At 45.0% G+C, this 70,502-nt stretch overlaps 4 protein-coding genes and 1 long non-coding RNA gene across 7 annotated transcripts; 3 read left to right on the top strand and 2 right to left on the bottom strand.

Moving 5' to 3' along the window:
- Positions 1 to 26,100: 26,100 nt before the first annotated feature.
- On the top strand, positions 26,101 to 28,092 carry LOC116043809. Its single transcript, XM_036004445.1, has 4 exons — positions 26,101 to 26,166; positions 27,012 to 27,212; positions 27,292 to 27,481; positions 27,758 to 28,092. The coding sequence occupies exons 2-4, from the start codon at positions 27,108 to 27,110 to the stop codon at positions 28,090 to 28,092; spliced, it is 630 nt and encodes a 209-aa protein (XP_035860338.1). The 5' UTR covers positions 26,101 to 26,166; positions 27,012 to 27,107.
- A 1,836-nt stretch (positions 28,093 to 29,928) lies between these two features.
- On the bottom strand, positions 29,929 to 33,328 carry LOC116043901. 2 transcript variants are annotated; one of them, XM_031290921.2, is made up of 4 exons: positions 32,624 to 33,328; positions 31,918 to 31,989; positions 31,683 to 31,748; positions 29,929 to 31,430 (listed from the first exon to the last, which is right to left on the bottom strand). In XM_031290921.2, the coding sequence occupies exons 1-4, from the start codon at positions 32,738 to 32,740 to the stop codon at positions 30,636 to 30,638; spliced, it is 1,050 nt and encodes a 349-aa protein (XP_031146781.1). In that variant the 5' UTR covers positions 32,741 to 33,328; the 3' UTR covers positions 29,929 to 30,635. The 2 variants fall into 2 exon arrangements, with proteins under 2 accessions (XP_031146781.1, XP_031146782.1); XM_031290922.2 differs by having other exon boundaries at positions 31,687 to 31,748.
- A 975-nt stretch (positions 33,329 to 34,303) lies between these two features.
- tbrg1 (transforming growth factor beta regulator 1) lies at positions 34,304 to 42,340 on the top strand. Of its 2 annotated transcripts, XM_031290828.2 has the most exons (15): positions 34,304 to 34,589; positions 34,900 to 35,031; positions 35,629 to 35,686; positions 35,806 to 35,888; positions 36,042 to 36,078; positions 36,460 to 36,522; positions 37,420 to 37,656; positions 37,862 to 37,932; positions 38,565 to 38,806; positions 38,915 to 39,051; positions 40,340 to 40,486; positions 40,783 to 40,880; positions 41,049 to 41,159; positions 41,261 to 41,406; positions 41,589 to 42,340. In XM_031290828.2, the coding sequence occupies exons 2-15, from the start codon at positions 34,913 to 34,915 to the stop codon at positions 41,675 to 41,677; spliced, it is 1,638 nt and encodes a 545-aa protein (XP_031146688.1). In that variant the 5' UTR covers positions 34,304 to 34,589; positions 34,900 to 34,912; the 3' UTR covers positions 41,678 to 42,340. The 2 variants fall into 2 exon arrangements, with proteins under 2 accessions (XP_031146688.1, XP_035860215.1); XM_036004322.1 differs by lacking the exon at positions 36,460 to 36,522.
- Positions 42,138 to 51,662, bottom strand: siae (sialic acid acetylesterase). Its single transcript, XM_031290831.1, has 10 exons — positions 51,435 to 51,662; positions 50,955 to 51,116; positions 47,764 to 47,918; positions 47,299 to 47,437; positions 46,829 to 46,994; positions 46,528 to 46,610; positions 46,314 to 46,447; positions 45,954 to 46,108; positions 43,305 to 43,491; positions 42,138 to 43,097 (listed from the first exon to the last, which is right to left on the bottom strand). The coding sequence occupies exons 1-10, from the start codon at positions 51,490 to 51,492 to the stop codon at positions 42,801 to 42,803; spliced, it is 1,536 nt and encodes a 511-aa protein (XP_031146691.1). The 5' UTR covers positions 51,493 to 51,662; the 3' UTR covers positions 42,138 to 42,800.
- Positions 44,581 to 57,673, top strand: LOC118495598. Its single transcript, XR_004898070.1, has 3 exons — positions 44,581 to 45,303; positions 51,254 to 51,258; positions 57,663 to 57,673. It is a non-coding gene; the product is annotated as an uncharacterized LOC118495598 (long non-coding RNA).
- The last annotated feature ends 12,829 nt before the right edge of the window (positions 57,674 to 70,502 follow it).

Here is a 70,502-nt window from a genome sequence, read left to right as displayed (position 1 = left end):
ACCAGTTGGCAACCACAAATGAAAGTGTCTAATTGAAGAGACAACTAGTTTCACAGGGTTCCCACGGGGTCTTAAAAAGTCTAAAATTCTGAACTTTAAATTGAATGCCTTAAAACGTCTTAAAAACGGCCAGATTTTCATCTGAGGTCTTAAATTTCATTTAGTCAGGTCTAAAAATGTTTTACCCTCATTCATTTCCAGAAACGCTGGCCGCAGAAAGAAAAAGGATCGAGTCGTAGCCTACAAAGCGGAGCTCTAGAGTCTTTGCTGAGTAACAAAACCAGCAGAACGCTGCCCTCAGAACGTTGGTTCGGTCTGTTGTAGTTCTTTCTGGAGGATATTGGTATTGGTACGTACGCGGTGATACAACTACAAATCCTGTGATAAATGCAATACCTGCCCACGAAATCCCGCTGCGTCTCCTCAGAGTTTGTTAAAGTTCAGCTAAGCCTACGTGTGGAAAATGGGAAAGTGACGAGACTTTTAACGAGACATGGCTAGATCACAGCGGTTTCCGCTGTTGGTTACAAGTGGTACTCAGCTCCAGGTACGAGGCTCGCTGCAAACTTTGTAAAAAAAAAAATTCAATTAGGGGTGTGAAGGCGCTGGAGTCACACAAAACATTTTTTTTTCAGAATTTCTTTGATTTGAATATATTTTTATTTATTTAAGGTCTTGAATTTCAATCTTTTTGGTCTTAAAATGTCTTAAAAAGGTCTTAAATTTGACTTACTAAAACCTGCAAGAACCCTGGTTTCAGAAGCATCTGACAGTAAAGGCCGTTCCTTGAACTCGTCTGATGATTTTGACGTCGTCAAAATCATCAGACGAGTTCAAGGAACGGCAAGAGAGTTGTTTATGACCACATTAAAAAACAGCTCTATAACGCAGTGTAAACGCGTCATGTCCTGCCTCCTATACGCCCTACCTAGGCTTCACCCCTCGCCTAAACCAGAGTATTTTTAGTAGGTGAGAACGCGTCTGACATGGACAATCTCCTTTGAATCTCCTACTGATGAAAGTTCGCCAATCTCGTCATCTCTCCAGTTAACATTTTTTTGGCGCCTTTGCGTTAATCGCCCTTCTTCTTCACCCTGTTTATTTTCTTCTGGTTTCATGCCAGCCGCATCAACCCTCCCATTCGCTTGCTGTGAATTCTCTGGACAATGAGCAGCTTTATTCACACATGGGCTCAATCACACATTACGCAGGCTTTTTAAGCTTTATAATCAGTCTGTTTAATGTCTGGTCCAACTGATTCGGAAATTTGCATTCTCAACAGCTCCTCCGGGCAACGTTAGGGTTGCAATGCATGTGTTAAACACTGAAAAAAAAAGTCTGTTGAATTTACATTAAAAAAATATTGGTTTCACATATATTTATGTTTAGTCAAAATTATTAATTTCTATTTAATATACTAAATTTTTATTTGTAAAACCAACATGATTTTATCATGTAAATTCAAAGTTTTTCATTAATGTTAATTATATTCAATTATTCTGTGATGACCCAACATATTTTTTTGGGTGTTACGGTTTAGGGATATTTCTGTTACCAGTTTGTTCATTTCTGTTGCCTTTATTGTTTTATTGTGTATGATTCCTGTGTTCTGTGTTGTCAAGTTTCTGTGTTTAGTTGTGATTTCAGGTTTTTGTTAGTGTTCCTGTTTCCTGTTTTATTTTGATAGTCTGGTTTCTGTCCCATCATGTCTAGTTTTACCTTTTGTGTTCCAGCCTTTGTTGATTGTCCTGCCCCGCCCTGATGTGTTTCACCTGTCGTGTCACCTGTCCCTCATTTGTTCATTACCTCTTGTATTTAACCCCTGTGTTCCCTTTGTCTCTTGTTAGATCGTTTTGTATTCCCCCATGTGTCAGTGTGTGTGTCTCTTCGTCAGTCTCTCCTTTTTCTCCCCGGTTTTAGTTTTTGCCTGCAGCTCACAGAACTCCTTGTTTGGTTTTTGTTTTTGGCGTAGTATGGCGAGGGAGCTGTCTGGGGATAGGATGGCGAGGGAGCTGCCTGGGGATAGGATGGCGAGGGAGTTGGCTGTGGATAGGATTGCGAGGGAGCTGGCTGGGGATAGGATGGCGAGGGAGTTGGCTGGGATAGGATGGCGAGGCAGCTGGCTGGGGATAGGATGGCGAAGGAGCTGCCTGTGGATAGGATGGTGAGGGAGCTATAGGATGGCGATGGAGCTGGCTGGGGATAGGATGTCGAGGGAGCTGGCTGGGGATAGGATGGTGACGGAGCTGTCTGGGGATAGAATGGCGAGGGAGCTGGCTGGGGATAGGATGGCGAGGGAGCTGGCTGGGGATAGGATGGCGAGGGAGCTGGATGGCGAGTGAGCTGGCTGGGGATAGGATTGCGAGGGAGATGGCCTGGAAAGGATGGCGAGGGAGCAGGCTCGGGATAGGATGGTGAGGGAGCTATAGGATGGCGAGGGAGCTTGCTGGGTATAGGATGGCGAGGTAGTTGGCTGGGGATAGGATGGCGAGGGAGCTGGCTGGGGATAGGATGGCGAGGGAGCTGGCTGGGGATAGGATGGCGAGGGAGCTATAGGATGGCAAGGGAGCTTGCTGGGTATAGGATGGCGAGGGAGCTGGCTGGGGATAGGATGGCGAGGGAGCTGGCTGGGGATAGGATGGCGAGGGAGCTGGCTGGGGATAGGATGGTGAGGGAGCTGGCTGGGGATAGGATGGCGAGGGAGTTGGCTGTGGATAGGATTTCGAGGGAGCTGGCTGTGGATAGGATGGCGAGGGAGCTGGATGGTGAGGTAGGTAGCTGGGGATAGGATGGCGAGGGAGCTGGCTGGGGATACAATGGCTAGGGAGCTGTCTGGGGATAGGATGGCGAGGGAGATGGATGGCGAGGGAGCTGGCTGGGGATAGGATGGCGAGGGAGTTGGCTGTGGATAGGATGGCGAGGGAGTTGGCTGGGATAGGATGGCGAGGGAGCTGGCTGGGGATAGTATGGTGAGGGAGCTGGCTGGGGATAGGATGTCGAGGGAGCTGGCTGTGGATAGGATGGCGAGGGAGTTGGCTGGGATAGGATGGCGAGGGAGCTGGCTGGGGATAGTATGGTGAGGGAGCTGGCTGGGGATAGGATGGCGAGGGAGCTAGCTGGGGATAGGATGGCGAGGGAGCTGGATGGCGAGTGAGCTGGCTGGGGATAGGATGGCGAGGGATCTGGCTGTGGATAGGATGGCGAGGGAGCTGGCTGGGGATAGTATGGTGAGGGAGCTTGCTGGCGATAGGATGGCGAGGGAGCTATAGGATGGTGAGGGAGCTGGTTGGGGATAGGATGGCGAGGGAGCTGGCTGGGGATAGGATGGCGAGGGAGTTGGCTGGGGATAGGATTGCGAGGGAGCTGGCTGGGGATAGGATGGCGAGGGAGCTGGCTGGGATAGGATGGCGAGGGAGCTGGCTGGGGATAGTATGGTGAGGGAGCTGGCTGGGGATAGGATGGCGAGGGAGCTAGCTGGGGATAGGATGGCGAGGGAGCTGGATGGCGAGTGAGCTGGCTGGGGATAGGATGGCGAGGGATCTGGCTGTGGATAGGATGGCGAGGGAGCTGGCTGGGGATAGTATGGTGAGGGAGCTTGCTGGCGATAGGATGGCGAGGGAGCTATAGGATGGTGAGGGAGCTGGTTGGGGATAGGATGGCGAGGGAGCTGGCTGGGGATAGGATGGCGAGGGAGTTGGCTGGGGATAGGATTGCAAGGGAGCTGGCTGGGGATAGGATGGCGAGGGAGCTGGCTGGGGATAGGATGGCGAGGGAACTGGCTGGGGATAGGATGGCGAGGGAGCTGGCTCGGGATAGGATGGTGAGGGAGTTGGCTGGGATAGGATGGCGAGGGAGCTGGCTGTGGATAGGATGGCGAGGGAGTTGGCTGGGATAGGATGGCGAGGGAGCTGGCTGGGGATAGTATGGTGAGGGAGCTGGCTGGGGATAGGATGGCGAGGGAGCTAGCTGGGGATAGGATGGCGAGGGAGCTGGCTGGGGATAGGATGGCGAGGGATCTGGCTGTGGATAGGATGGCGAGGGAGCTGGCTGGGGATAGTATGGTGAGGGAGCTTGCTGGCGATAGGATGGCGAGGGAGCTATAGGATGGTGAGGGAGCTGGTTGGGGATAGGATGGCGAGGGAGCTGGCTGGGGATAGGATGGCGAGGGAGCTGGCTGGGGATAGGATGGCGAGGGAGCTGGCTGGGGATAGGATGGCGAGGGAGCTGGCTGGGGATAGGATGGCGAGGGAACTGGCTGGGGATAGGATGGCGAGGGAGCTGGCTCGGGATAGGATGGTGAGGGAGTTGGCTGGGTATAGGATTGTGAGGGAGCTAGCTGGGGATAGGATGGCGAGGAAGCTGGATGGCGAGTGAGCTGGCTGGGGATAGGATGATGAGGGATCTATAGGATGGCGAGGTAGCTAGTTGTGGAAAGTATGGCGAGGGAGTTGGCTGGGGATAGGATTGCGAGGGAGCTTGCTGGGGATAGGATGGCGAGGGATCTGGCTGGGGATAGGATGGCGAGGGAGCTGGCTTGGGATAGTATGGCGAGGGTTCTGGCTGGCGATAGGATGGCGAGGGAGCTGGCTGGGGATACGATTGAGAGGGAGCTGCCTGGAGATAGGATGGCGAGGGAGCTGGCTGGGGATAGTATGGTGAGGGAGCTGGCTGGGGATAGGATGGTGAGGGAGCTGGCTGGGGATAGGATGGCGAGGGAGCTGGATGGCCAGAAGGTTTCTGCCTCCGTCACAGGCCGCCAGAGGGATTCTGCCTTCGTCGCCGGCCGCCAGTGGGATTCTGCCTTCGTCGCCGGTGGCCAGAGGGATTCTGCCTTCGTCGCATGCTGCCTGAAGGTTTCTGCCTTCGTTGCTGCTCTCAGTCTCCTTTTGCCGAGGCCTCTCAGTCCCCGGTTGCCGAGGCCTCTCAGTCCCCGGTTGCCGAGGCCTCTCAGTCCCCTGTTGCCGAGGCCTCTCAGTCCCCTGTTGCCGAGGTCTCCCAGTGACTCTGCTCCCTGTGCCCCAGGGACTCTCTTTTTTCCCCCGAGTGGCCCCGCTCTGTGTTTCCCCCGAGTGGCCCCGCTCTGTGTTTCCCCCGAGTGGCCCCGCTCTGTGTTTCCCCCGAGTGGCCCCGCTCTGTGTTTCCCCCAAGACTCTCTGTTCCCTGTCCCGAGTGGCCCCTCTGTTTCCCCCAGGCCTCACCGGCCCTCTGTTTCCCCCAAGCCTCACCGGCCCTCTGTTTCCCCCAGGCCTCACCGGCCCTCTGTTTCCCCCAGGCCTCACCGGCCCTCTGTTTCCTGTGCCCCAGTGACTCTGTTCTCTGTGCCCCTGTGACTTTCTGTTCCCTGTGTGCCAGTAATTTCTGCTCCCTGGTCCCCAGCGACTTGCTGCCTCCCCCGAACTCTCTTTCGCCCTCCCTGGGTTGTTTTTAGTTATGTTTCTTTGGACGTCTGGTATCCGCCCTTGAGGGGGGGGCCCTGTTACGGTTTAGGGATATTTCTGTTACCAGTTTGTTCATTTCTGTTGCCTTTATTGTTTTATTGTGTATGATTCCTGTGTTCTGTGTTCTGTGTTGTCAAGTTTCTGTGTTTAGTTGTGATTTCAGGTTTTTGTTAGTGTTCCTGTTTTATTTTGATAGTCTGGTTTCTGTCCCGTCATGTCTAGTTTTACCTTTTGTGTTCCAGCCTTTGTTGATTGTCCTGCCCCGCCCTGATGTGTTTCACCTGTCGTGTCACCTGTCCCTCATTTGTTCATTACCTCTTGTACTTAACCCCTGTGTTCCCTTTGTCTCTTGTCAGATCGTTTTGTATTCCCCCATGTGTCAGTGTGTGTGTCTCTTCGTCAGTCTCTCCTTTTTCTCCCCGGTTTTAGTTTTTGCCTGCAGCTCACAGAACTCCTTGTTTGGTTTTTGTTTTTTGAGAAAATTAAATCTTTGAGTTTCAACGCTGCTCCTGCCTGCCTCTCTCTCTCTCTGCGTTTGGGTCCTCTATTCCTCACTCATCACAACATTGGGGTTAATTTAAAGTTTCCCTTTTATGTTTAGTGTATTCAATTCTCACCTATTGAAGCAACATGAGATTTTTATGTAAAGTATATGCAATGTTGTTCTGTTAAATCAACTTTTCCTGCTCAAGTTAATCTCAAAGATCCTCCATACTTTGTGTATATATTCTACATGCTAAAATTATTTCTGTACGCTGATTTCTACTGAATCTCTTACATACAGCATTAACTTCTGTAACATTATCAAAAGGCAAAACAAAAACATAGAACAGAAGTGTAATGTATACACAAACACATATGCACACATTCACAAACAAATCTCATATTAGAACAAAGCACCTTTTTCTTTCACAAGAAACACTTGGTACCCAAGTTATCAAGAGTGTGTAATAAACATTCAGGACCTGAGGCAACACTGTTGGTCCTTAAAACACCTTCAGAATTACATCAACCCAGCATCAAGAGAATACTACAACAGCCAGGTTAATGCAGGAATTTCTTGCAACATATGTGCAAAAAAACATTTACTACATTTACAATTTCTCAATAAAATAAAAGGACACATGTAAGAACCATTATTGTCCTGGCAAAAAGTAGATCCAGTGCATGAAAACTTAATTTTCTCATTAACTGCAAGGGTTTTGACAATAAAGTAATACAACTAAGAGTAATGGCTTGCTTTCCCACCACTACTATATTTCAGTTAAGAATGTGCAAAAAACAAAAATCACCTCCAAATTTGAAAATAGGGGAAGCTGTTGGAGCTCTATCCAACACACATCTGACAAATTCTGACACCTAAATGAAAAAGGCACATGATCTGCTGAAAACAATACACGACGCTTGCTATAAACAAGAACATACATTAACGCAGCGCAAGTGAAGTGTCAAAAGTCCAGTCCAATGAAAAAGCAGCAATGGTCCATATTCCAAAAGAAGATAGGGAAACTGTTGTATCCATCTTGCCATTAAATGGCAACAGTTCACCGATAAGAGTCTGTTTTTGAAAGCCTGGGCTTTCTTTGACAGTGTGTTGCCGTCCAGCTCCATCACAACCTTCTGGAGCACTTTGAATGAGTACTTAAGTTCAAGAGGGTAGTTGAGGTTCAAGGCATACATTAGGCCAAACAACATGGCAGCAGCTAAGGCAACGTTGTCCAGATCATGCAGTACCACCTGGCCCTCCAGGACAATCCCAATGTCCTCTGGTCTATCAGTGGCATCTGTGTGTTTCACAACACACATTCCCAGCATGGTCTCCTCAATGGCTCCTTGGTTCAGGCCTTCGTCTTCTGCCTGCAGAGTGCACATTCACTAAATTCTAAACCTTAAGTCTATTATGCCCTGAAAACATACTATTTAACAAGTATCTGCATTAATTGATAACTGTTTCCTCAAATAATGGCCTGGGCCTTTATTTACCTCAGCAGCAAAGGGTACCAGGTAAGGTTATCATCACATTTTCCTGATTGGAGTTTTTTTTATATTAACTGTCTGCAGTAACTCAAGTCCTATTTTTTTTATTATACTTAGTCTACATTAAAGCAGATCTGCATTAGCATTCATGAACTTTGACAGGTTAACAGCTCTTAAGTAAGAAATGTAGCCAGTACCAAAGCAATACTTGATAATATTTTGTATAAAAAGGTCATAGTATTTTATATAACTACAAGGAATCTGTCAGTGAATGTTTTTGAATTATACTACAATTTAATGGAATACCAAGGGCAGCGACTAACAATTCTGTCATTATTAGTTAATCTATTGTTTTCTCAATGATTATTATTATGAAAATTCCCACAACACAAAGCAACATCATAGTGAAAAATACATTTTGTGTTTCATTTCTAATGTCTCATATTTTAAGACATTTCACTCTACTGGTCTTATAAATGTAAAAATGGATATTCACAAAATATAGAACATGAATTATTTTAAAATTTCAGTCTTCAACATATTTTAGGCTACCACCAAACATGAAGTAATTTTAGACCACTTTCTTTAAAATTCGAAACCACTACCATACTGATATCTAAATAATTGGCTAGATGTTCTGTTTCTTCAATAACTAGATGTTTTAGAACTTCATAAAGTATTTAACATAAATCTCAAAACTACTGAACACTAATATACTCACTGTGTATTCTCTCACTAGATTTTCCGGGTCCTCGTTGAGGTACACACACAGACCCTTGAGTATGCATTCCCGCCCAACATCGTCATCATCCTAAGTCAAGGGAGATAAGCAGAACAAGTCATGGAGTTAGAGTCCTTACCTCTATCAGATGTGTACAAATCAGTAGCCCCCCCCTCCCCCTCCCCCTCCCACAAAAAAAATGCATTCTTACTTGACTCATGTCTGCCATAATGCTCTGTAGCCGCTTGCCTATCTGTCCTCCTCTCTTTTCAAATAGTTTCACAAGTCTGTCAGACAGCACATCTAGCTGTGAGAGAAATCTGGATTGCAGGGGCATGGTGGTAATGCGCTTAAATTCTGCATTTATTATGATCAGACATAAAAATACTGTAACAATACTTTGGAAAGGAAAACATTGTCCAAACATTGTTTCTATAAGCTTCCACTGCATGATCGACAGTCAGTCAAAAAATAAATTAAAAAAAATCATTATGAAAACATGCTCTAATCAAATTTCATAAATCCCATACCTCGCTTACATCAAATAGCGCTGGCCACCTTGCCTGGAAGTCTCGTATAATTGGTGCGTCACGAACCAATTCATATCTCCTCTATGAAAATGTTTTTTCCATTTTCATCCTCACCATCCGGTTGTTCCTTTTCTTAACATCTGAAAGAAGTTCCACTCTTACACTCTCAAGGCTCACATCAGTTTCTCCGGTAGGATGGGGGGGACAGTAGTTCACTTCGGATCGCCTTCGTTTTTTGATGCCAAAAGCAGCACTTGATTTGCCCACTGGTTTGTGCTTGTTTGTGCTAGTTCCAATCATGGTGGCATATTTTACACAACACCAGTGTTTTGATTTAATAAATTATTGACAAAAAAGGTTAATGGACCACCTGGTAATCGATCAATCGTATAGAGACCCCATGATGGGTTGATGATACTATCAGTTAGTTGGCTTGCATCTACATTTTGCATTCACAATGAACTGAAAACGTATTGTGAGGGAGCTGGCTGGGGATAGGATGTCGAGGGAGCTGGCTGGGGATAGGATGGCGAGGGAGATGGCTGGGGATAGGATGGCGAGGGAGCTATAGGATGGCGAGGGAGCTGGCTGGGGATAGGATGGCGAGGGAGATGGCTGGGGATAGGATGGCGAGGGAGTTGGCTGGGGATAGGATGGCGAGGGAGCTGGCTGGTGATAGGATGGCGAGGGAGCTGGATGGCGAGGGAGCTGGCTGGGTATAGGATGGCGAGGGAGCTTGCTGGGGATAGGATGGCGAGGGAGCTGGCTGGGGAAAGGATGGCGAGGGAGTTGCCTGGGGATAGGATTACGAGGGAGCTGGCTGGGGATAGGATGTCGAGGGAGCTGGCTGGGGATAGGATGGCGAGGGAGCTGGCTTGGGATAGAATGGCGAGGGAGTTGGCTGGGGATAGGATGGCGAGGCAGTTGGCTGTGGATAGGATGGCGAGGGAGCTGGCTGGGGAGCTGGCTAGGGATAGGAGGGAGCTGGCTGGGGATAGGATGGCGAAGGTGCGATAGGATGGCGATGGAGCTAGCTGGGGATAGGATGGCGAGGGAGCTGGCTGTGGATAGGATGGTGAGGGATTTGGCTGGGGATAGGATGGCGAGGGAGTTGGCTGGGGATAGGATGGCGAGGGAGCTGGCTGGGGATAAGATGGCGAGGGAGCTATAGGATGGCGAGGGAGCTGGCTTGGGATAGGATGGCGAGGGAGCTGGCTGGGATAGGATGGCGAGGGAGCAGGCTGGGGATAGGATGGCGAGGGAGCTGGCTGGTGATAGGATAGCGAGGGAGCTGGCTCGGGATAGGCTGGCGAGGGAGCTGGCTGGGGATAGTATGGCGAGGGACCTGGCTGGGGATAGGATGGCGAGGGAGCTATAGGATGGTGAGGGAGCTGGCTGGGGATAGGATGGCGAGGGAGCTGGCAGGGGATAGGATGGCGAGGGAGTTGGCTGGGGATAGGATTGCGAGGGAGCTGGCTGGGGATAGGATGGCGAGGGAGTTGGCTGGTATTGGATGGCGAGGGAGCTGGGTGGGGATAGGATGGCGAGGGAGCTGGCTGGGGATAGGATGGCGAGGGAACTGGCTGGGGATAGGATGGCGAGGGAGCTGGATGGCGAGTGAGCTGGCTGGGGATAGGATGATGAGGGAGCTATAGGGTGGCGAGGTAGCTTGCTGGGTACAGGATGGCGAGGTAGTTGGCTGGGGACAGGATGGCGAGGGAGCTGGCTGGGGATAGGATTTCGAGGGAGCTGGCTGTGGATAGGATGGCGAGGGAGCTGGATGGTGAGGTAGGTAGCTGGGGATAGGATGGCGAGGGAGCTGGCTGGGGATACTATGGCGAGGGAGCTGTCTGGGGATAGGATGGCGAGGGAGATGGATGGCGAGGGAGCTGGCTGGGGATAGGAAGGCGAGGGAGCTGGCTGGGGATAGGATGACGAGGGAGCTGTCTGGGGATAGAATGGCGAGGGAGCTGACTGGGGATAGGATGGCGAGGGAGCTGGATGGTGAGTGAGCTGGCTGGGGATAGGATGGCGAGGGAGCTGGCTGGGGATAGGATGGTGAGGGAGCTGGCTGGGGATAGGATGGCGAGGGAGCTAGCTTGGGATAGGATGGCAAGGGAGCTGGATGGCGAGTGAGCTGGCTGGGGATAGGATGATGATGGAGCTATAGGATGGCGAGGTAGCTAGCTGGGGAAAGTATGGCGAGGGAGTTCGCTGGGGATAGGATTGTGAGGGAGTTGGCAGTGGATAGGATGGCGAGGGAGTTGGCTGGGATAGGATGGTGAGGGAGCAGGCTGGGGATAGGATGGCAAGGGAGCTAGATTGTGAGGGAGCTGGCTGGGGATAGGATGGCGAGGGAGCTGGCTGGGGATAGGATGGCGAGGGAGATGGCTGGGGATAGGATGGCGAGGGAGCTATAGGATGGCGAGGGACCTGGCTGGGGATAGGATGGCGAGGGAGTTGGCTGGGGATAGGATGGCGAGGGAGCTGGCTGGTGATAGGATGGCGAGGGAGCTGGATGGCGAGGGAGCTGGCTGGGTATAGGATGGCGAGGGAGCTGGCTGGGGATAGGATGGCGAGGGAGCTGGCTGGGGAAAGGATGGCGAGGGAGCTGGTTGGGGAAAGGATGGCGAGGGAGCTGGCTGGGGATAGGATGTTGAGGGAGCTGGCTGGGGATAGGATGGCGAGGGAGCTGGCTTGGGATAGAATGGCGAGGGAGTTGGCTGGGGATAGGATGGCGAGGGTGCGATAGGATGGCGATGGAGCTAGCTGGGGATAGGATGGCGAGGGAGCTGGCTGTGGATAGGATGGTGAGGGATTTGGCTGGGGATAGGATGGCGAGGGAGTTGGCTGGGTATAGGATGGCGAGGGAGCTGGCTGGGGATAAGATGGCGAGGGAGCTATAGGATGGCGAGGGAGCAGGCTGGGGATAGGATGGCGAGGGAGCTGAATGGCGAGTGAGCTGGCTGGGGATAGGATGATGAGGGAGCTATAGGATGGCGAGGTAGCTAGCAGGGGAAAGTATGGTGAGGGAGCTGGCTGGGGATAGGATGGCGAGGGAGCTGGCTGGGGATAAGATGGCGAGGGAGCTATAGGATTGTGAGGGAGCTAGCTTTGGATAGGATGGCGAGGGAGCTGTATGGCGAGTGAGCTGGCTGGGGATAGGATAGCGAGGGAGATGGATGACGAGGGAGCTAAAGGATGGCGAAGGAGCTACCTGGGGATAGGATGGCGAGGGATTTGGCTGGGGATAGGATGGCGAGGGAGCTGGCTGGTGATAGGATAGCGAGGGCGCTGGCTGGGGATAGTATGGCGAGGGAGCTGGCTGTGGATAGGATGGCGAGGGAGCTGGCTGTGGATAGGATGGCGAGGGAGCTGTCTGGGGATAGGATAGCGAGGGAGATGGCTGTGGATAAGATTGCGAGGGAGCTGGCTGGGGATAGGATGGCGAGGGAGTTGGCTGGGATAGGATGGCGAGGGAGCTGGCTGGGGATAGGACGGTGAGGGAGCTGGCTGGGGATAGGATGGCGAGGGAGTTGGCTGGGGAAAGTATGGCGAGGGAGTTGCCTGGGGATAGGATTGCGAGTGAGCTGGCTGGGGATAGGATGGCGAGGGAGTTGGCTGGGGATAGGATGGCGTGGGAGCTATAGGATGGCGAGGGAGCTGGCTGGGGATAGGATGGCGAGGGAGCTATAGGATGGATAGGGAGCTGGCTGGCTATAGGATGGCGAGGGAGCTGGCTGGGGATAGGATGGCGAGGGAGCTGGCTGGCTATAGGATGGCGAGGGAGTTGGCTGGGGATAGGATGGCGAGGGAGCTATAGGATGGCGAGGGAGCTGGCTGGCTATAGGATGGCGAGGGAGCTGGCTGGGGATAGGATGGTGAGGGAGCTGGCTGGGGATAGGATGGCGAGGGAGTTGGCTGGGGATAGGATGGCGAGGGAGCTATGGGATGGCGAGGGAGCTGGCTGGGGATAGGATGGCGAGGGAGCTGGCTGGGGATAGGATGACGAGGGAGCTAAAGGATGGCGAGGGAGCTAGCTGGGGATAGGATGGCGAGGCAGTTGGCTGGGGATAGTATGGCAAGGGAGCTGGCTGGGGATAGGACTGTGAGGGAGCTGGCTGGGGATAGGATGGCGAGGGTGATGGCTGGGGATAGGATGGCGAGGGAGCTGGATGGCGAGTGAGCTGGCTGGGGATAGGATGGCGAGGGAGCTGTAAGATGTCGAGGGAGCTAGCTGGGGATAGGATGGCGAGGGAGCTGGCTGGGGATAGGATGGCTAGGGAGATTGCTGGGGATAGGATGGTGAGGGAGCTATAGGATGGCGAGGGATCTGGCTGGGGATAGGATGATGAGGGAGCTGGCTGGGGATAGGATGGCGAGGGAGCTAGCTGGGGATAGGATGGCAAGGGAGCTGGATGGCGAGTGATCTGGCTGGGGATAGGATGATGATGGAGCTATAGGATGGCGAGGTAGCTAGCTGGGGAAAGTATGGCAAGGGAGATCGCTGGGGATAGGATGGTGAGGGAGTTGGCAGTGGATAAGATGGCGAGGGAGTTGGCTGGGGATAGGATGGCAAGGGAGCTAGATTGTGAGGGAGCTGGCTGGGGATAGGATGGCGAGGGAGCTGGCTGGCTATAGGATGGCGAGGGAGCTGGCTGGGGATAGGATGGTGAGGGAGCTGGCTGGGGATAGGATGGCGAGGGAGTTGGCTGGGGATAGGATGGCGAGGGAGCTATGGGATGGCGAGGGAGCTGGCTGGGGATAGGATGGCGAGGGAACTGGCTGGGGATAGGATGACGAGGGAGCTAAAGGATGGCGAGGGAGCTAGCTAGGGGATAGGATGGCGAGGCAGTTGGCTGGGGATAGTATGGCAAGGGAGCTGGCTGGGGATAGGATGGTGAGGGAGCTGGCTGGGGATAGGATGGTGAGGGAGCTGGCTGGGGATAGGATGGCGAGGGAGCTGCTGGGGATAGGATGACGAGGGAGCTAAAGGATGGCGAGGGAGCTAGCTGGGGATAGGATGGCGAGGGAGCTATAGGATTGTGAGGGAGCTAGCTTTGGATAGGATGGCGAGGGAGCTGTATGGCGAGTGAGCTGGCTGGGGATAGGATAGCGAGGGAGATGGATGACGAGGGAGCTAAAGGATGGCGAAGGAGCTACCTGGGGATAGGATGGCGAGGGATTTGGCTGGGGATAGGATGGCGAGGGAGCTGGCTGGTGATAGGATAGCGAGGGCGCTGGCTGGGGATAGTATGGCGAGGGAGCTGGCTGTGGATAGGATGGCGAGGGAGCTGGCTGTGGATAGGATGGCGAGGGAGCTGTCTGGGGATAGGATAGCGAGGGAGATGGCTGTGGATAAGATTGCGAGGGAGCTGGCTGGGGATAGGATGGCGAGGGAGTTGGCTGGGATAGGATGGCGAGGGAGCTGGCTGGGGATAGGACGGTGAGGGAGCTGGCTGGGGATAGGATGGCGAGGGAGTTGGCTGGGGAAAGTATGGCGAGGGAGTTGCCTGGGGATAGGATTGCGAGTGAGCTGGCTGGGGATAGGATGGCGAGGGAGTTGGCTGGGGATAGGATGGCGTGGGAGCTATAGGATGGCGAGGGAGCTGGCTGGGGATAGGATGGCGAGGGAGCTATAGGATGGCGAGGGAGCTGGCTGGCTATAGGATGGCGAGGGAGCTGGCTGGGGATAGGATGGCGAGGGAGCTGGCTGGCTATAGGATGGCGAGGGAGTTGGCTGGGGATAGGATGGCGAGGGAGCTATAGGATGGCGAGGGAGCTGGCTGGCTATAGGATGGCGAGGGAGCTGGCTGGGGATAGGATGGTGAGGGAGCTGGCTGGGGATAGGATGACGAGGGAGCTAAAGGATGGCGAGGGAGCTAGCTGGGGATAGGATGGCGAGGCAGTTGGCTGGGGATAGTATGGCAAGGGAGCTGGCTGGGGATAGGACTGTGAGGGAGCTGGCTGGGGATAGGATGGCGAGGGTGATGGCTGGGGATAGGATGGCGAGGGTGATGGCTGGGGATAGGATGGCGAGGGTGATGGCTGGGGATAGGATGGCAAGGGAGCTGGATGGCGAGTGAGCTGGCTGGGGATAGGATGGCGAGGGAGCTGTAAGATGTCGAGGGAGCTAGCTGGGGATAGGATGGCGAGGGAGCTGGCTGGGGATAGGATGGCTAGGGAGATTGCTGGGGATAGGATGGTGAGGGAGCTATAGGATGGCGAGGGATCTGGCTGGGGATAGGATGATGAGGGAGCTGGCTGGGGATAGGATGGCGAGGGAGCTAGCTGGGGATAGGATGGCAAGGGAGCTGGATGGCGAGTGATCTGGCTGGGGATAGGATGATGATGGAGCTATAGGATGGCGAGGTAGCTAGCTGGGGAAAGTATGGCAAGGGAGATCGCTGGGGATAGGATGGTGAGGGAGTTGGCAGTGGATAAGATGGCGAGGGAGTTGGCTGGGATAGGATGGTGAGGGAGCAGGCTGGGGATAGGATGGCAAGGGAGCTAGATTGTGAGGGAGCTGGCTGGGGATAGGATGGCGAGGGAGCTGGCTGGCTATAGGATGGCGAGGGAGCTGGCTGGGGATAGGATGGTGAGGGAGCTGGCTGGGGATAGGATGGCGAGGGAGTTGGCTGGGGATAGGATGGCGAGGGAGCTATGGGATGGCGAGGGAGCTGGCTGGGGATAGGATGGCGAGGGAACTGGCTGGGGATAGGATGACGAGGGAGCTAAAGGATGGCGAGGGAGCTAGCTAGGGGATAGGATGGCGAGGCAGTTGGCTGGGGATAGTATGGCAAGGGAGCTGGCTGGGGATAGGATGGTGAGGGAGCTGGCTGGGGATAGGATGGTGAGGGAGCTGGCTGGGGATAGGATGGCGAGGGAGCTGCTGGGGATAGGATGACGAGGGAGCTAAAGGATGGCGAGGGAGCTAGCTGGGGATAGGATGGCGAGGGAGCTGGCTGGGGAAAGGATGGCGAGGGAGCTGGCTGGGGAAAGGATGGCGAGGGAGCTGGCTGGGGATAGGATGTCGAGGGAGCTGGCTTGGGATAGAATGGCGAGGGAGTTGGCTGGGGATAGGATGGCGAGGGTGCGATAGGATGGCGATGGAGCTAGCTGGGGATAGGATGGCGAGGGAGCTGGCTGTGGATAGGATGGTGAGGGACTTGGCTGGGGATAGGATGGCGAGGGAGTTGGCTGGGTATAGGATGGCGAGGGAGCTGGCTGGGGATAAGATGGCGAGGGAGCTATAGGATGGCGAGGGAGCAGGCTGGGGATAGGATGGCGAGGGAGCTGAATGGCGAGTGAGCTGGCTGGGGATAGGATGATGAGGGAGCTATAGGATGGCGAGGTAGCTAGCAGGGGAAAGTATGGTGAGGGAGCTGGCTGGGGATAGGATGGCGAGGGAGCTGGCTGGGGATAAGATGGCGAGGGAGCTATAGGATTGTGAGGGAGCTAGCTTTGGATAGGATGGCGAGGGAGCTGTATGGCGAGTGAGCTGGCTGGGGATAGGATGGCGAGGGAGTTGGCTGGGGATAGGATGGCGTGGGAGCTATAGGATGGCGAGGGAGCTGGCTGGGGATAGGATGGCGAGGGAGCTATAGGATGGCGAGGGAGCTGGCTGGCTATAGGATGGCGAGGGAGCTGGCTGGGGATAGGATGGCGAGGGAGCTGGCTGGCTATAGGATGGCGAGGGAGCTGGCTGGGGATAGGATGGCGAGGGAGCTATAGGATGGTGAGGGAGCTAGCTGGGGATAGGATGGCGAGGCAGCTGGCTGGGGATAGGATGGCGAGGGAGCTATAGGATGGCGAGGGAGCTAGCTGGGGATAGGATGGTGAGGGAGCTGGCTGGTGATAGGATGGCGAGGGAGCTGGCTGGGGATAGAATGGCGAGGGAGCTGGCTAGGGATAGGATGGCGAGGGAGCTGGATGGCGAGTGAGCTGGCTGGGGATAGGATGGCGAGGGAGCTATAGGATGGCAAGGGAGCTAGCTGGGGATAGGATGGCTAGGGAGCTGGCTGGGGATAGGATGGCGAGGGAGCTATAGGATGGCGAGGGAGCTAGCTGGGGATAGGATGGCGAGGGAGCTATAGGATGGCGAGGGAGCTAGCTGGGGATAGGATGGCGAGGGAGCTATAGGATGGCGAGGGAGCTAGGCTGGGGATAGGATGGCGAGGGAGCTGGCTGGGGATAGGATGGCGAGGGAGCTGGCTGGGGATAGGATGGCGAGGGAGCTATAGGATGGCGAGAGAGCTAGCTGGGGATAGGATGGCGAGGGAGCTATAGGATGGCGAGGGAGCTAGCTGGGGATAGGATGGCGAGGGAGCTAGCTGGGGATAGGATGGCGAGGGAGCTAGCTGGAGATAGGATGGCGAGGGAGCTGGCTGGTGATAGGATGGCGAGGGAGCTGGCTGGGGATAGAATGGCGAGGAAGCTGGCTGGGGATAGGATGGCTAGAGAGCTGTCTGGGGATAGGATGGTGAGGGAGCTATAGGATGGCGAGGGAGCTTGCTGGGGATAGGATGGCGAGGGAGCTATAGGATGGCGAGGGAGCTAGGCTGGGGATAGGATGGCGAGGGAGCTGGCTGGGGATAGGATGGCGAGGGAGCTGGCTGGGGAAAGGATGGCGAGGGATCTGGCTGGGGATAGGATGGCGAGGGATCTGGCTGGGGATAGGATGGCGAGGGATCTGGCTGGGGATAGGATGGCGAGGGAGCTAGCTGGGGAATGCACTGTAATGCAAAGGTGTCTTTGTGTTTTCATTGATTTCAGGTTCCCTTTCCATCAGTTCATCAAAGGCCTGCTACACACTCACGTTTTGTCAGAAAAAACAAAGCCTGCAAACACTATACAAGAGATGTTGTGTGCTTGCCTTTTTCGTCAGCATCAACATTCCGCATTCCAAGGGGAGACTTAAGAGCAAATTTGGCACGAGATGGCCTTATTGGGAAGATTTCCTTTACATCTGACTGATCTGAAGCACAACTTAAAGAAGAAATGACCGCCATTTTCAGAAGAACGTTTGCATTGTCTATGGGCCAGTCATTCCCATTCGAGTATTTGAGTACAGTCAAGGGATGCAAAAGACTAATGAAACCAAACGTCTCGAGCAGTTTTTTGTGGAGTGGAAAAGAAGTTTCCTCGATTAGTTCAGCCACTTGTCTCTATATAATGGCATTAATACGCAAACCAGTACATGTAAACAGTTTATATGACAGTACAGAGTTTCAGTTATGGGCAACATTCAATGTATTACAAGTAAAAATATGTATGTTGCTTATTCTGCTTCTTTACATAAATAACATATCCTTTTTTTTAGGTTAAATTAGTGTTAAATACTTCTGCATTGCCACTGGCTGGATGTATTATATATCCCACATAACATACTTCTTTCTCCCGGAGTAACCTGAGGAACTCTCCGATAGTGACTTTGAAAGTCCTGTGGGCTGGAGAAGGAGAGGTGGGTGTGAGAATTTGAAATGTTGTTTTGCAACAGGTTGTAGGCACAGTCAACAGTTATTTTCTCACAGCAATGGGTTTATCATTTATTTATAACATTTTTTATCTGTTCTAATTCTGCTCATCCCAAAATTCAGATATGGGTAATTAATTAAAAATGTTAAGTACTTTGTTTCCAATTACTGATATATATTTTTCCTTCTTTTGTCCATAACATGTAGCTGGGGATAGGATGGCAAGGGACTTGGCTGGGGATAGGATGGCGAGGGAGCTATAGGATGCAAGGGAGCTAGCTGGGGATAGGCTGGCGAGGGAGCTGGCTGGGGATAGGATGGCGAGGGAGCTGGCTGGGGATAGGATGACGAGGGAGTTGGCTGGGGATAGGATGGCGAGGGAGCTTGCTGGGGAGAGGATGGCGAGGGAGCTATAGGATGGCGAGGGAGCTACAGGATGGCGAGGGAGCTAGCTGGGGATAGGATGGCGAGGGACTTGGCTGGGGATAGGATGGCGAGGGAGCTGGCTGGGGATTGGATGGCGAGGGACCTGGCTGGGGATAGGATGCTGAGGGAGCTGGCTGTGGATAGGATGGCAAGGGAGTTGGCTGTGGATAGGATTGCGAGGGAGCTGGCTGGGGATAGGATGGCGTTGGAGCTGGTTGGTGATAGGATGGCAAGGGAGCTGGCTGGGGATAGAATGGTGAGAAAGCTGGCTGGGGATAGGATGGCGAGGGAGCTGGATGGCGAGTGAGATGGCTGGGGATAGGATGGCGAGGGAGCTGATTGGTGATAGGATGGCGAGGGAGCTGGATGGCGAGTGAGCTGGCTGGGGATAGGATGACGAGGGAGCTGGCTGGGGATGGGATGGCGATGGAGCTATAGGATGGCGATGTAGCTAGCTGGGGATAGGATGGCGAGGGAGCTCCATGGCGAGGGAGCTGGCTGGGGATAGAATGGCGAGGGAGCTGGCTGGTGATAGGATGGCGAGGGAGCTATAGGATGGGGAGGGAGCTAGCTGGGGATAGGTTGGCGAGGGAGCTGGCTGGGGATAGAATGGTGAGGGAGCTGGCTGGGGATAGGATGGTGAGGGAGCTATAGGATGGAGAGGGAGCTAGTTTGGGATAGGATGGCGTTGGAGCTGGTTGTTGATAGGATGGCGAGGGAGCTGACTGGGGATAGAATGGTGAGAAAGCTGGCTGGGGATAGGATGGCGAGGGAGCTGGATGGCGAGTGAGCTGGCTGGGGATTGGATGGCGAGGGAGCTGGTTGGTGATAGGATGGCGAGGGAGCTGGATGGCGAGTGAGCTGGCTGGGGATAGGATGACGAGGGAGCTGGCTGGGGATGGGATGGCGATGGAGCTATAGGATGGCGATGTAGCTAGCTGGGGATAGGATGGCGAGGGAGCTGGCTGGGGATAAAATGGCAAGGGAGTTGGATGGTGAGGGAGCTGGCTGGGGATAGGATGGCGAGGGAGCTTGCTGGGGATAGGATGGCGAGGGAGTTGGCTGGGGATAGGATGGTGAGGGTGCTATAGGATGGTGAGGGAGCTGGCTGTGTATAGGATGACGAGGGAGTTGGCTGGGGATAGGATGTCGAGTGAGCTGGCTCGGCATTGGATGGTGAGGGAGCTGGCTGGGGATAGGATGGCGAGGGAGTTGTCTAGAGATAGGATGGCGAGGCAGCTGGCTTTGGATAGGATGGCGAGGTAGCTGGATGGCGAGTGAGCTGGCTGGGGATAGGATGGCGAGGGAGCTATAGGATGGTGAGGGAGCTAGCTGGGGATAGGATGGCGAGGGAGTTGGCTGGGGATAGTATGGCGAGGGAGCTGGCTGGGGATAGGATGGCGAGGGAGCTATAGGATGGCGAGGGAGCTAGCTGGGGATAGGCTGGCGAGGGAGCTGGCCGGGGATAGGATTGCAAGGGAGCTGGCTGGGGATAGGATGGCGAGGGAGCTGGCTGGGGATAGGATGGCGAGGGAGTTGGTTGGGGATAGAATGGCGAGGGAGCTGGCTGGGGATAGGATGGCGATGGAGCTAGCTGGGTATAGGCTTGCGAGAGAGCTGGCTGGGGATAGGATGGCGAGGGACTTGGCTTGGGATAGGATGGTGAGGGAGCTGGTTGTTGATAGGATGGCGAGGGAGCTGACTGGGGATAGAATGGTGAGAAAGCTGGCTGGGGATAGGATGGCGAGGGAGCTGGATGCCGAGTGAGCTGGCTGGGGATAGGATGGCGAGGGAGCTGGTTGGTGATAGGATGGCGAGGGAGCTGGATGGCGAGTGAGCTGGCTGGGGATAGGATGATGAGGGAGCTGGCTGGGGATGGGATGGCGATGGAGCTATAGGATGGCAATGTAGCTAGCTGGGGATAGGATGGCGAGGGAGCTGGCTGGGGATAGGATGGCGAGGGAGTTGGCTGGGGATAGGATGGTGAGGGTGCTATAGGATGGTGAGGGAGCTGGCTGTGTATAGGATGACGAGGGAGTTGGCTGGGGATAGGATGTCGAGTGAGCTGGCTCGGCATTGGATGGTGAGGGAGCTGTAGGATGGTGAGGGAGCTGGCTGGGGATAGGATGGCGAGGGAGTTGTCTAGAGATAGGATGGCGAGGCAGCTGGCTTTGGATAGGATGGCGAGGTAGCTGGATGGCGAGTGAGCTGGCTGGGGATAGGATGGCGAGGGAGCTATAGGATGGTGAGGGAGCTAGCTGGGGATAGGATGGCGAGGGAGTTGGCTGGGGATAGTATGGCGAGGGAGCTGGCTGGGGATAGGATGGCGAGGGAGCTATAGGATGGCGAGGGAGCTAGCTGGGGATAGGCTGGCGAGGGAGCTGGCCGGGGATAGGATTGCAAGGGAGCTGGCTGGGGATAGGATGGCGAGGGAGCTGGCTGGGGATAGGATGGCGAGGGAGTTGGTTGGGGATAGAATGGCGAGGGAGCTGGCTGGGGATAGGATGGCGATGGAGCTGGCTGGGGATAGGATGGCGAGGGAGCTAGCTGGGTATAGGCTTGCGAGAGAGCTGGCTGGGGATAGGATGGCGAGGGACTTGGCTTGGGATAGGATGGTGAGGGAGCTGGTTGTTGATAGGATGGCGAGGGAGCTGACTGGGGATAGAATGGTGAGAAAGCTGGCTGGGGATAGGATGGCGAGGGAGCTGGATGCCGAGTGAGCTGGCTGGGGATAGGATGGCGAGGGAGCTGGTTGGTGATAGGATGGCGAGGGAGCTGGATGGCGAGTGAGCTGGCTGGGGATAGGATGACAAGGGAGCTGGCTGGGGATGGGATGGCGATGGAGCTATAGGATGGCAATGTAGCTAGCTGGGGATAGGATGGCGAGGGAGCTGGCTGGGGATAGGATGGCGAGGGAGTTGGCTGGGGATAGGATGGTGAGGGTGCTATAGGATGGTGAGGGAGCTGGCTGTGTATAGGATGACGAGGGAGTTGGCTGGGGATAGGATGTCGAGTGAGCTGGCTCGGCATTGGATGGTGAGGGAGCTGTAGGATGGTGAGGGAGCTGGCTGGGGATAGGATGGCGAGGGAGTTGTCTAGAGATAGGATGGCGAGGCAGCTGGCTTTGGATAGGATGGCGAGGGAGCTATAGGATGGCGAGGGAGCTATAGGCTGGCGAGGGAGCTGGCTGGGGACAGGATGGCGAGGGAGCTATAGGATGGCGAGGGAGCTAGCTGGGGATAGGATGGCGAGGGAGCTAGCTGGGGATAGGATGGCGAGGGAGCTAGCTGGGGATAGGATGGCGAAGGAGCTGGCTGGGGACAGGATGGCGAGGAAGCTGGCTGGGGATTGGATGGCTAGAGAGCTGTCTGGGGATAGGATGGTGAGGGAGCTATAGGATGGCGAGGGAGCTTGCTGGGGATAGGATGGCGAGGGAGCTATAGGATGGCGAGGGAGCTAGGCTGGGGATAGGATGGCGAGGGATCTGGCTGGGGATAGGATGGCGAGGGATCTGGCTGGGGATAGGATGGCGAGGGAGCTAGCTGGGGAATGCACTGTAATGCAAAGGTGTCTTTGTGTTTTCATTGATTTCAGGTTCCCTTTCCATCAGTTCATCAAAGGCCTGCTACACACTCACGTTTTGTCAGAAAAAACAAAGCCTGCAAACACTATACAAGAGATGTTGTGTGCTTGCCTTTTTCGTCAGCATCAACATTCCGCATTCCAAGGGGAGACTTAAGAGCAAATTTGGCACGAGATGGCCTTATTGGGAAGATTTCCTTTACATCTGACTGGTCTGAAGCACAACTTAAAGAAGAAATGACCGCCATTTTCAGAAGAACGTTTGCATTGTCTATGGGCCAGTCATTCCCATTCGAGTATTTGAGTACAGTCAAGGGATGCAAAAGACTAATGAAACCAAACGTCTCGAGCAGTTTTTTGTGGGGTGGAAAAGAAGTTTCCTCGATTAGTTCAGCCACTTGTCTCTATATAATGGCATTAATACGCAAACCAGTACATGTAAACAGTTTATATGACAGTACAGAGTTTCAGTTATGGGCAACATTCAATGTATTACAAGTAAAAATATGTATGTTGCTTATTCTGCTTCTTTACATAAATAACATATCCTTTTTTTTAGGTTAAATTAGTGTTAAATACTTCTGCATTGCCACTGGCTGGATGTATTATATATCCCACATAACATACTTCTTTCTCCCGGAGTAACCTGAGGAACTCTCCGATAGTGACTTTGAAAGTCCTGTGGGCTGGAGAAGGAGAGGTGGGTGTGAGAATTTGAAATGTTGTTTTGCAACAGGTTGTAGGCACAGTCAACAGTTATTTTCTCACAGCAATGGGTTTATCATTTATTTATAACATTTTTTATCTGTTCTAATTCTGCTCATCCCAAAATTCAGATATGGGTAATTAATTAAAAATGTTAAGTACTTTGTTTCCAATTACTGATATATATTTTTCCTTCTTTTGTCCATAACATGTAGCTGGGGATAGGATGGCAAGGGACTTGGCTGGGGATAGGATGGCGAGGGAGCTATAGGATGCAAGGGAGCTAGCTGGGGATAGGCTGGCGAGGGAGCTGGCTGGGGATAGGATGGCGAGGGAGCTGGCTGGGGATAGGATGACGAGGGAGTTGGCTGGGGATAGGATGGCGAGGGAGCTTGCTGGGGATAGGATGGCGAGGGAGCTATAGGATGGCGAGGGAGCTACAGGATGGCGAGGGAGCTAGCTGGGGATAGGATGGCGAGGGACTTGGCTGGGGATAGGATGGCGAGGGAGCTGGCTGGGGATTGGATGGCGAGGGACCTGGCTGGGGATAGGATGGCGAGGGAGCTATAGGATGGCGAGGGAGCTAGCTGGGGATAGGCTGGCGAGGGAGCTGGCTGGGGATAGGATGGCGAGGGAGCTGGCTGGGGATAGGATGGCGAGGGAGCTGGCTGGGGATAGGATGGCGAGGGAGCTGGATGGCGAGGGAGCTGGCGGAGGATAGGATGGCGAGGGAGCTGGATGGCGAGGGAGCTGGCTGGAGATAGGATGGCGAGGGAGCTGGCTGGGGATAGGATGGCGAGGGAGCTATAGGATGGTGAGGGAGCTAGCTGGGGATAGGATGGCGAGGCAGCTGGCTGGGGATAGGATGGCGAGGGAGCTATAGGATGGCGAGGGAGCTGGCTGGGGATAGGATGGCGAGGGAGCTATAGGATGGCAAGGGAGCTAGCTGGGGATAGGATGGCTAGGGAGCTGGCTGGGGATAGGATGGTGAGGGAGCTATAGGATGGCGAGGGAGCTGGCTGGGGATAGGATGGCTAGGGAGCTGGCTGGGGATAGGATGGTGAGGGAGCTATAGGATGGCAAGGGAGCTAGCTGGGGATAGGATGGCTAGGGAGCTGGCTGGGGATAGGATGGTGAGGGAGCTATAGGATGGCGAGGGAGCTGGCTGGGGATAGGATGGCGAGGGAGCTATAGGATGGCGAGGGAGCTAGCTGGGGATAGGATGGCGAGGGAGCTATAGGATGGCGAGGGAGCTAGGCTGGGGATAGGATGGCGAGGGAGCTGGCTGGGGATAGGATGGTGAGGGAGCTGGCTGGGGATAGGATGGCGAGGGAGTTTGCTGGGCATAGGATGGCGAGGGAGCTGGCTGGGGATAGGATGGCGAGGGAGCTATAGGATGGCGAGAGAGCTAGCTGGGGATAGGATGGCGAGGGAGCTAGCTGGGGATAGGATGGCGAGGATCATTTAGTTCATACAGTGTCACCTTCCACAAGTGAAAGTGAGCTCATCAGTCAAGGGAGTGAAAATGATAGACTGCAAGAAAGTCCATCGCGTCAAAGAAGAAGTAGGTTAAAGCACTTGTTTATATTATGTTTTCTATGGGCTGTATGGTAACTCGGTTCAAACCCCTTTCCAGCCGTGGTCCTTTCTGTGTGGAGTTTGCATGTTCTCCCGTGTTTGTGTGGGTTTCCTGCACCATCAAAAACGGGTACATTTAGGTTAATTATCCAGTCAGTGCCCTTGACCAAGGCACTGGCTCAGAATCTGGAGTTGGTTCACAGGCGCTGTGCTATGGTTGCCCCTGCTCCTGGGATGGGTTAAATGCAGAGGACAAGTTTCACTGTACTAAATTGTATGTGTGATTAATAAAGTATACCCTTGTCCTTGACAACTCAGTAATTACTGCTTTATTTACTGCAAAAGTTGAGTTCACACTTTAGGATTGTAGCCCTGATTTTCCACTTGCCGAGAGCAATCAATGAACTTTAACCAAATGTAATGTAATGTGTTCCCTTTGACCTCCTTTTCTTTATGCAGTGCGGAGTACAGTGCCTTCACCACAGAGGGAAAGTGAGGCCAGATGTCAGGAGACAGAGAGCAGCACTCAAGAGAGTGAAAGTCAGGGCCAGGCAGAGGACCCGAGACAAGTGTTTCCTTATAATGTGGCAGAATTTGTGTAAGATATTGTTTGGGCTTCATAGGAATACAGCAGTGTAGATGTTGGTCTGTTTACATTATGAACCTCTGATAAAAGTCTCTCTCTCTCTCTCTCTCTCTCTCTCTCTCTCTCTCTCCCTCTCTGTGTCTGTCTGTCTGTCTGTCTGTCTGTCTGTCTGTCTCTCTCTCTCTCTCTCTCTCTCTCTCTGATTTCTGCTGAATTTTCTGCTGTCCCTGTTTATCTCCGTTTGCTCAGCCCTGTTTATCTGGAGGAAGATGAGGCTCTTGAAGAGGCAATTCAGCGTAGTCTACTAGAAGAGTGTGTAAGTATGTAAGTAAGAGTTGCAAGTAATTTTTTATTACGGTAAATATCTTGTTTACACCAGTGTAAACATTGCAAACAACATCGAACAGTTATATCATCGTGCACTGAAGGTGATAGTGGAGTAAATGCACAGATAGCCAAAGGTCTGTTTATCTTTATCATTGTCTTTTTTAATATAGGTCATCTGAAATGCTGAGCAAAGAAGAAATTGCAGGCCTTCTACAAGCTCACAGTGAGAGAGTTATTACATTGGGAACAAGACCGATCTATATCAGTCGAACCAATGTTTGGACCACAGCCTTACGTGTGTTTAAGAGACCCAGTTTTGCAGAAAGCTGTGACACGCTCTATGTCACATTTGCAAGCGATGAACATGATGCTGCGGAAGATGCTGCTGACCTTGGGGGTCCCAGACGAGAGTTTTTCCGCTTACTGGTGAAGGCTATCTTCCAGGACAGTGGAGCTTTTGAAGGTTTTTTTTATAAATATAAATATATATATATATATATATATATATATATTGTGGCTACCTGACCACAAATATTGGTTTGTAAATGCCAGAGAAAATAATACAGAATGTGCTGCAAATTTATTTAATCTTTCAGGCATACCAAATGGATGCACACCAAGACTGAACATGCTCCACTTGCAAAATGGAGTGTATCGAACCATTGGCAGGATGATGTCTACAATAATAGAGCAAGGGGGTGAACCAGCTGCATTCCTATCCCCGAGTGTAGTGGACTACATTGTGTCCGGGGACATCCTTCAAGCTCATGTGACACCTGATGATATAGGTGACCCTGATTTAAGGGAGAACCTCAATAAGGTAATGCACAATGTTCTGATCTGAAGACTATTGTAGTAAGCCTTTGCTTTTTTTTTTTTTTTTTTTTTTTTTATAGATTTGTTTTTATTAACAAAAGCTCTTACAAAATGTTAATGGTGTGTAGCAAGGATCTATAGTTTGATACATTGAAAATCGTATTTTACAAAAGGAACTTACATAAATGTATAACCTTATAGACACACCGTACAAGGATGATGATTTTTGATTTTTGAACATCAGAAGAGATAACAGGAAAAAAAAAAAGCTAAGTAAATAAAATCAATGCAAAACAAAAACACAAATATTACACAAACTTTTCCCATCTCACCCCCCACCCTCATCCCTTGTATGGTTCTCAGTTTCCTTTCATATATCTACACAGTCTATATACAGTTTATACATACACCCATCTGTATACATACATATCTATATAAATCTAGACATTACTCACAACAAATGTATCAATGAGGAAGTTATACAAGACAAACCTGCAGAGGGCTAATTTAAAGCCGGTCCAGGAGGGCTCACACTAGCATGGTCAGCCAAGTCCAGAGAAGGCAGAATGTCTGTGAAGGGGCCCCAGATTTCTCCAAAGGCTGCATGCTTCCCTCTCACATTATTGCTTTTTTTGAATATTCCACAGCAGTACAGTTACTTTTATTTTGGTGGAATGCATTATCAAAATAATTTTGGTTTCATATTACCAAATAAATAACTAAAAATTCAAACTTTTCTTGTCATAGGTAAGTAACTATTAAGTGAAATGCACAGTCTACATAGTACTTCTGTAAATGTTGGTTAAATGCAGTAATTTGAGAAAATAACATTTGATCTGTAATATTTAGGTTCAACGTGCAACCTTGCAGGATGATTTGGAGAAAGCAGTCAGCTGCTGTGACACATGGCGATATCAAGTAGAGGGGCTTCCACTCGTAGTCACCATGGCCAACAGAGATGTGTTTGTGAAAAATGCAGTTCTATACCATACTGTTGTGCAACGGCAGAGCTGTCTTGATCAACTCATTGATGGCTTGTCCCACTATGGAGTAAGATTTACCTCACAGTTCTGTATCACCTTTGATTATCTTTATGGCCTTTCATTTATGGTGTTGAATTTCCCTCCAGGTTTTATCACTCCTGAGAGAGAACCCCAGCTTGCGTGTGCTGCTTGATATACCAGGAGAGGACAAAGGTCAAGAAGCTGATTTTGTAGCTGGTATTCTCAAACCAAGCTACTCCGTACTGGGGAGCAACAGAAGAGCTAAGGAGGAGTTGATGGTGGTCAAATTTAGGGAGTTTCTCCAATGTGTTGAAAGTAAGTATGTATTTGTAATTCAGTATATTATACAATAAGGCAATCCAGGACATTTACAGATTCATTTTATTCTTTACAACTCATGAAGCTGTGCCTATCTAATGTTTATGTACCACAAACAAGAATACAGTTGTTATCTGATTGCTTTTCAGAATAAAATTGCTTTTTCACCAAAATACCTATACACTAATCCATTAGTCACTCATTGATTCAGGCTTTCTTAAACCTGAGTATTTTCCAGTCTCCAAGTCAACACTGGTTTCCCTTTGCTTTTAGATAAAGAGCTGAGCGAGACATATGGGGACAGGACTCTAACCAACGATGAGGAGGCATTCCTCAAGACTTTGAGCCCTGGTCACATCCTGGCATTTGCTACAGGGAGCAGCAAAGTCCCAGCCATTGGTTTTCATCCAACTCCTAAATTAATATTTATTCATGATGACAAAAAACATCTTCCCATTGCGCACACTTGTGCAAATGAGCTTCACCTTTTTGTGAACGCAACAACAATGGCTGATGATGATGAATTTAACTACTGCTTCCTAAGCACTAATGAATGGATTTTTATTCAGCACCATTTAAACAACGAGATGTTTAACAGCTACCATTAAAAGTACAAGGCTTATTTTTTGCAAGCACAACTGGAGCATAAGTGTACTGTCCTAGTTTTGATTTTTACTGTAAATCTACTACTAATTTACTGAAATCAGTTAATTTGTAAAAGAACCCCTGCAGTGTAATACACCACTGTTTAGTGCAGGGCTCCCCATGTTTGTCAAACCAGGCTGCTGTGGTGTTCTGTGTACCCTCTGCCCCCCCTCATGGTAACAACCCTAAAACTTTACACTACAGCCCAGTGGTTGATTGCGTCCATGTGTAAGTGTATTTCATAGAGGACATAGTTTGTCCATATTATAAAGCAGTGGTTTCAATTGCAGTACATAAGAAAGCTCCATCCATCCATCCATCTTCTTCCGCTTATCCGGTAACGGGTCGCGGGGGTAGCAGCTCCAGCAGGGGACCCCAAACTTCCCTTTCCCGAGCCACATTAACCAGCTCCGACTGGGGGATCCCGAGGCGTTCCCAGGCCAGGTTGGAGATATAATCCCTCCACCTAGTCCTGGGTCTTCCCGGAGGCCTCCTCCCAGCTGGACGTGCCTGGAACACCTCCCTAGGGAGGCGCCCAGGGGGCATCCTTACCAGATGCCCGAACCACCTCAACTGGCTCCTTTCGACGCGAAGGAGCAGCGGCTCTACTCCGAGCTCCTCACGGATGACTGAGCTTCTCACCCTATCTCTAAGGGAGACGCCAGCCACCCTCCTGAGGAAACCCATTTCGGCCGCTTGTACCCTGGATCTTGTTCTTTCGGTCATGACCCAGCCTTCATGACCATAGGTGAGGGTAGGAACGAAAACTGACCGGTAGATTGAGAGCTTTGCCTTCTGGCTCAGCTCTCTTTTCGTCACAACGGTGCGATAAATTGAGTGTAACACCGCACCCGCTGCGCCGATTCTCCAACCAATCTCCCGCTCCATTGTCCCCTCACTTTCTGTTAAGAGCTTTGCAATACAAAGGTAACATTGTGATGTACACATTATGTGAACACATCTATCACTTTCTGATTTCTGTAAATCACCAGCCAGCCATATGCAATCAGTATAGCCTAATGAAAAATAATTAAAAAAAAAAAAATAATTCAGTAGCTGTACTTGAACAAGAGTGTGCAACCGTAGCCCCTTTGAGTTCATTATAGTTTAAGGACTTAAGGTTGGCTGTACGTATTAGTATAAAAGGATCGATAGAGCTATCGGCTCTGGTTTCCATGTGGTTTCTGTGGTTTTTGATTGTTAAAAACTCTATTCCTGTTTGTGGATGTTAATTACAAAAAGTGTTACCTCTGTGACTACTGTATCTGACCCTTCTTTATACTGTAAGATGTTGTACTGTATGATTGGAAGGATATGGAACCAGTCATCGGAGTAATAAATCACTAATGTAGTTACTTTAACCTTGTGATATGTTTTTTAACAATGATTGTTGATGAATTTAACTACGTGTTTTTTTTACTGAAACAGTAGTGAAGGAATAAACTATGTACATTTACTCAAGTAAGGTACTTCCGTAGAAATTTGAAGTACTTTTCAGATTACAATTTTTAATTCCCCTCCTCACCATTGAAAGCCAGTATATTCAGATTTATTGATGTTAAATGTTTTGTGATAACTGAAAAATGTATTTGTTCACGTGTTGAAAAAATTCCTTCTCCTATTCCTACTCCTCAAGCACTTTACAAAACCTTTTGGATTAGTTGCAAAATGCATCATCACAAAGCTGAAAACAGTTTTTGTCTTACCTTATGAACAGCCATCTTCTCAGAGATACATAATAAAGATACAATAGTTATGTATGTAATGTATAAGATATTATAAAACATTGACAGGTATCATTTTACTTCACTGAGTAGTTTTACTTTGCATATTTAGGTACTTTAAAAATCAGGAACAATGTACTGCAATGTAGTGGAAGACAGTTATGTATCAATACATCTGTAGAGCCCTGAAAAGTATTTCACTGTTCTTTCACATAACAGGAGTCATTTTGTATTTATCCACAGTACCGTTGCTTTTGACAGAAAACAGATGCAAAAGTGCGTCTGTAGCCTTTTTAACACTGACATCAAGTATGTGCCATTATGTAATTTTCAAACATCTATATGCTGGCAAGAGGCTTTAAATCTTGCAGTTCAAGAAGCACAACAAAACATCAATATTTGTTTCACAGTGTACTTTTGAAAGTACAATAAGGCTAATGTTACCCAGTTGTCCATGTTATACTGAGATCACACATTTACAAGTTTATCAAAAATAAACTGTTGTGTTCTCTGAAACAATGTTTTGCCATTGTTGTTGTCATTTTGAAGAGGGTTAATGGCATCATTCAGTTCTTGCAAATCCCTGTCATTCAATGGGGAAAATCCTCTTTGAGAGTTTTGGTGAGGAACAAAAAACTACCCCTGCTGTTGAGAGTTCTGGGTTGTGAAGATGAGGCAAATCATTGTCCAGAGTAAAAAGCTGAACTGGTGTTCTATTTCCTTCAGATGACATAGAGTGATTGTTAAATCCAGCTTTGAATTCCTCCAAAGTGCGGTTGATTCTAGGTAGAAAGACATAATGGAGACAAAATAGGTCTGTTGCATATGTCTAGAATACCCAGGGATTCCAGTTCATAAAAAATGGGTGCATAAATATGGCTGCAGTTTTTGTTCAAGTCTCGGTTAAAAAGCTCGATCCTCTGGTTGTGTACAGAACTTCCTGTTAAGACAGAGCCTTCCCCCCTGCTCGCATGCATGTCCTCCCAAATCTGAACGTTCTCTCCTCCGTGATCAGTCCTGATGTGCAGTGGTCTGCCAAACTGTCCAACAGCTGCAGTAAAGAGGTCTCTTACAGTTTCAGCACGATTATTGTTGGAGCAATGAAGAAACATCAACATCCTACTGTAGCCGTCTATGGCACCATGAACGAACAATTTCCACCTAATCAACTTATGATTTCCGTCTACATGCCATATGAAATTTGGATGTGGGACAGAGTATACTCGCCGAGCTATTGCTGTTCTTCTCCTGGCTAGGACACCAATTGGGTCCATCCTTCGCAGTGAATCTCTTACACGTTGTCTTTGAACCACAATGTTTTTGGAGCGGAGATGCCCCATAAGCATCACTTCTCCAACATTTGGGTGTTCAGTTTTTATTTGTGACACTTCAAGATCCAACTGTTGATCACTGATGCTCTTAAATTTTGACGTTGGGATATTATAGTCTTGCAGTAACTTGTAGAAAGTTGGCCTTGAGATTGAAAGAATAGATGCCGCTTCTGTAAAGGTGGTTTTCAGTGAAAGAACATGTTCAAGCTCCTCTTTGGAAATCTGATGTCTTCCTTGGTAGTCATTCTAGAACACAGCAAAGAATATTACATTTGGCATGTTTCTATAACAAACAAGGGTTATTCAAGAGAGAATTATAGACACTATAACAGATGAGCATTCACATCCACTCATCTTTCTGACTGAAGAGAATTATAGATTGTACTGTACATTTATTTAAGGAATGTTTAAATAAAATGGACAATCAAAAGATGAGAGGTTACTGAGAGGTAAATGAGAAATAAACAAATATGAACACGAATATTAATGAGTACTTACTGACAGACAGGTCACTGGAGCGAAGTCTGTTGCTGGTAAAGGTATGGTAGCGCTGGTGCTGGAGCCCTGAGGAGTTTTAAAATATACACAAAATACCAAAGACGTTGTTATCTTGTCACATGTTAGTGTCGTGTAAAATATGCCACCATGATTGGAACTAATGCCGAAACATTACACCACACAAATTAAAAAAACAACAAACAGCCAGCTAGGTTACATGAGTATGAAAGTATACCGAGCGGTATGATGTCCCAGTGGAGGTGGTGGGTGTGGCTGGCCCCGGTGTGTTATTGTAGGTGGTGGGAGCCTGAAGAGACATTAGCTAAATATTAGCAACATTATATTTCATGTGTTTTTAATGTTTATATACCCATCAGTCAAAAACCAGGGTTGAGATTGGCAAAGGAAACAAAGAGAGATACATTTTGTGCTTTTTTACAGTATGCACTCTGACTCTGGTACCTTATTCACATTAAATTGAATGTCATTATCATTGTGACTGCCTCTGTCCTCCATCAGCATTACTCTCTCTCTCTAGCCAAGCAGAGAACGGTTTTATCTTGTGAGTAAAGGCCAGCAGGTAAGCCAAGGTGAGATGTCTGACTGAGGACAGAGGCAGATTTCCATTTGACCAACAATTTACAGTGTCATTTGTGGGCCTGAGGGGTGACAAGTAGCCTCCGTTAGCTGTAACGCTAAATTATATAATTCATGCTTTGCTGCTCAGAACATCTTCACATAATCTTGAACTCACATTTACTCATGAGTTCATCCCACTGCGTCACGTAACCGGTGTGAGTTTTATGGTTTATAGAAACAAATGTGCTACACATAAAGTGCATTGGTGCTAGTAGCAAATCTCTACTGGCTACCGTTAGCTAGTTTAGTTAAGTTAGCCTTGACAAGAATCCAATGCTACGTGATTTGGAAAACATACTTACCGAGGTGGCCTGTGGCTGTGGTGGCCCTGAGGCGGTTGCTGTCGCTGTTGAAAAATTTTGTATAGCCACCAGGACGGCTCTGCCGATGTTCTCGGCTAACGCCGATTCGTTGGACATTTTCGCAGAGCGACCATGACCGACAGTACCGTACCTGGTCAGGGGCGGGCGGGGAAAGGCTCTTGCTGGCCTTCATGCAAGCGAACATGACAGATCAGTCAAAGTGAGCCCCCTCGTGGCTGGCTATTATGGCTACAGGTCATAAGTCCCGCACCCTTCATAAAAGTGACACTAAAAACTCAAAGTAGCCTACTCTTCAAATACAGTTTCTCCAAACGTGTTTATTATTTTAGGTAGTTATTATCACGATAATCCATGTCCAAGAGTCCATTTCCCCGGATGAGATGGTTTTTATTCGTTATTTGACACTATAAACACACACTGACCTCCTCGAGCTTTTATTTTGGCACTTCCGGTTACCGGCATTTTGAATTTGCATATTAGTTAAATATTTAGTTTCACCCGAAACATTTAGATTCAACATTTAGATTTAGATTTAACATTTAGATTTAACATTTAGATTTAGATTTAATATTTAGATTTAACATTTAGATTTATCATTTAGATTTAACATTTAGATTTAGATTTAGATTTATCATTTAGATTTAACATTTAGATTTAACAATTAGATTTAGTTTTAGCATTTAGATTTAGATTTAATATTTAGATTTAACATTTAGATTTAGATTTAGATTTAAATTTAACATTTAGATTTAACATTTAGATTTAGATTTAGCATTTAGATTTAACATTTAGATTTAGATTTAATATTTAGATTTAACATTTAGATTTAAATTTAACATTTAGATTTAGCATTTAGATTTAACATTTAGGTGTAACATTTAATATTTAGATTTANNNCGGCACCCCATAGTTTAGTTCATGGTTTTAGGTGTGTGGCATATTTATGCTCTGCGAGATGTCCCTGTAATCTGTGTTTTGTTCTCTGCATTAAACAACCACACAAACATTTAGGTGTGTACCACATACTGGAGGTCATTTTGCAATGATCAAGGATGAGGGAAGATATTATTTGAAAACACTGAAGGTGCCAGAAGGAGGAAACACTGAAAATCAAATGTGTTTTGAAATTATCTTCACCATAAAGAGAGTTTTTTTCAGATCACACAGTTGCTGCCTGGAGCAGAAGCATAGTGTCCTATCTTGTAACTATTGATGTGTATTGTGTATGGAGGTCACATGACCCTACCTACTACAAAAACACCAAAACCTAGATGGAGAATAATAATAATAATAATAATAATAATAATAATAATAATAATAATAACAATAATAATAGTAACTACCAACAGTGAGATAACAGTGAGAAAGAGCATACTTTTGTAAACGTTGTGTGATTAAAAGCAGAAAAACTTTCCACTCTCACTCAAAGTTTCCACGGTGTGAGGCACACTTTTAAATCTTTTCCAACACCTAGCGTACAAACTTAAAACTTCTCTTTTTTTCCACAAAAAAGGTTATACAACCACAGACTTTGAAATAATTTCATCTGAACATCAATTCACAAACTCAAAATCGACTGTAATTGTAAATGTTAAATTGGCATTTTATCACTTTTCTAACTGTAAGTAACGAAACCGGATATCCGGTGTAAATGCTCCACGGAATAAGGTCCGATGTGAGCCACAGGCTTTAGTTCCTCTATCTACGTGCATCATTTTTTTTTTTCTCGCGTTTTGAACCACATTACTGAAATGTTTTTTCTGTAAACCGCTCCGTAGTGTAGTTTTATTACGACAGCGGGTGCTGTTAAGAGGTTAACCCTAGTGTTTAGCCACTCTGTATGTAAACAACGCGATGAAGACGACTGGAGGTTCCGGTTGACACACGGAAACAAACAAACCGGAGCACGAACTGAAAGAAGTGGGTTTGCTGCGGTTTCACTGAGGTGTGTGTGTGTGTGTGTTTGTGTTTGTGTTTGTGTTTGTGTTTGTGTGTGTGTGTGTGTGTGTGTGTGTGTGTGTGTGTGTGTGTGTTTGCTTCTATCTAACCGTTATTTACTCTTGTATATGATGGCATTGGCATCTGCGAGCAACTCTTTCGTGATAGTGTATATCACACAATATTGAGGTTTCTGAATGTGTGTGTTCTCTCTTGCTTAACGTTACAGCCACAATGCTGCTAACGTTATTCTAGCTGAATGAATGAGAGGTATACCATTATAGACAGTAAAAGATAATTAATTTATCTGTCTACAGGTCCCCGTCTCCTATGGATTCTCTCAACACTTTTGAATCTGAGATGGAGGCTGATGAACAAGGGAACTACTCTCTGTTTCCTGCTCTGGACAGCATTGCAAGTCTATCTGGGACCGCTGAGACTCTGGAGAGGTTGTTGGAAAAGAATGTGGTTTTTAAAACATGTCATTACGGCGTCAAACTTTAGAAACGTCCAGTGTAGACTCACTGCTTATACTGTGCAAGAATACATATATATATATATATATATATATATATATATATATATATATATATATATATATATATATATATACATATATAGCAGAGTGGGGTTGCTACAGAGAGGAGAAGAGCATCCCATCCGTGTAGGTTTGTGCTCACAGGAAATTAAATCATAACACAAATCAGATGCTATGATTTAATACCAACTGTCCCCTTTCTTAGCAGTGCTTTGCGATTCTGGACTATCATTTTAGTTTTTTTTTTCTTTTTTCCACATTTGATAACAAGCAATCCTATGACGCATGTTGAGTTAGTTCAAATTATAAATTATATACACAGTACCTCCCACGGGTGGGCAATTTGTAGTTTCCCCCATGCTAAGTTCAGTAGTGCAGTTTCATTATTTACTCAAATATGGATGAATATGTGCTCTAAAATGATTTTACTTCCTAAGTAATGATTTCTGATGTGACATTAAATGAAATAATGTTACACTGGATGAAACTAAACTTTTTCTATTTGTAGCGAACCACCCAGTGAAATTGCAGAGAAGCCAAACCTCACATGGCTCGATGCTGCACAGGTATCTGCCGTGTATTTATTCATCATATTTCAGTTTGGTGTTTAATAACATTTACCACAATCAACTGGTGTGAGATTTTTTGGTAAGTGTTTTTTTTGGTCCCCTATTCTCTCATGTAGATTGTCTTGGAAGAAGCTGGACGTCCTATGCACATAAAGGAGATTAAACAGAGAATCATCGACAGGGGACTTGTTCAATCCAAGTACAGCAATACTCTCAATTTACTACACATATTATTGCCCATGTGCTCACATGTTAAGCCAAACCATGAATCATTAATTTCTTGAGTAAACCGCAAACTTGTTCCTGGGTCTACATTTAGACTCTGCTTATGCTGTTGTTCTCTCCTTGGCAGTGCAAAATCAAGTCTGGAGGCTGTCATGTACCGAGAGGTAAGGAGGATGTTTAGGACGCAGTCTGACAGCAACCTCTGCTGTTAAATATAATAACTTGCACCTCCATTTAACAGCTGTGTCAGTTGATACAGTACATGCATCATCTGTATTTCTGTTACAATTTTTCCTTTTTCATATTTTTTCTTTCTCCATGTTTATCCATCCTGCTTCTTTGGCCTTATTTTACAACTTTTAAAAAGAGGCAGACATTTTTGCGCTGTTATAAGAACAAAGGATGCTCTATGCTCAGATGCAGAAGCCTTGAACCTGCTGTATCTAATAATGGTGGAATTCATCTACAATGACCCCCAGCTTTTGGGAATCAAATTTGGCTTTTCCGCCCCCGTGCATTGGCCTCAGTCTCACATTATGTTTCAGACACAAAAAGGCAGCAGGAGATTCAAGAGGATTGAGAACAGAAACGGAGTCTTTGCACTGCTGGTGAGTTAAATGGGACACTAATGCCAATTTCACACAAAACCCAAAAATATATTGGGATACTGAAAATGCATTTGACCTTTCATGCCAGACTCTGGGTCATGGATAAATACTGAGGCATTAAAGATCTTGGACTTGAACTGTAGTTTGATACACAGTCACGGCCTGGTACAATTCATATCATCATATCACATATCATGCAGACAAAATGTATTTATATTGGAAATAATATGGGTACATACAGGGCTTTTGCAGTGGAGATTTAATGCTATCCGGCAATCAGATAAGCAAGTGTCATGTAAGATATCTTATGTGCTATTTATCTTCTTAGTTAACCTTATACATGAGGGGAAATGTTTGTTAATCTGTATGATCCAGGAGAGCAGAATTTTAAAGTAGAGATGGCTAGAAGTCACTCCTAATTTTTAATTATACCTACAGTACTAATAAGCCCTTAATAATTCTTTAACTACCATAGGACTAATGCTTACACCATAGAAGCTGAGCCCCAAAGGTGAGCTGTGTCAGACCTGTGTTAAATGTTGGTCAGCAGCAGGACCTTGGGGCCATGTTGGACAACTCAGTTGGACTAACCCACACCTGGCAACTGTTTTTCAGTGTAAAAAGGGGAAATCCTCCCGGAGGAGCTCTGAGAGTAGAACTAATATCTTTATTTAAGTTTATTTAATTTTGAAGATCTCGTGCACATTTTGTTTTCAGTAATTTTCATTGTTTGTCATACAGCAGTCTATGTGTAAGCTCCCATTAGTGTTATTTTCGTTTACATTTTTGTCTGTATTTTCATCCCTCACCCTGAAGGCCACACAAGCATTAGCCTCAGGTACTCCTGTTGCAAATGAACAGATCTCTGTCTTCCTCCTTCCCTCTGTTTCCTCGCAGACTGATGAGGAGAGGCAGCAGGCCTTGCAGGCTTTCACTGCCCAGTCTTTCCTCGGCTCTCCGCAGCAGAACACCATCTCCAATTCTGGCTCAGTTGCCTCGGCGCCTACCTTCCCATCCCCCACCAGCTCCTCAGAGCATAGGACCAAGATGAAGAGAGGTCCACGAAAAAAGCAGAATGAAAAGTACCGACTCAAGTACCTTAGGCTGCGCAAAGCTGCCAGCGCCATGATATTTGTGAGTAAACTATTGACCCTTGAAAAGCTAGAATTTTACGTTTTCTTTCACATCATGCATTTTTTTGGTATGATATTGTTAGAATTTCTAAATCGTTTTTGGTGAGAACAGTTTTTTGTTTTATAGAATTTACAGTAAATTCCTCTCAGGACCAGTTTAGATACACAGCTCTTTAATTCTTGTTGTTCTACTGTTTTATCCACAGGAGAATGCAGCTCTCTGTGATGAAGTTGCCCACTTAGAAGAGAAGTTTCTGAGAGCAAAGGAGGAGCGGAGGTGGGTGGTCGTGTTTGAGCTATGCTTATGCTTCCCATAATGTTCTTAAACTGCGGGTGTTCAGCAAGGTAGAGCTGTAATCGGGCCTTAAAAGTTCAGCCCGACAAGGCCCGAGCCCGCACACAGCTCTTTTGTCTTCCGTCAAGAATGAGTAATTTATACATTTTTTTAACGGAGGCTATCGGCCAGTTGGAAGTTGGAACAAAGAAATAAAATAAGCCCTCCAGAAGCCAGCCTCTGTTTCACCTCCTCAGCATCCATTTTCACGCTAATCGAAACGCTTCACCGGACCGCTCGTTTACTGCGCAACTCGGAGCGCAAGCCCGAGCCCGGCCCGAGCCCGGCCCGAGCCCGTGTAACATGATAGAAATGAAGACCGAACCCGACGGAACCCGTTGGGTCCCGTCGGGTTCGGGCAAAGATCTTCAGCTCTACAGCAAGGACCTTCTTATTCGTCTCACTTTATCCAGTTTTTTACTCTTGTACATGGTGGATGTGCTGTTGTGATTGTAAAAACTGTGGCTTCATAATTGTGCATAAAAGTGCTATTTATATTTTTGCAAATTTTTCACGTCATGTCACCTTTAAAAAACAAAGCATTAAGTCACATTCATATTCATTTTCATTTCCAGGTTTTTACTGAAGTCAATGTTGCAGTACCAGTCTTTGTCAGAGGGGGACATACTGCCAACACCCAGCTCAAGCTCCCATCCACCAGTGCCGCCTGCAGCATTAACCTCAGGTCCTGCAGGGGCTTCAGGCCTGTCTGGGGGGCATAACCTGGCATCAGTGGTATCAACAGGGGAAGAGGGACTTCTTAAAAAACCCAAGAAGGAAAGGAAAGAGCGAGGCAGGGAAAATGGAAAGGAGGAACGTGAGTTCTATGGTCAAGTGTTAATGCATGCATTAATGTGATTTGAATGGTTTACAATCACTTTTCAAGACAGTTGGCCCATTATTTTCTTCTCTTATGTTTCTTCAGTTCCAAAGAAGATGTCTAAGAAGAGAAAGCTAGCAGATGGGTCTCGGAAACTGGTGCAGCCCATCCCTTTGGACTCATCTGGTCGTCCCGTTTTTCCCATCGTACTGGGAGGTTTAACAGTCTACAGCCTGGGAGAGGTCAGTGTCTGGCTAGTCTCGCTTTGCCAGACCCTCCTCCAAAGTGCGCTGAAGGAGGGTCTGGCTACTCCACGCAGCATTCAGGGATGGGAGTAAAACGTACTCTGGTTTAATGGCATTTCTTTAAACCAATTAGAATCGTCATGGGCGGTGGTAAACTCCGCACAGAGCCGCTGTCTTGCGAGAGAAAACTCAGATTGGACAGATAGTCTAGCTGTCTCAATTCACCATGCAGAGATCTGATGAGCAGTCAACAACAGTCCTCATAAATCCACCCAATTTAAAATTCCAACACAAAGAAAGCAGAAGGAAACGGAAAATACATGCATCCGGCGGAATTTCCTGCAGCACCAGAGTAATCCTGGAAGTGGAACGCGAAGGAAATAGACTAGTGTCTGGCTCTACTCTCATATTTTATGATTTTTGCAACAAAAGCACCACCTATTGCCTCCTCAAAATGTTTGAGAAACAGCACCACATGGTGGCCGATCGCAAGGACTCAGTGGAACATGGGGAACTACTGAGTCGAGTTTTGTGTTAATAGGAGTAATTATTGCCAAAGAGTAATTATTGACAACGCGTCCTGTGAAATAGTTCCACCTAGTAGTGGATTGATGTCAAATTTTGTACACAGCCTCAGTAGAGCATGAGGAACTACTATGTTGAGTTTCGTGTTAATCGGAGTAGTTGTTGCCAAGATACGCATGACTTCCGGTTTTGACTGAACCTACAGGAAGTTGCTGCTCTATAGCTGGCTCATTTGTTTTATTAAAAAATATTTTAATAACTTTTGGTCATAAGGGTTCACCGAGTCGATACGCAAATTACCGTGCAGATCAGACTCAGTAGGTGGAAATGGGTGTGGCCTATATAACAAGATTCAGCTAAATTCAAGGAACGCAGTGATGTAAGAATTTTGAATGTGCAATGTACGGTATGGAAGTTACTGGCCAAAACACTTTCACTTTGATTATAGCGCCATCTGCTGGTGGATATGTCATTTTTGGTGTCTGAGGTACGTGGTCCAGTCCACCCCTGAAATTTTCACTTGCATCACTTGTACGGTGTAGGCTGCAATAACACTTTTACTGACGGATGTTTTTTATAATAATAAAAACCTGAGCGGTTTCAATAGGGATCCCAGGTCTGCTGGTGCTGGGATCCACGCTGCTTTGCATGCGCTGATCCCAGCACCCTCGGGCTTGGAGCGCTAAATATTAAGTCTATAACAACCTCTCTAAAATCTGACACAAACCACTCCCAATGCCAACTTTTGCCTGCTCTCCAGATAATCACAGACAGGATGTTGTTCCATGATGAGTGTGCCATCTACCCGGTGGGCTTCTGCAGCACCCGAGTCTTTGCCAGCATGAAAAACCCTGACCAGCAGTGCCTCTACACCTGCCAAATCAAGGATATGGGAGCAGGTCCACAGGTACACACACACACACACATACACAGTTGTTATTGAAGTCAGGTTTGCCAAATGTCCATCAGCATTGTTTTGACTCTCGTTTTTAGATGTGAACAGTATTTAAAGAAAATGTTATTAAAATATATAATATAATAAGGATGAATACATTATTTTCTGTCTTTAGAGCCAAGTGAACACAACAAAATTGCAGCATACTACCTCATTCAATAAGTCATGTTTGGTTGGTTCAGTTTGCAATAGTATGAAGAAAATAAAATATTTTATTGACACATGCAATCCAATATTGTCCCTCACAGTTTGAGATTGTGCCTGAAGAAGATCCTCAGAATGCCATCGTGGCCTCCTCGGCCCTGACGTGCCACTCCAATCTACTAAAGGCCGTCGCGTCTGTCAGGTACCAAAGTTCACAACAAAGGCTTGAATTGTGATTGTGGTTGATTGGTGTTAAGTCTAGAAAAAGTCCACCATATGTCCAAGACAAATATGTCCAGAAAGCGAAGTCAGCTTTATTTTAAAACGTTTTAACATAATTATGAACTATTTCAACATGTCCTGTTCTTAGTTCCAAGTCTGTGGTGCCCATCGTGCCATCAGGAGCTGACTTCTTTGGCTTCTCACACCCCACCATTCAGAATCTCATCCAGAGTTGTCCTGGAGCACGCAAATGCAGCAAGTAAATTCAATACACAACATGCACTTTTTCAACATTCAGAATACCAGAAAGGAATGAGATTTGTTTTCATGTTTGATATCTTTTTTACTCTGTGTATTTAGCTACCGATGGATACGTTTTGACGTGTGTCGCCCTGGTGATGGCCAGGTTCCTCACAGCCTATCAGAGGACGATGCCTCAGTCAACTTTGAGGCTTACCAGAGACACCAGGGTTATGATGAGAACATCAAGACGGAGCACATAACAGGTTGCTTAAATATCGTTTTTCTAAATTATAGATATTTGTAACTTGGCCTCATGTTTTGTTATGCCTGTTACATTTACAGGACAGCCAAAATATGACAGTCCTTCTAGTTTTGTCATCTCTTGTATTTTCTAATGCGGATATGATTGCTGAGCATTGACGGTGTCTCTTCTGTCTTTCCTCAGGACAGGCACCGCAGTCCCCTAGCTCCTCTCATCAGCACCACCTGACCTCCCCCACCATGAAGCCCACTACCAAATATTTCAGCTCCTGATTCTGAAAGTGCAAGATCCAACAATCCTTGTGAATTTTCATTCTTATTTACAAATCCTACACGTTTCCCTCTTTTCCTTCCTGGTTCAATAATTCAGTAAACGGAGGCATACAGTTACCTATGTTATTTATTGCATGTCGTCTTCTAGCAAGTTCCAGACAGCTTTACTGGGGATATGTGCTAGCATAGTTGATGCTAATGTACTGGATGTGGCTGGTGAGTTAGCTTTGTGCTTAACGTGACAATAGCAACGTAACCCCCGACACCTCTGTACTGACAATTGCATTTGTGTATGTATATAAACATACATGCTATATTTCACTTGGTACCCTACTTAAAGTTGCAGTTAACCTTTTTTTCCCTAGTTGAAACAGTAGATCATGTTTGAATAATCAATAATTTCATTTGATTTCAATATGTTTCACTTTGAAGTAAAATTATTTGCTTTGAATGTACACACACAAACTTAGTTGTTGATTTGTCATTTATTTATGCAAATTATGCAGTGTAAAGAACTCATTTGTGTTGTAGACTTCAAAATACAGCAATTTTGTTTGAAAAAGACATTTGTCTACACAGTCAAGCAATTGTTTGCAGTGGTTATAACAGCATATTTTCAGACACTTTCAGTGGTTTTACAAGACTGACTGATAATCTCCATTTCAAAAGAAAAAAATCAATAAAATGATGTGTCCCGCCAGGTAGAATGGCCAAACTTTCCAAAATTGCATAGCATTAGTCCAGTGGTATTATTCTCTATTCTGGTGAGACACTAAAGTTTGGCTGTCTGACCACTCTGGTAAAAAGGAGGTTAAATAAACATTAAGATAAGCTTGCAAACAGTGCGTTTTGTGTCACAAATCGTGAGTTCTGTCGCACTTTGAGGCGATGATTGTCTATTCTTAAAGCAATCCAAACAAGGAAGAAATCAAAACAAACTGACAAAAAAAATCATTCCTTCTCAAATGCATTATAAGATACCTGTAAAAACTACAAAAATATTACCTAAATTTCTCTCTCTCGGTAACAATCTAATGTCAACACTCTTCCAGTGTCATCAATTATCTTGTTAAACCTCATTGAACAATCTGGCTACATATCTGTCAAATCAGCTCATCTTGAGCTAAAGAAACAAAAAAGGCACATTTTTCATCACGTTGTCTTCTTGCAGTTCCTGGTTTCCTTTGGCTGGATAGCGGTTGATAATAAAAGGAGGCGCAGGTAAAATCCGACTGCTGCTGTAGATGGGACAGGCTTTAAATTCACAGGGCCAGTCTCTCCATGCATATCGGAGGGCAGCTACTTCACTAAGTGCACACAAATTAGATAACTGGACACTGGTCGGACCCTGCTGCATGATGGGAGCTGGAACCCAGCGAGACTTAGGCCCACATGGATTGCGAGTCTCTGAGCAACAGATCTTGATAAAAGAAAAAAAATATATAGTAAAATTACTGATTGGAGCTTATTTGTTTATTTGCAAGAATTCAGTTTGTTCAAGAAATCATCAAATCAAACAACTATATCTGATGGTTATTTGATAGTGATTTTGTGTTAGCGTTGGTAACGAAGCCAGCAGGTGAATATAGGACATAACTCGCACTGACTGTACTGCTGCCAGCCTTACCTCAAAGGTGTCCTTAGATGGTGTGACAGAGACTTTCTGGTCGTAAGTAAGGTTGACATAGATTTGAGTGACCAGGATTGTGTCGGGGAAAGGCCCAAGAAAGGACACGTCCTTCTCATTATAAGCCACTGCCCTTGCTCCCAATGTCAGTCTGTAGGCTACATCCTGCTTGTCTCGGGGATGGATCCTGAAACAAACAAAAAATATCACTTAATCATTTTAACAAAGAGCATGGATGAACCAGTTGGTAAGACCAGATAGGGAGGTTGAAAGTCAATACATACAATACTCATCACTGGATAAATACAATGGCAAGTCACATCATTTGTAGTCTGGCTCAAGGACAGTTCATTTCCAGGTTAACCGCCAGAACGTAACTCTGTTCTCTTCGTTGAAACAAAAACAAACTTCGAGCTAGCAAGCTACACACTGAAAATGGCAAGTTTTCAAGAAAAGTTGGATTGTGCAACAAGTCAGGCCTGCTTGTTCTTTTTCTGTGAATGATTGTAAAGATTTACAAAGAATATATTCACGGCATTTACTGTCTAACTGGGACTTTTTGGGATCAATTGGTGGGGGATTGCCATGGATGAAGTATGCACGGCGACACACTGGTAAGAGCAAATTACGTTTAGCCATGTATCCATTTGATTTAAATAGCTCACATTAATGTATTGTGTTAAAAAAAAAACTTCATTTAATATTGTATGTGGCACTTTCTTTTGCAGTGTGCAAATATTCCACCAAAACCAAGTTCCTTCCCGAGACCATTTTGTAGAGCCACCATTGCTGCGTCCGGAGCTCAGCGCTACCCAAGTCAATTGGGATTGGTTTAAAGAAATGCAAACAACCCAGAGCGTTTTTTTTTTATCCTATCCTGGAATGCATGTGTGGAGGACCCGTCCTACTGTATACTCCGCAGCGCTGTAGAGATATGCGAGACTACATCATTTGCATACTTTTAATAAAGACAAAAAAACAGCAGAAAGCTCTTTCAGTCAGTACATTAAGAAAGTCTGTTGATGTGAGAATTATGCCAGGGACTTACTGTGTCTTGGCAGCATATCAGGGGCAAGTCTATTAAAATGTGTTTAGGATCTTAGAATCTATCCAAAGACTAAATGGAAGCCAGAGCACAATTTTTATATATATATATATATATATATATATATATATATAGATATATATATAGAGAGAGAGAGAGAGAGAGAGAGAGAGAGAGAGAGAGAGAGAGAGAGAGAGAGAGAGAGAGAGAGAGAGAGAGAGAGAGAGAGAGAGATATATAACAAGTGGGATTTGAGCTCTCTGCCCCATTTAAAAACTCTTGCAGCAGCATTTGTTTGAGAAATAGAGTCCACAAGGTCAAACCTGTTGTCATAGTTAAAAAAAAAGCACTGACTTTTGGCACCACATCAAATTTAAAGTTAGTTTTACATGGAATTCTGTAAGAATTGTTTGTGTAAAAAAATGTTGATATAATCTATGCGAAGGATTTGCACAGTTCCTGATGTGGCACCATTTGTTAATCACACATAAGTATTAACAAATAGCTGTATAAGCACAGTGTGATGCTCCTTGGTGTTGTGCAGATTTCATATGGTATGAGTACATACTAGGGATGGGCGATCGAGACGATATGCAATATAAACGATACAAAATTGGCCTACGATAGAGATTTTAATTATATTGCACTATCGCGATAATTCATGTTGATGACGCAATCTACCCGCGAAATTTAGGGCCACTAGCTGCAACACGTCACGTCATCTTGAGTAAACATGGCTGAAAGAGGAACAAGGAGCTGGTGAAAAAGACCAGTGCAAAATCCATTATTTGGACTTGGTTTGGATTTAAGCAGCTACAACGGACTTGGGGTCGAGCCGTACCATGGAGCCTTTCATCAGCCTGACAATTTACTATATAACGGACGATTGGAATCTTGGCAGCCGGTGTTTGCAGACGTCGTACTTCCCCGCTGAACATACGGCCGTGTGTGCGTGTGCAGCGGCGGAGTGGGACCAAAAAACGTACCGGGAAGTTTACGGCCCCTGCCGTACGGGTTGAGCAGAGGCTGCATAGTTTGACCAGCAGGCAGCGGTGCAATGTATAACTATTATCAGACCGGCCCACCGGGAAAAGTCGCGACTCTCGTTTGTGTGTGTGTGTGTGTAGTATCTGTGCATCTTTGCCTAATACTTAAAATATTTTCAGTACAGTGTCTGTTCCTTAACTCATCTCTGTTCTCTGCATCTTGGGTGGCATTTAGGACTTAAACTAAGTGTATTGCCTTTTAGAATGGTTTGCACTAAAGAGAAGACACCCAATCATTTTCTTTGTCAAAGTCTCTGCAACTAGTGTACTTGAATTTTATTTATCTAACATTATGTTGTATAATTACAGTTTTGAACAATAAATGTTCTTAAAACTACATACTACGTTTCTTTCTCTTTTTAAAAAAAAAAAAAAAAAAAAAAAAAATACATTCAGCAGTTTGGTTTTCCTTAGGGTCTATGTAACCTGGTCTGAAATGGTTCTATTATAATTTATATATCGCGATATATATCGTTATCGCAAGAGGCTGCAATGTATATCGCATTATGGCCATATAGGCCATATCGCCCATCCCTAGTACATACAAACAACCCTTACGTGCCAAGAGGTGAGGCTGCATCTGGTAAATCCAAAGCCACGGCCATGAAGGTTTTCTGCATCCGGGCATTTGGGGCAAAGCCGTAGTCTGCTGTCTGGTGCCAGCGGATGTTTGGAAAGGCGTCACTAGTGGAGCCTTTTTCGTTGGTGGACAGCTGCAAGTACAAAGAAATCCTGAATTAGATCTACAATACTGCAAAATGATGTTTGCAAAAACTTTCTATGGTCATACATTTTCTAATTCTGCATAGTGTTTCCAAAATGTTCACTCTGAGACCTGCTTTATTTTGACAGTTACATTTTCAAATCGCTTGTTATCTGCACTGTTTATATTGTGCAAATTAAAAACTAATAACATACCTGGACAAATCCAAAGGGGAAGTCGTGAGCGGTCTGCCCCCCTGAGCCCTGGTGAAACGCCATCCTCCAGTCATCAATCATAGCAGGGAAAGAACAGCTGTACTTCTCTTGATGATAGATTGCATTTGCCTCACCTGAAAGCGACAAAGGCTTATCAATGCATGCTATACATGTGGCTGTACTGAACATCTCATACCTGTGCAGATCGTCTTACCTTGGTACCAGATGGCACCTTTGATGGTCATGTTGAGCAGCGGGTGGATCATTGCATTCCACAGGACAGAATTATCTTTGGGACTGAGAGATTTTAATGTGAAAAAGTAGCAAGGGTGCAATTAATGCAAGCTAACTTTTCTTCGTCATTACATAGAACTATTGAGAGCAGGAGAAAAAGTACACTTGTGTGAGAACCATGTGTCAACTGGTAAAATCAGATAAGCAGATAAGCGTCCTTTATCATACATACATAGCATGTGGCAGCTTAGCTGAATTGTTTTTTCTCTCCTTATTTTTACCCTGTGTTAGTTTGCTCTAGTCCACACTGCTGCAGTGCTCTTGTAGATGACCAGACTTCGACAGGTGTGCCTCCCCAACAGGACTCCACCAGTCCTATGGGGTACTGCAGCGTCTTATACAAGTAACGTCCAAAAAGCCAGCACACTGCAGAGAACTCTGTCAAATCTGGAAATACACCTGCCTGTTAATCAGACTGTTACTTGCAGAAGGAAAGTAGGTAGTAGTATGCACGCACATAAACAAACATATTTCATCAAATGTGATTACATTATGCAGTACTATACTGTCCCTGTGCTGTAACCATAACAAAACACTAGCTTGGATTTAGGAGCATATACAATATAATGCATGTTTCTATTACACGCAGCATTTAGAACTGACTCAGTTGCTGTTCAACGTTGCAAACCTAAACCTTTAGCTGCAAACACATCTTTAAACAATTCTATGAACAAATAAATCCTCGACTTACTTGCTGGCGGCACTGACCAGGGAAGTTCCACTTCAATTAAATCAGTCAGCTCAGTTTCACTCATTTTCAAGGATGCCATAAAAGTCCTCACATGGGGAAACTTCGCTGCGAGGTTCAGCTCCTCTGAAGCATTGAAAATCTATTGGGAGAATGAATAAATAAAAGAAAGTTCATTAAACAATAAAATATGAATACGGTAAATGCATAAATACATATCAAATTAAAAGTTATTGAATGCTTCATGTCAAGCATGTATTTGTGCAACCTTTCAGACTATTACAGCAATTCTGTTGCACCAAACAAGAAATAAAGCCAATTTAATTGATACTTCCTATATCTTGTAACATACTGTAAGTGAAAGGGTTTGTTAATTCAGCCCTACAAACAGGCTTCTACAGCACATTTATATGAACGCAAATGGGCTCATGAGAAAGACAAGACAGGTGTTCACCTGGCTGGGCCTACCTGAGATGTTTGAAACCACATGTTGCTCTGCCCTCCACACAGCCAAATATCTCCAAACAGCACATCTGTCAGAGTGGCTGTGCTGTTGTGAACGGCTGCTGTCACATTGTAGGGCCCACCCGCTTCGACAGGGTCAAGAGTGACTCGCCACATACCTGTGAAAACAGTCAATTGGCTCTTCTCATTTCTTTATTGTGCCTCCTTGTTTCCTCTCTCCACCTGCGTGTGACCCGGAAATCAATCTCAGTGCCATCAATTCCTAAAAAAAAATACATTAGGCTTGTTCGAGATGAACCTGAGGCCTGTACTACGAAGCGAGATTTGGCGTTAACAAGCTAACTTCAGGTTCAACCCAGGGTTTTCTGTACTACGAAGGTGGATCACTTGTGTTAGGGTTCAATCGCCGTGGGAACTTATGCTGAACGCCTAACCTGGTCGGGAGCAGGTTATGTTGGAGATTAGAGATCAACCGGTGTAAAAGCACCGCCTACTGACCAATCAATACTCGACTGATAACGGCATCACCGTTCTTAGAAGATCAGCTGGAGCTCGGTGGGCGGTGAGAGAGGTGCGCTCATAAAAGTTAAAACATTTAGAGACCGACAACCCCGTTAACATTCCCTGATGGGTATCTTTATGAAAGATATAGATTTGAAGCGGAGGGAATTACTTATAGGCTATTTGTCGGCTTCTTCAGCCGTGTGTTGCCAATACGCACATCGGTTAGAATTATGTTTTGATATTATTTTATTTTCTCTCACAGCTTACCACTGCCAGGGTTGCAACTGAAATAAAAGCCTAAAGCAACGACAGTTCATGGAAAGCAGAAGTGTAATTATGGTCAGATCTTGTGCCTGACTGATGGGGAAGTGACCAGTGTAGTCTAATGTAGGCTATCATAGTGGGTGTACTGTACTGTATATTGGCCAGAATCTGCCTTTGAGGGAGGAGGGGGGCATATCATAGTGGAGGGGCCTGGGTGTCCTCCCCCAGGGAAGTTTTAAACATCAACGACTTCATTTCCTGCACTCCGATACACTTTTATGCACCAATTTACGGTAAAAAAAAATACCTTCGAAAAAAGCACGGATGACAATTCAAAATTTATCAAAAATATAATAGAAAGTATGTTACGTGTCATTGGGCATTTTTAAGTGGGTATATAGACATCCTGGAGCTTACTATCACGTAGACTACACCACTGGAAGTGATATTGATAGGATAAGCGTTGTGATTTACGCAAAACAGTGTCGGCTTTTTTTTGCCAGCTTTGCTTCCTGCATTTTGCCTGTAAAACCATGTCTGTGTTCTTCATATTTATGTAGAATTATAGTTTGCTCTTCTTATGTAAAATATGCGGCTCTGGTAGATGTTTGCAATTGGTCATCGTGTGCAAACACCACCTCTTTTATGTGAACGCGCGCGTCTCTAGATTGGAAAAACCTAGGTTGACTGAACTAGTTGATAACCAGCGTTGTGATACAGCTTATGCGGGGCCGCGGTTGTTAGGTTAGGTGAAGCCGGGTAACTGAAAGAAATCCAGGACATGTTGATCTTGATTCGTAGTACAGGCCTCTGGACTGCGCAGAATCAATCACCATCGATCGCCGCCCAATGCATGCAGGATAGATTTGTGGTTTTTATTTTTATTTGCATGCTTTTACAAATATCGTATAGATTTGTGTCCGACTTGATCCCGACTTGCTCTGGCGTCACGCACAGGTGGGCAACGATAACCTCACGAGATCAAGGTGGCTGCAGGTTTGAGACGCAGGCAGAGCAGTTGCTTTCCACCGACTGCAAGACCAAGGTGGACCCAGGGCATGCTGGGATATGCCTGGCTCTTGGCTGATCTAACAGCTGATTGGTTCAGAATCAACATAACAATGTTTTACATGAACTTTTTATTGCTTTTGATTGGAGGGAGTTGAATTGCTATTTGTCTGATTTAAAGGCTTATTATGAACAGAACACATGTTGTGTGGCTACAGTCTGTTGTTCATTAACATCAGCAACAGATCGGAGGTAGAGCATGTTAACAGCTACTCTGTCTTAAAAGTTACAACTGGAGACTGTGTACAAGCTGATATATGGGTCTGAAAACATTTTAGTAAATCAGAACCGGACCTAACAGGATGTGAGTGTTTCTGTGACTTCCTGTTTAGACTGAAGGCTGCTGCTCAACCACAATCAAACCTGTCTGACTTCATCGCAGCCTTTTGTCACCACCCCCTGCTGCTGCCGCCTGCTCTCGTCCACTTTACAGGCGAGGCACAGTTCATCTCGAACGAGCCTATTGTTGATTGGGAAAAAAAAATGTAATTCGGATTTTATCTACCTGGGCGGGTCTCAAACTATCTGGGCGGTGCTCCCAAGTAAAACCTATGTATGGGAAACGCTGGAGGGCTGTCAGCTGATTAGGCACACCTGGGCTGTAAAAGCTGGTTGTTATGCAGTCTCTCTATCCCTTCCTACAGCTGACATTCACCCTCCATCACATGCTTTTGCACCTTCAACACCTCCACAGCACACATGACAAATCCATGCACTGCTCACATGGCTGATCCACCCACTCCATTGTTTGTTTTGTGTTAACTTTAGTTTAATAAATGTTTGTTTCTAATTAAAAACATTGTGTGGACTCCCTCCTTGTTTGTGACAGTAACCAAATGAATAAGTGCAGGCTGTAACCCATTGACGCTTTTTTTCGTCTTCGTCTAAGGACAGAAGGGTGTATAGACTGTAATTCATCTTGATGAATAAAATGTACTCGACTTGACATTAATTTTACTTCCAGGGCTGTACACAGAGACAACATAAAGAAACATGCATATCCTTTAGACACCTGAGACATGCACTTGGAGGAGTAGGATCAAGTCAGCATAAAGAGAGCAATCCTGATTATAGAATTAAAATGGTTACATGTTCTGTGGTCTTCACTGGAACAACCAGGAATCATGACACATCTATAAAAACGGTTGAGGAACTAATTTCGTAACTTCAATTTTATTCAGGCCAAACCCTAACAGTTGTAACAGTGGTTACACAACAAAAGCTGTGATTGAAATGCAGTCTGTGCCGTCTGTCGCTGTCATGATCACTGTTTGGCCTATTCAGTAGCCTGGGGTTGTCAGCATAAACTTCTCACTTAACAGAAATTGTGCACTCGAAGCCGTTTGTTACACACTCACCTTTTTTCACAGTGACCGGTGAGGTTTTCTGTTTGATTGGTCCTGACAAGTAGAGGGTCACCAGTGCACCCTCAGGGCCGTAGCCCCACAGCACAGCTCTCTCTGGAGACTTCTGCAGCACCATGTGATCTCCATAGTAGGAGGCAAAGCGCAGGTCGCAATCTACACACACACAAATACAATTTTATTATTTCCTTGGTGATTATATAAAATGCAATGAAACATAGCTACTCTAGAGAGTGTAGAATAATTAAAATAAAATAATATAACGTTAAAGGTAACGTCATTTATAAACGGAGGTGTGGTGGTACAGACAGTGTGCTTGGTAAGCAGATGAGATAAGGCAGCGCAGAAATAGAGCTGGCCTTTGACAAAAGTCCAGTACATTTCAGTTTAATGTTGACAAACCATATTTAACGTTAACGTTATAATTTATATAATAAGTTATGCTGACAAACATTTTGGCAGACGGTTACTCACCACTGTCGTGAATAGAAGCCACAAGTATAAAGGCAACACACAGAGTAATTGTTGCCATTACAAGACAACCCACGTTAACAAAAAGCTGAAAAACTCTTTTAGACAAAGTCAAACCAGTTAGCTACATGCTGAAAAGCAAGTGAAATACCCAGAACAGACGGAACAATTTATACTAACCTAACTGTCTAAGATACTAACTAGCTACATTTCCGTGATTTCATCGACCATGTGACGTCACTATCTGACTGAGGACCTTCAAAATAAAAGCACGAAAGCTCAAAAGTCTTAAAAAGTATTGGTCTAATCTTAGACTGTAACAGTCTATGGTAATCCAATTCTGTTGTATAACTATCTCAATAGTTGGAACCACGTATGAATGGTATTGAATACATTTTTTTTAATTGAAGCATAGGTTCATAGCATAACATTATAAACGAGACCTGTGTTCCATCAGATTTTCAATGATTATGCACATTATAAAAATGAGCCCGTATTCTCGCTCTTGGGTTAAAACAGAAACATGAATAACAAAAAAACAACAGTTGAAAAACGAGCAGTTTTCCAGTTAATTTTTAATTTGTATGGACATTGGAAAAACGAGAAAACGGAGCTCATAGTTTGGTTTTTCCGTTTTTGGTTTGAAACCAAAAACGAAACATCGACCCGTTTTTTCCTTTTTTCGTTTTTGGTTTAAAACGAAAAACGGATTATACTTTAGTACCCTGACCCAAAATGCATTCAAAAGTTAAAAAAATATTTATAATGCAGCCTCAAGGACAAATAAATATGTCTAATTTTGTCTGTAGGAATGTAAGAGAGGATTTTTCATTTCTTAAATACAAATGTGTTTTTTGACAACTTCTCTGTGTTGTGTGTGCTGCAGTCAATTTGATCCATGATGGTTATAATTATTGATTCTTATCATAAAGGCTAGTATAATTATCAATGCTAGTAAAGCTGTTTGATGTTTTAGGTCTGTCCTGTACCAGAATAGTTGCTGTAGCAAGTTATTCAAGAGTTGACGCCCTTTATTGTAACCCAGTGTGGGCTTTTTTCTTTCTATAATTTTTTTAGTGACTCATCTTCTCAAACATAGACAACTTGAGATGTTCTCACACACTCTGGGATGTTTTTAAATAAATAACACTCATTTTGGATACATTTCCAAAAATAGAAGCCAGATCACTTCTCAGCCCGCATCATGCTGTCAGTTATATAATGAATCATAATGAAACTTGGGGAACACCAGCAATAAGATAAACAAAAAGAAATGGTCAAGTACATTTTATTTATACAAATCTCAAATGATCTGGCTTATAGCATTCCACCACACGCTCTACGCCCTCAGTTAACTACAGTGAGTACTTGCAAAACTTTATGCTAACATAATTGCATTGTTTCTCAAATCTGCCCCTCAGATGCCCAAAGCAGCATGCTACAGTGAGGTGAATCCTGATGAAGGCCAAAGTAATTAACATCTATAGATTTAAACAACAGCATGAAAAATGAAAAGCAGGTGTAACATTCATTATCCAACAGTTTACCAGCCAGGTGTTTATTTTCTGTAGTGTTTTATGAGTTTGCCTATATAAGACAAATGAACAGGGCGTGCTTTGTTGACATGCTATTTAACAGAAAACATCAACACTTATACAAAGATAAGTGATGGATAAGGAGAATTAAAAAACTGTTGGTTGGAGCATACAGTAATGAGAGGACTGTAAAGTGTGGAACTTAAATATTCATGGAGTGTTATAGTGAGATGTAGGGTAATTATACATGAGTGAGACATACAATTATTTCCCCTTACCCTGCTGCTTTCCATGTGCACCTACCGTGTCAATTACATACGCCTTCAAAGGCCAGGGATAACATTTGGAATTTGAAATAGCACATTTATCTTAAAGGTCCCATGGCATGAAAATGTCACTTTATGAGTTTTTTTTAACATTAATATGCATTCCACCAGCCTGCCTATGGTCCCCCAGTGGCTAGAAATGGCGATAGGTGTAAACCGAGCCCTGGGTATCCTGCTCTGCCTTTGAGAAAATGAAAGCTCAGATGGACCCATCTGGAATCTCCTCCTTATGAGGTCATAAGGAGGAAGGTTACCTCCCCTTTCTCTGCTTTGCCCACCCAGAGAATTTGGCCCACCCATGAGAGAGAGACATCATGGCTTTCAAACGAGCAAAGTGGCAGTTGGTCAAGGCCACACCCCCACCCTCCACCTTGCCCCCCCCTCTCTCCTCCTCAATAGCTACAGACACAGAAATGGCACATACTAAGGAAAGCTCATGGTGGGACTGGCTCTAGTGGCTGTAATTCTGCTCCAAGGCTGAATTTCGGGAAAGAGACTTCAGATACAGTATTAGGGGACCACTAAGGTCTATATAAAAGCATCCAAAGAGCACCATGTCATGGGACCTTTAATGTGAGCCCAATATTCAGGGTATACATGTTCAGCCTATGTGCTAACTGTTAATTATACCTCACACAATGTATATGAGACATATGCTGTAGAGTGAATGCTTTCTTTCTGTCTTATTTTCTTTTCCATGGATTATTTTTATAATTTCAGTTTCCTAGCCTTGCCCATCCTTGTTGTCAGCTCGACTGCTAATTAACTCAGCCGTCAAATCTTTCCTCAGCCTTCTTACAGCATCTTCTAACACAGGGGCAGTTGAACATATGCCACGTTAAGACACGATGAAAAGGAAACAGAATGAGAAGTATCTCTCTGAACTGACTGTTTGGGAGAGATATGTCTAAAAGATACACTTTATGATCTATGTAGCCTGTGTATGTATTATTTAGTATACACACACACCTTTTCTTGCTATAATCATTAACAGCAATATGGAAAAAGAGTCTTTTTTGTCTCTTCTTTTAAGGTTTCTTTGGTTCATTTGGTTTCAGACTGCAAAATGGAGGTACTGTGAAGGTAAAATGTATTTTCCAACTAAATTTAATTTCTCAAAACAGTAGTTTGCTTTTGCTCAGTGTTGATCAGCAAATTATAAAATTGTGACTACCTTTAATTCTTTATTTCCTTGTTAAAATGAGAGCTTAAGTTCCCAAATTTTGCAACCCTTAAAATCCAGTTCTGAATATACTTTGAATCAGGATCTTAAGCTCTGCAGGCATGCAGGCCAAACAAACTGTATTTCTCTCTGACACTGTTTGAGATCATTCCCATGATGCTGATGACAACGCAAATGTTGCTTCTGTTTGTGTATCATGCTAAAGCAGTTTGTAAAGGGCATCAGAAATGAAATCTTTTAGCCAATCTTTAAGCATTTATTTTAGGTAAGCATAAATGTTGGAGAATGTTCCAGTCTGTTTCAATATGCATTATAAAACAGTGTAATTTTGTGCTTAATGGAATTTCAAATAATTCATAAATAAGAAGACATGTTTGACATAATTGAAAAGTACAACAAAATGAAGTGCACTGTTATTACAACAAATGACCCATTTTCTTTTTTTATTTATTTACTTCAGTATACCTTTTCTTTAATATATCACTCCTATTAATTATGTGTGTGCAGATGTTTTAAAGCTTTGTGTCCGTTTTCGTATGAAAAAAGAACAACAAAATTTCACTTCACAAAACTAAACAACTTGCACATCGACATGGGACACCAATATCACAACAATATGGTTGCCAAGAAAGATCACACATCAATAAGACTAAATGGCAATGGCATGTTTTCTCCATACAGGTATTTACTGACAGAGATAAAATACCATGCCAAGCACTACACCAATTACAGCAGCCTACCCAAGCTACCAATTTACTAATTGCACACACACACACACACACACACACACACACACACACACACACACACACACACACACACACACACACACACACACACACACACACACACACACAAATATCAAAAATGAAAAAAATGTGTCATCATCAGCACCTCCAGATCTGTAATTTACTCATCACGTTTCTGTACATGCAGACCAGGACACCATCAGACTGATGTGACAGTGCATTTCCGTGTGAGTAATGCTTCAATATTTTCAATATTACCGCTCCACTTCAGAGTCCAAGGCAGTGCTCAAATTAGATTGCAGAAATTGGGTTGAAAATGGCTGTCCCTCCTCAAGTGATCCGTGGAATGGGCTTTGGTCTGTTCCGTCACATTTTACAGCTAACTTCATGTGGTGAAATGAGAGATGCAAATATGTTTGTGGTTTCATGCATGAACCAAGATTTATGACTGCTGTCTAGGGCCCTCCTAGGTCTCTTAACACATCAGCTCCCATCCATCATGTGATAAATCCCTTGAATTAGTGTCTCCCTTTAAGTCTAGCTATTAGGTGCATAAGAGGAGCCTGAGCATCCTCTCCTGTAGCCTACATTGCATCACAGTTATACACTTTAACACTCACTGCCTCCTAAATCAGTTTACACATGAGACTGCCTTGCTCCATTTAAAATGCCAAAACAAGATGCTGAGGAATAGATGTTCACGCTACTGTACATTCACTTCCAGTACAGTCAATTCAAGAAATTGAATTCAAGAAATTCTCATGTACAATATGTAAACAAGTCATTTGAAATTAAGGCCATGTAATGATTTTCATTTTGGGAAATATGCTTGTTGGCCTTCTCACATACAGTTAGTTTAGAAGATTGTGTACATATATATGAATCTACCACCAGGAGCTGGTTAGCTTAGCTTAGCACAAAGACTGGAAACAGTAAGAAACAGCTAGCCCGGCTCTGTCCAAAGGTAATAAAATGCACCTGCCAGCACCTTTCACATCTCATTAATTAACACGTTATATCTTATTTGTTTAAAGTGCTCATATTATACTCATTTTTAGGTTCATAATTGTATTTAGAGGTTATATCAAAATATGTTTACATGGTTTAATTAAAAAAAACCACTATATTTTTGTTGAACTTCACATTGCTGCAGCTCCTCTTTTCACCCTGTGTGTTGAGCTCTCTGTTTTAGCTACAGAGTGAGGCATCTCACTTCTGTTCCATCTTTGTTGGGAGTCGCACATGCGCAGTAGCTAGGTAAGGACTACTACCCAGTCAGCAGAGTATGAGGGCGTGCCACGCTAGCAGCTAGGTGAGCATTATAACGTGTTACAAAGTGACGCACGTTCGTCACGGAAGTAAAGGCTGGACTACAATAGAGCTGTTTGGAGCAGTTTGTGAACAGTGTTTTCTGTTGGAGATGGTAAGTCCCTTTGGGGTGGACTTTGGGCTTTTTCACTTTGTGAAACCTATAACATGCACAAAAAATATATAACACAATAAAGGAAAGGGAAAAAGCCAAAAAGCTTATGAGCACTTTAATACATACAAAAGTGTAAAAATTAGTGCTGTCAAACGATTAAAATATTTAATCGCGATTAATCGCATTAATGTCATAGTTAACTCGCAATTAATCGCAATTAATCACACATTTTTATCTATTTTAAATGTCCTTTGATTTCTTTTTTTCCCATTATTTTTTCTCATTTTAATGCTCTTAAACAACATGATACAACGATACTTCAAACTAAAAACGGTGCCTGAACCGAAATATATATATATATATATATATATATATATATATATATATATATATATATTTAAAAAATGAGCACCTTGTTAAATTTTATTTGTCTGTTCTGTATGTTCAAAAATATAAAACAATATAAAGTTGATCTAAAAAAAAAAAAAAAGGAGCACAAAACGGCGAAAACAACCACTGGATGGGAAAAGGGTATTTTACAACAACTTTGAATTCACCACGAGGCTGGCGAGGTGAGGCTGAGTCTGTGTTTTTCAGACAACGGTAGCTACAGTCCGGTGTTAGAATCCTCTCCAGTGAAATACAGACACACTTTACACCGTTTAGCTGTCAGCATTTTAACCGTGTTTACTCCAGCTGCTAGATAACGGTAGGCTAACGTTACCTGCTGCTAAGTGTAGCCTAGTGTTGACTAGCGTCCCGTGCGGCGATGTTTCAGTTCCCTCTAACGTCCGTTTTCAGAGCATCAGAGAGAAGCGCATGCATTTAAGAGGCACCTCAATAAGGCACCAAAATCCGCGTTACTATTCGGTCCGGTAGATAACGGTAGTCGTTAAGGCACCGGTGCCGTATTAGCTCCGGGTCTCGGACCCCATTCGAAATGGTGATTTTCGCCGAAAAGCGACTAGTTTACAGGTATGTACTACTCTTTGGCCAGCTTGCAAGCCCAAACAAGTGTGTGCAGCGTGCCTGTTGTTTTGTTTCCGGTCTAGCTAGATCCAGTGTGGTGTTGTAGTTTTTCTAACGTTACTAGTTGTTGCAACAGCATGTGAAAAAAACTACAGTTTGCTAGGCCAAAAAGAACATTAATCTCGCAATAAAAAAATTGATGCCGTTAAAATGGGTTTGCGTTAACGCCATTAATAACGCGTTTAACTGACATCACTAGTAAAAATGTCATGTGTCATCACGATTGTGTCATAACCACGCGACTTACTGTCGCATAGTAGAGGAATTACCGTATAGTACAGGAGAAGCGTGCAGGCAGTTTTGTCTTACATTAGCTGTTTAAGTGTAATTACTAATGTTAACTAGCATTTTGCATTTGCAAGTTAGCAATAATTAGCCTGTGCCTATGTTATCTCCTTACATATACCTACACTCTCCGGTTCTGCAAGAATGGGAATGATTGAGATTTCTCTTGGCACAGCTACCAGAAGACTTACAACTTTCAGACACGTTGTTCACGGCACATTTACGTCGTCTCTCTCAGTTGGAGGCTGCGCAGTAACCCTAGCCATCACCAGAAAACTGCTTCTAATGGCCTTCACTGGTCTCTGCCCAGAGCAATGGGATCTGTTGGTCCATTCTTATATACGGTCTATGGGTTTTACGGAGTGTTATTTCCTGGTCGGCCCAGTAACTTCCTGGAGCCATCATTGTGAGGTTGCCAGGCAACCAGAGGGCACTACTGTAAAGTATATATTTTCATATACAGGCCTGCTTACACTAGCAATTAAAACAGTGTGATTTCAGAGCCAAATTAGTTCATTAAGTTATGGCAGGGGCAAAGTAAATATGCGCAATTTTGTTTTATACTTTAACCCGCAAATTTGCGCTGGTGACCAATAGCAAACCGTCTTGACCTCTTGACAGTACTGACCTTTAAGGGAACGGGAACTGGACAGTCCAAAATGGCTAGCTTATTAGCTGTAAACCTTTGATATGGTTTATTTTTAACCAGTCTCAGATGTCCCGGCCTTGTACTGTAATGTATCTAGAAAACCAAATGGCTGGTACAAATGTCACAGAAGTTCATTATTGCAACTCTTATATGAAACAAAAAAAGTAACTAAACAAATATTCCCATTCACATCCAGCCTCACATACTGCTGCTTCAGCTCTCAGCCTCTTACACAGATCTAAATTGGTTCCCAGCTTTATGATTGGTTAAGGTGTTGCAGCATTACTTTATAATGTTTTTGTTGCATGACAAAATGTTGCTAGGCTGATCAGTAGATATATGCACAGTCGTGTTTGACACTGTGTGGTATTTTACCCAAAGTGAGTGTTACCTAAATGTCTGTCTTACATTCAATATAGCTTCATGAGAAACAGCTGGAGGTAAAAGAAAATCAACTCACTGTTGGCAAACAATGTAGCACATCACCAGTGAAAAGAGAGCTCTTCACCCTTGTGTCATGTTTTCTAATCATATTGCAAACCATTGACAGAGTTGGGCTCCTTAGTATCATAAACAGAGTGAATAACCAGAGGGGCAATATCAAAATGACAGCAAAGCAAAATGCAAATACTATAACATTATTAATGACCTTTTCTATTTCAGTAGCAAGCCATTAGATCATAAACCAAAGCCCACATTAACACAAGCCTGGGAGGAACAATCCCAGCTAAGTGTCACTTTAATAAATGGGAGTATCTGGTTCATCAGCTATTGTGATTTTTGCTTTGAAGCATAAATCAATATATCATACTCATTTTTCAAGTTGCAGTGAAAGGTGCAATTTGACAGCTGATATCAAATAAGCAGCATTGCTTATATACCTTGTATTGGATTATATATATCCAATTTCTGTATGTGGCGGCACATTTTATGATGCATAAGAAATACTATGATAAATCAGTGAATTTGATGAAAACGTTTATTATTATTATTATTATTATTATTATTGTTACATTTTCTTTAACTATATAGGCATGCTGTGTTGCCAAGCAACCAGCCCTCTTCTCCCAATGAAAATAAAAGACTATGTATCTTGCATATTACCAGCAGGAGTAGACAATAGCAGGCACAGGGATAGACAGTACACACAACTACATTTTTGCAATTAGCTGCACATTGACATTCACTATAAATCATTATTTTATTTTAAATACCTGCTGTTCCATTCTCGGCAGTGGAGAATATGACGATGGGTATTGAGTGACTATGTACGTTTAAAGAGGTACATCATAAAAAAATGCACAAAAAAGGAGGATACAGACATTGAGAAAGTTTATTATTTTATGAAGTTAACAAGATTATCAAAGTGCTTTTGTTCCTTTTGCCTGTTGTGTGAAATATGTCCAGTATCTATACATAAACATCGAAAAGAAACAACTCGGTCTCTAATGGGAAAAATCCTTCGTTCCTTGAAAAGCAACATTTTGGGAGTGTATGTGCGTGAAAGAAAGGCCATTTTCTCCCAGTGTCTTCCTCTTCCAGGTGTTTTCCTGAATTTATTCATGGCTGCGGTTAGCCCTACATTCATGTCTTCTGTAACACTTTTCCTTATAAACGTGGAAAATCTCTGCAGCTCCTTCATTGTCAACAGGCTGCATGAAAGACACTTGCAATCACACACTTGGTGCATACAGTGCCTTTCGCCTCTAATATTTCACTTCCGCTTCCCCAGATGATTAATGAGCTTTAAAATAAACAGTGAGCATTAGCATAATGAATTGTTTTAAAACCAGCTGAAGCTGCTGTTTACCTATTAAAAGATTGGCTGGAGTTTTTATTTTGACACACAGGAGCCATTATATAGTAGAGATGTCAGATGGCTGCTGGACATGCTTTAGATCAGCAGGTGGCACTCTCATGTCAGTGAAATAGGCAAGGCCTTGTGTATTTTTCCCAGGATGTGAGGGAGCTGATGTGTTTGCCTTTTAGTTTATCTTAAGCCTTATAGAGAGGATAACTTCAGTCATCTGGATTATAATAACCAAGTTTCAAAGATAAGCCACATCAGACCAACACAGAGGGATTTAATTTTATTCTTAATTTTATGGACAAATGAAACTTCAATATTACCAATGATGCATTTAATGCTAAATCCCACTTTTAATAACTTGGATAAGCTCCCAGGCCTAACAGTGTGGAATGACTTTAACATGTGCGTTAGATAAAGCAGCGGGAGCTGAGATATTGATGCATTGTACAGAAAACACCTTTTTATCTTTTATTTCCTTTCTGCTAACCCTCTCATAATAATGTATATATTAATAAAAATAGCATTTGAATGAGGCAATCTGATGTGTAATGAATGGCACAGGGATTATAATCATAATGTTTTATAATGAAAATGTATATACTGGTGACACAGACACGTGTGGCTCATATCGTAACATAAGTTATATTTAATAGAATTTTTGTTACATAACAATGGTGTACTCTGTACACTGTTTATTAATTACCAGGATCTAAAACCTGTATTCTTAATCCACTTTGCATGCACACACACTTATTGTTCATTCTTTAGGACGATGCGACACTATCAAATAATGGAGTCATTACACATTCGGTTTATTAGATTGCCTTGCAATTACCTCAATATCTATTACAAAATTATAGCTGCAGTCTTGACAGTGACTTTTCTCCGTGTTTCCATGAATATTAAGGTTGACAGAATCAACTTCGGTACACCTGCATGCATCACAAAGTCACGGCTGGCTCATAGCAGAATGACAATTATAAAATCTATTTCATAAATCTCTCTTTGTAGCACAGGTGATGCAGGGACAGGGACAGGGAGCTGTTGTAGCTTATCAGCAGTAGTCATGTGTCTATCCGGGCTTATTGACTATCAGGTGTGCAGAGTTTGCAGTTTACAGTGAAAATAAAATTATGCTACAATTACCAACACGCTGCTGTACGCCAGCAGAGGACTTAGATCAGCAAGAATAATGGCCTCCAAATCAAACCCTTGATAAATCAAAGCCAATAAAGTCCCAAAATGGCAGAGGTCATGCACTGAATGAAATTAGCTGAGTATTTCCAATTTTAAATTGGACCTATTAAGATTTGGGGTCATATATTCCCCTATTCCCTTTGCATTTTCCTCTTTGTTGAATGCTCAAGAGGCTAGTGCAGCAATTTCCTACATATTCAATCAAAAGTGACTGAGGTATTAACAGTGTAGCAGAAAAAGAAAACACTCTGACCGTCTTGCCAGACACCTCTCAAGATTAATAGTCTGTGAACGTGTAGTTCTTTTATGAGCAAAATGCACTTCTTAAAATCTGGTCAAACTCTGTCAGCCTTGCATGCTGTCGGTATGATAAAGTGCAAAAATAAGTCTAGGAATAAACGCTTTCTAAAGTCATTTAAATTTGATGTGCAGTGTGGAGAGATGGACATTTTTAAGCGTAGAGTAGTGAAAGCCTGTCTCCTTTAATTTACAAAGGGAAAGACTCGCTCCCTGCACGCACAAATTTCTTACTGCATGCCCATTTCTGGTAAGATGAGATGGGAGTATGATGCAGAGCAAGAGAGGAAGCAGGTATGCTAATAGCTTCATCCAAGAGACTGACTTATAACTGCATCTCCTGAAAAGGCATCTTACCGCTCACATACTGTAAGGTTTTTTGATTTTAATCAGCTCCCAGGCAGCTTCAATTTAAATGAAATTGTTAGAGAGGTGAGGACACTTAGCCTGACAAGCCAGACCCACTTTCTTCATGTCCCATGACACAGTGGAAGAGGCAGGTGATGGCAGAGAGGAGGATGTTAAAGAGCACCGGAGCCAAGACACAGCCTTGCTTCACCCCAACGTTTACCTCGAAAAACTCTGACTGGAGTTCTCCTGTGAGCACTCTGGCTTGCATCCCATCATGCAGCTGCTGTAGGATGCTGAAAAACTTGGGTGGTACCCCAAGTTTGGAGAGGTGTTTCCAGAGCAGCTCACGGTTGATGGTGTCAAAAGCTTTACTGAGGCCTATGAAGGCTACGTAAAGGTCTTTGTGATGTTCTCCTGCAGCTGCCTCAAGACAAAACCATGTCTGTCGTGGATCTGGCTTTCCGGAAGCCACACTGCGTTTCCGAAATGTGCTCAACCAATCTGCTGAGCATGATCTCATGACGATCCTTGAAGAGCATGGACCCGTCAGCTGATCGGATTGGGGCAATCGCCCGCTTCCTGGGGCCGTACAATGTTTTTATGGTTATTGCAGTCTGCCAGGTTCTGGATTTCTTGCGCCTTTTGCACCCACCAGTTGAGAGAGCCTTGTGGGCCTCATGCTTGGTTTTTAGGAGTGACTGTATCTCAGCTGAGTTACAGTCAAACCAGTCCTGGTGATGTTTCCTTGATTGGCCGAGCACCTCTGAGGCTGCGCTATGAATAGCCTGGCGCAGAGCTGGCCAGTCGGTTGATTCCTCCGGGATCTTGCTGAGGTTTTCAGCAAGGAGATGTCAGAGGTTATCTTTCCACATCGCCACAGGACTTTGAGGGTGTGGGTGCGCAGACCTCACTCCCACCATGTCCTTGGCAGGTCTGGGTCAGGATCCAGTGGCATGGAGTCCAAGACGACTGGGGACCCATCACTGCTGCAGCCTTCATCCGCCTTCCCAGCTGTTGTGATGCTCCACTTAAGTCAGCCATCATCTTCTGCCTGTTCCGCCATTGAGGTCTTTTGTCTTTTTTTTTCAGGGTGTGCTTCCTTAGCCTTTGCCTCTATAGGCTACCCCACAAGGCAGTGGGACTATTTACCCATAGCTGGGGCTGTGGTTGGCGGGTGCCAGGGCGTGTCCACTGCTTGGTGGGCCTGCACACCGCGCCTCTGGGGCCCACTGCTGCTCCAAGATCCCCTACAGTACAGCCTGATTCTGCTAGGGCCCAGTTACCGTGTGTGGCTGCGAGGAGGCACTGTAGAGTCTTGGCAGTGGAGAGGCTGTGTACCGACAAGAAGAGACTTACGCACTCGGCTCCTCTTTTTGCCCTTGCACAAGGGCTAGTCGGTGGCAGTAGCTGTAAGCAGAATGTAGCAAGCAGAAGCAGCATGCAGCATGCAATAACTACTAAACTGCTAAACTACAGGCACTACTATCCCAGTACTACTGCAATGACACATCACACACGCCCTGTGTGAGACACACACACACACACACACACACACACACACACACACACACACACACACACACACACACACACACACACACACACACACACACACACACACACATACAAAATACTGATGTGACACTCCATTTAAGGGCGTTTTCACACATACCTCATTTGGTCCGGACTTTCGGACTTTTCAGTTTGATCCGAACCAAAATTAGAGGTGTGAAACCTCCCCCGGACCACGGTCCGGATCAAAAGACCAAATTTTGGTCCGACCAAAAGAGGTGGTCTCGGTCCGGACCAAACTGAACCATGGTCCGGTTCGTTTACAGTGTGAAAGCATTTTTTGGATGGTTCGGACTTTCGGACCAAATACAAGTAGCTCTGGCAGGCTCTCCTTGTGTTACAAGACCGGGGAAGCTCCTTTAAGGAATAGCTCGGTGCTGAGAGAGTGACGGTGACTACGCTCAGAGGAGACAGCTGTCGGCTATCAGAGCTGAGAATACATCAGCAGTTTATTTGTTAAGTGGTAGTAAATGTAGGCTACTGTGTAGGTTTCCGTTTGTCTCTGAATAAATTCTCCAGAAAGTTCCAGTGTCTTGCTTCTCAACATCACAACAAAACAAAAAGAGCCGTGGCTGTAGGGGAGAGCAGCAGTCAGTTGAAAAAACTCCGACCCAGAGAGAAGATACGAGAGGACGGGGAAGCCCGTCAACAAACCAATCAATTATAAGTATCTGGAGACGCAGCTCACGTATGTGATGACGGCAGGACGTAGTTTTGTCACGTATAGATCTTTAGTGCGCTTGCATAACTGCAGTGTGAAACCAAAACCTACCGGATCAAATGTATACAATGTAACAAAAACATGAACCTTGGTCTGGACCTTGGTTCGGACTTTCATGTGTGAAAACGCCCTAAGACAACCTCCTGTTAATCTAATGAAAGTGTCACTCTAGCTGTTAATACAGCTTGGTGCCGGTAAACACATAACCTCCATCACTCCTGTCAGTGCTTCAGTCTTTTACAGGAAGCAATGAAAGTTAACAGTTAGTAAAAACTAAAACATATTATTGGTCTAGTCTCCCCACAATGTTAATACTGGATGATCCTGCAGTACATAATATGTAGTGCAGGGTGCGCTGTGATGTTGATATAATGCAACAGAGTAAGTAAAGTTGTGGAAGTCAGGGTGGTGGATTGGCATGTCAATTTTTCACCTCTGACATATCAGGCCCAGACTTGGGTCCCGTCTCATGCCAAGACCCAGTCAGAGTTTTCGGAATATTTAAACATGATAACAATCTTGACACTAAGCAGCATGTTCAACAGTATAACTGAACACATAGCACAGGAGTGTGTTATTCTTTATCAAGTTTAGATTCCTGCAGGTCTACACCGCATGTTCGCTCATTTAAACTTAGGAATGGCAGGTAAACCTTGTAGTATATTTTATCAACATTGTGAGATTTGCATTTCAACATGTTTTCCTCTATACTAGGTAGATTTAGTGTAAACCATGCAGACATCCATACACACAGACAAGGAGTTAATGTTATATATAAACATCAAACCTAAACCTGTGAAAACCCTGGTATCAACTGCTGACAGCAGTTAGAGAATGGTCTATCTATTTATTGGCTGATCTTTGGTGCCAAGTGATGTCACCACAGATTTGGGTTTGCAGGTTGGTTACTCTTCAATACAGTGGCATATATTAAAAACATACTCATCAGTTCAATAACAAAGCACTTAAAAATGTACAAGAGGCTATGTGCACATCACAAGACACCCAAACTGCAGTTGTGAAATTGCAGTCAGGGAAAATTAATCTATGTTTACTCTTCATTTTTTTGCTTCAATTTTTGCATTTCAAGTAGCACTTAGAGTACACTCCTCCCCATGAAGTGGAATGAGTCAAGAATGACCTTGAACTTCATCATTTCCAAGATTTAAACTGTCCTCCCAAGAAGACGGCAGCAGTCCTATAAGCAAGTGCCTCAAAATGACATATGTTTATTTTCAAGTGACAAATCCCTCAAGCAGCCATAGGAATTATGATGGAGTACACAGAGGGGGGAGGTGGATGGATGGTTGGGTCAAAACAAATCTTTGACTCTGGAGACCGCTGTTTGTTTGCTGTTTCTGTAACGGTTCGAGCACAAACTAAGACTAAGGCGCAGAGAGGGACACAGGACACAAGGACAATTTTTCTTTACTGAAGAGCAGTAGGTCATACACAACTTATCAGACCAAAAACAGCAAACAATAACAGGCAGGGAGTAGGCAGATACACAAAATTCAGGTAACGAGCAGGAATTAGAAACTGTGAGAGAGCAGCTCTCAAAATAGCAAGCAATAAAAAGAAAAATACAGTCACAGAGATCACAGAGGAAGTGAAGTCACCCTAGACTTGAATAAATGATTCATGTGTTTTAGCTTTTCTCATATCTCTCATTAGTTCCTCATCCAATCCAAATTCTGGTATGTACCCAGAGAGAGAAGATACAGGGGGATAAAACCAGTGGCTGGGTATATGAGGAAACAAGATTTAGCCATAATTACACAGAGTGAATCCCTAGATATGCCCGACACAGCACGGACACTTTATCTTGTTTATATCTGATAGCACTATCATGTAGGCAAATTCCACAAAAACACAAACAGAGATAGGCCATTGTAAATCAAATGAAGGGGAATAAGCTGGTTGATCCCCATCTAATGAGTCCTGTCTAACATAGGAGCCAGACTGTGATACGTGAGGAATTTATAGTATTTATTTCATACCCAGAAAATATAAGGGTAACACTTTACAATAAGGTAAACATAAATGTAGGTAGTTACTTAGGAACAAATGAGGAACAAGAGGAATGTGTAACAAATTGTTAGCTAATGATTAGTTACTAATTGACTGACTCAAGCACTAATGATTAGTTATTGGTAAACAGACTGGTAGCTACTGTTAAATGAATGAGTAACGAATGGTTAGCTAATCATTAGTTACTCATTTTACTCAAACGGTAGTAATAAGTAAAGTAAAAAGTTATTTATTGGGGACTATTTTCAGCAGTGCATTAATAAACATTTTGTGCTCTAGTGAATGTACGGCAACAGGACGGTGTCCTTGCTCAGCATAAGGTAGAAACATGTCAGTCAGTACAACAGTGTGGCTAATTGATGTGTTTTGAACATAGACTGTAAAACTAGTTTTTGGACAGCAATGGAGGTCTATCGCACAGAGAAATAATATATCAAAATTTGCATACACAGAAATTACTTGTAAGGATCAATTCAAAGTAGGTTTATTTTCGTGGAATTTATTGACAATATGAAAAATATATAATTTTACATTTACTGTACCCATACTGATGATGCTGTCTTTGTAGCATTTATATTTCAGGACACTTAATAAATCTTTGACAACACAGTTAGACAACACTGTCTATGTGGTTAAAACTTAACACTTACTGACTGTTGGCTTGTAGTTGACTGCTTGGCTGTCATACTTGCCATATGGTGTACTGTGTTTAGATGGAAGCAGCAGAATTTTGTTTGCTCAACTACAATTAGAGACAAGACACTGGCAGTTCTATCAGACATAATGCTAGCCAACAAGAAATATGTGTGGCCTCAATAGAAAGTATTTTATCTCAGGTAAGAAAGCTTCAGATATTATACTTCAGAAGTACATATTCATGATATAAGTATAAGTATATATATATAAGTAATGATCAAATCACATTCTCCTTAACTAGTCTTTGATTTGACGCATCATGGATCCCCAAATCACCACGCTGTCACAGAACAATGTTGTTGTACAGTGTAATAAGCATGAGTGAGGTCTATTTAGGGCTGTGATGTTCAAGTAATATTCCTTGCTGCTGGTTCAGTATCAGTTACGAGCACACTGACACAAGGAAGAGTGACAACCCACATATTGATATTTGCCATTCTCTGCTTTTGCCTCCCACTGATCAAATTAAATCAACTGTGCAATGAATAAAAGGGCCAAGTTTATTACACTGGCCCAATACCGACAACACTGACTTCTTGCTGTTGTTTACGGCCCAGCATACAAATGAAATCAATGAAAATGAATGAAATTTGAAATCTGAATCCTTAAGGCAGATAGATACATGCTTCATTTAGTGCAACATATTCCTGAATGTTACTGTTCGAAAAAGACCATTATTGGAGGCACTGCCATTGGTGGTGCCCGTTCAAGCTCATGCTATCAGTGGCTGATAAGCAGATCAGCAGAGGGTGGGGGAGACGTTAAGAGTGGGTACTTGCTTAGATAATGTGCCAGCTTCTCTTTGCAGTGTGAACCGCCGAGGCTGATAATGAAAAGCAGCTACTAACCAAAAGTTTCCAAATCAATTTACAGATTTGGGGCACATTTAGGAGAGGGCAGTGAAAAGGCAAATGGGATGATTACTGTGGATGTCTGAGCAGATGAGAATGGGAGGTGGGTGAGACAGTTTCATGACATTCAGGACAAAAAATGTCTCCACTTAGCTGGCCTTTCACATGTAACCATTTCTTATTAACATGTTCTAACACTAGCAGTATACTCTATAATGTATTTGATGTGTTCTCACTGGTAGAATGCTGTGAGCGTTTGAGTTTGATGGATTTGAGTTCAACTGATTCAACCAGCTTGTGAAGTCTAGTTACATTACACATGCTTGACATTGATGAGAAATCTCATGAAGGGAGTGGTTCGCTTGGACAAGCACAGTTTTGCATGCTGAGGTGTTCGTCAAACAGACAAATTAATTAATTAATTAGGAGGCACAGTCAATCAAACAACCTCTGTGTCCTCACTTTGACATGCAAGGTTACTATAGTTAGGCCAATATATTTTGACATAGTTCCAGCTTTGTTGCCAGTTTGAATTGGGATTTGTTAGCCTATTTGAGGGGGCTCTGTGGTTTCAGGGTTGCTAGCTACCAAAGATTGGAGGCAACCTGCCACAAACTATCTAGCCTTAAGGTTATAGTATCATTTTATAAAAATTGAAACATTATTGGTGGTAGCAACGAGCGTTAAGGTGCATTAGCACCACCTAGACTGAGGTCACTGATCAGTGACAGAAAAAGGAAACCCCATGAAAGTTCTGATGTTTGCAAGTTCTTACATTAATTTAGGAGATTTAGGACTATGTTCTCTACAGCTACAAAGAAAACAATGTTTTAGTCATTGTTTGCATTATTAAGACCAAGAAAAGTGTAAAAGTATATACGTTGTTAAAGATGTGCAAATTTAATTTTCCCCTGATGACAAATGCTGTTTTTCCTTTACATGGTACCTACTCAACTCACCTTGATTCTACTCGCCTTTTTTGGTTTTCCATTATGAAAAAAGTCCCTGGTACCTGCCAACAGGTACTCTTTTTAGTATCACCTCCGTCGAGGTTCCAAGCGAGCTGAGGCGATACCAAAAGGTGATGTGAAAACCTGCAGACTATACTGATTGGTCAGAGAGAATCGTCACTAATCACTGCGTCATCATTGCTAGCGACAGATGAGGGTGTCCTGAACAAACCCGCCATTTTTAAATAATTTAGCCAGCGGTGTTTTTTTTTTTCTTTTGAAACAAAATTTGTATTCTGGCTGTGGCAACAGCCACATGCCGAGAATCAAAAACAACACACTTTCAATGTTCTGTGTGTGTGTCGCATTAGGTCACGGCAGTTAGGTCCTGCGGCGTCGCTATGACGACAAGCCACACCATGAGGCGGTACTAAATCTGCAATGGAAAAAGGACGGGGCACCGCGGCTGAGTTGAGCCGAGCCGAGCCGAGCCGAGCTGGTACTAGCAGTGGGTAAGCGCCAATAGAAGAGTGTAGGCCTATGTGCCCCCGGCTTAATGTAACCCTATGTGTAACTCCCACAGAAACAATAGTCCAAACAACATGTGCTCACACAATATTAAACAATACAGTGTGACAATATACAATAACGAATGGATATCGTAATGCGTAGTGTATGTTTTAATTGAGAGACCCGTCAGTCTGTGGAATCTCTCTTATGACGAAGTGGAACAATAACAGACACACTGATTTGATATCACAGCCAAACACATAGAGGAGACAGAAAGATCATTTTATCCTTTTTCCAGCCATCTGGATTCACCTTGGAAGTTGTGGATGACAGCAGCAACAGTAACACACACACATACACGCACACATACCACATACACAGAGAGAGAGAGAGAGAGAGAGAGAGAGAGAGAGAGAGAGAGAGAGAGAGAGAAGAATCATCGAGTCCTCCAAATGACTCCCACTTGCTTCATGTGTATTTATGATCTGTATACAAATTGTAAAAATGTACTATACTTTAGTTTATCAACTGAATATCAAAACATAATTAGACAATAGTCTTTGAATGAATCAGATGTAAAAACATTAACTGTCATCCCTAATGATGTGCTTTTGTTACAAGTATTTTGAATGTGGAATCACATCCAAATAGAAATTAAAGAATACATAGAAATACAGTACTATTAGCTATTCTCTGTATGACAGCAAGTGCCATAGAATGTAATAATTGAATTGAATGTATTTCCTTCACACACTTTTGGCTTATTTGCTTAGAACAAAATAGAAATGAAACTATAATTCTGCTCTCCCCAGCCTCATCTTGTGGTTTCCAAATATTGCCCTTGAAATGTATTATTGCCTTAAACTTGGGTTAGAATAATGAAAAGTCGCCTTAAGCCTAGTTCAC

The sequence above is a fragment of the Sander lucioperca genome, chromosome 8 (genome assembly GCF_008315115.2).
Source record: "Sander lucioperca isolate FBNREF2018 chromosome 8, SLUC_FBN_1.2, whole genome shotgun sequence".
In the NCBI taxonomy this organism is placed as follows: Eukaryota; Metazoa; Chordata; class Actinopteri; order Perciformes; family Percidae; genus Sander; species Sander lucioperca.
The sequence above is the reverse complement of the archived record's forward strand: the minus strand, read 5'-3'. Positions and strand labels throughout refer to the sequence as shown.

Bases quoted from the DNA above. Each gene is read 5' to 3' on its own strand.
- LOC116043809 (XM_036004445.1), top strand. From the start codon at position 27,108: ATGGCCAACAGAGATGTGTTTGTGAAAAATGCAGTTCTATACCATACT. The intron at 27,213-27,291 runs GTAAGATTTACC...ATTTCCCTCCAG, and splicing joins ATGGCTTGTCCCACTATGGA to GTTTTATCACTCCTGAGAGA. The intron at 27,482-27,757 runs GTAAGTATGTAT...CTTTGCTTTTAG, and splicing joins GTTTCTCCAATGTGTTGAAA to ATAAAGAGCTGAGCGAGACA.
- LOC116043901 (XM_031290921.2), bottom strand. From the start codon at position 32,740: ATGTCCAACGAATCGGCGTTAGCCGAGAACATCGGCAGAGCCGTCCTG. The intron at 31,749-31,917 runs GTATACTTTCAT...AAAACTCCTCAG, and splicing joins CTGGGACATCATACCGCTCG to GGCTCCAGCACCAGCGCTAC. The intron at 31,431-31,682 runs GTAAGTACTCAT...GCTGTGTTCTAG, and splicing joins CTCCAGTGACCTGTCTGTCA to AATGACTACCAAGGAAGACA.
- tbrg1 (XM_031290828.2), top strand. From the start codon at position 34,913: ATGGATTCTCTCAACACTTTTGAATCTGAGATGGAGGCTGATGAACAA. The intron at 35,687-35,805 runs GTATCTGCCGTG...TCTCTCATGTAG, and splicing joins CATGGCTCGATGCTGCACAG to ATTGTCTTGGAAGAAGCTGG. The intron at 35,889-36,041 runs GTACAGCAATAC...TCTCCTTGGCAG, and splicing joins AGGGGACTTGTTCAATCCAA to TGCAAAATCAAGTCTGGAGG.
- siae (XM_031290831.1), bottom strand. From the start codon at position 51,492: ATGGCAACAATTACTCTGTGTGTTGCCTTTATACTTGTGGCTTCTATT. The intron at 46,995-47,298 runs GTAAGTCGAGGA...GTGTATTTCCAG, and splicing joins CTGGTCAGTGCCGCCAGCAA to ATTTGACAGAGTTCTCTGCA. The intron at 43,492-45,953 runs GTAAGGGTTGTT...TGTTTGTTTCAG, and splicing joins GCAGCCTCACCTCTTGGCAC to GATCCATCCCCGAGACAAGC.